This window comes from Oncorhynchus kisutch, unplaced genomic scaffold (genome assembly GCF_002021735.2).
Source record: "Oncorhynchus kisutch isolate 150728-3 unplaced genomic scaffold, Okis_V2 Okis02a-Okis13b_hom, whole genome shotgun sequence".
NCBI lineage: Eukaryota > Metazoa > Chordata > Actinopteri > Salmoniformes > Salmonidae > Oncorhynchus > Oncorhynchus kisutch.
Window position 1 is genome coordinate 3,100,958 of NW_022261979.1, and position 72,089 is coordinate 3,173,046.

The 72,089-nt window shown below is 42.3% G+C and overlaps 3 protein-coding genes across 12 annotated transcripts; 2 read left to right on the forward strand and 1 right to left on the reverse strand.

Annotated features, from left to right (window-relative positions):
* Positions 1–1,275: 1,275 nt before the first annotated feature.
* On the reverse strand, positions 1,276–22,547 carry abcb5 (ATP-binding cassette, sub-family B (MDR/TAP), member 5). Of its 7 annotated transcripts, none has more exons than XM_031811917.1 (29): positions 22,418–22,547; positions 21,651–21,728; positions 20,649–20,766; positions 20,505–20,550; positions 20,165–20,315; positions 12,788–12,881; positions 12,204–12,395; positions 11,884–12,055; positions 11,463–11,587; positions 10,803–10,980; positions 10,526–10,639; positions 10,259–10,369; positions 9,928–10,053; positions 9,183–9,386; positions 8,330–8,500; positions 7,916–8,077; positions 7,419–7,649; positions 6,320–6,478; positions 5,966–6,070; positions 5,755–5,832; positions 5,174–5,257; positions 4,766–4,969; positions 4,395–4,495; positions 4,151–4,291; positions 3,547–3,703; positions 3,241–3,438; positions 2,800–3,006; positions 2,389–2,535; positions 1,276–2,196 (listed from the first exon to the last, which is right to left on the reverse strand). In XM_031811917.1, the coding sequence occupies exons 2-29, from the start codon at positions 21,700–21,702 to the stop codon at positions 1,999–2,001; spliced, it is 4,026 nt and encodes a 1,341-aa protein (XP_031667777.1). In that variant the 5' UTR covers positions 21,703–21,728; positions 22,418–22,547; the 3' UTR covers positions 1,276–1,998. The 7 variants fall into 7 exon arrangements, with proteins under 7 accessions (XP_031667777.1, XP_031667781.1, XP_031667780.1 ...); XM_031811921.1 differs by having other exon boundaries at positions 1,279–2,196; positions 20,505–20,547; positions 20,649–20,751; XM_031811920.1 differs by having other exon boundaries at positions 1,279–2,196; positions 20,649–20,751.
* Positions 22,548–34,395: 11,848 nt separating this feature from the next.
* On the forward strand, positions 34,396–41,415 carry macc1 (MET transcriptional regulator MACC1). Of its 2 annotated transcripts, none has more exons than XM_020502813.2 (5): positions 34,396–34,608; positions 35,953–36,078; positions 36,494–38,547; positions 38,710–38,898; positions 39,194–41,415. In XM_020502813.2, the coding sequence occupies exons 1-5, from the start codon at positions 34,602–34,604 to the stop codon at positions 39,395–39,397; spliced, it is 2,580 nt and encodes an 859-aa protein (XP_020358402.2). In that variant the 5' UTR covers positions 34,396–34,601; the 3' UTR covers positions 39,398–41,415. The 2 variants fall into 2 exon arrangements, with proteins under 2 accessions (XP_020358402.2, XP_020358409.2); XM_020502820.2 differs by having other exon boundaries at positions 34,397–34,604.
* An 8,200-nt stretch (positions 41,416–49,615) lies between these two features.
* On the forward strand, positions 49,616–53,230 carry LOC116359240 (transmembrane protein 196-like). Of its 3 annotated transcripts, none has more exons than XM_031811771.1 (5): positions 49,616–50,188; positions 50,271–50,327; positions 51,689–51,943; positions 52,040–52,372; positions 52,644–53,230. In XM_031811771.1, exons 1-5 carry the CDS (start codon positions 50,024–50,026, stop codon positions 52,728–52,730), a joined length of 897 nt encoding a protein of 298 aa, XP_031667631.1. In that variant the 5' UTR covers positions 49,616–50,023; the 3' UTR covers positions 52,731–53,230. The 3 variants fall into 3 exon arrangements, with proteins under 3 accessions (XP_031667631.1, XP_031667632.1, XP_031667633.1); XM_031811772.1 differs by having other exon boundaries at positions 49,617–50,188; positions 52,043–52,372; XM_031811773.1 differs by lacking the exon at positions 52,040–52,372 and having other exon boundaries at positions 49,621–50,188.
* Positions 53,231–72,089: the final 18,859 nt, after the last annotated feature.

Genomic DNA, 72,089 nt, shown 5'->3' on the forward strand with positions numbered 1-72,089 from the left:
TAAAGAAAATGCTGCGTGCTTAAAACCTGTTCCATATTTGGTTGCGAATGTAACGTGTCACTTTTAGAAATAGACAGAAGTAGTTTTTCTTTCTAATACGTATAAGTTTACAGCACTTGTTAATTTACCATAAGGTAATATGTATAGGATGTTATTAATATCAGCATTATTCAAACAAAATCAAATATAAAATGGGCAAAAGTCGGATGAAAAAGTTGAGGCGCAAAACTTTTATAGATCCGTCAAATAATTTCCATCATAATACTTATTATATTTATTGTAGTGCAAAACTTCTCTAGAGCCACAAAATTATTGCCACGAAATAATATATTATATTTATTGCTTAAAAAAAACTATAGCCTGTCTATAGTATATATTTGAGTAATCTCGGCAGTGGCACCCAGAACCAAATCAGCTACTGGATTTGGGAAACAGTGCAGCGGTGCATGTTTCACCTGCTGTGGGAAAAATGTAGGCTACGTTAATATATAAAACTCTTAGAACCCTTAATAAAACAAATATGTAACGAAGTGAATACATTGGCGAAGAATAATACGTCTCCCAAAATGTTTTAGGTTGACTTGACTGAGAAGAGCATGTACGATAGGGATAACTGGTTCATCGCTTCCTGTTGGCCTTTTGAAATAGGCCGACATCGTTTAACACCAAGCCTGGGACTATCGCGATTTTATCATTTTACGATTTTGATGACAACAAAAATATTTTAACGTGTTTTTTAAAATCATTTTCTTATGGCCAGCTGTAGACTATTATTTCTGATTGAAATCGGGAGGTTGAAATACAATTAATGTTGCCGGTGTGCAAGATAAGTAATGTTACCTTTACACCATTTTTTTGGGAATGTAAACCAAATAAGATCATTTCCATAACACTAGACTAAAACGACGTGGTCATATATTTCTACAATTATGCCGCCTAGTGTTATTTAAACCTTCTTTTACAGTTGGAAAACAAGTGTCATTTTTACCGAAGTTAGCCGTGGTTGGAGACATTTACATTTAGCGGCATTTGAAAAAGGCCTCAATCGAATGGAAGTCTTTTGAAAGTTCTACTACCCCACTAACGTGTTTCATTGGCAACGGGCGCCATCTTGTGTCCATCAGCCCTCTAGACTTCAGTAGCCTATTTAGTCTCATTTAAAATGAACGAGTTCCAAGTTCATTTGAAAATGTATTGACATATTCCCCACAATCTAATTTAGATTGTAGATTAATCATTATGTCACTTTAGAATCAGGTTAAAAATGACATGTTATGAGATGTAATGTTTTATTTGAATGCATATTTACAAACAAGTAACAGCCTTACATAGTGTATTCATTTAAATATATAGATATTCTTCAAATGCATACTTTGCCTTTTAGAGCATAGTGTCCCTGTTTAAAAGAATCAAAATATCACAGTATACAATAACATACAACAGTCTTCTGAACATCAACCTCTCATATTTACAGGTATACAACCTTTCCCAATCACTGCTTTTATCCAGTCATTTAAATGTGATAATGTGCCTTTCTGTTTTTCTTATAGAAATACATACTGTACCTGTTGTCTTCAGACAATGAAAGGTGCCATGGTCAAGAACAGTTCATTCATTCGAGGCAGCTTATCAAAACGTATTTTCGCTGAGTAATACAGTGAGTAACCAATAGCACAGTAACCCAATAGGCTACATTTCAGGTCACCACCTACATGTGATCAAACCAATTGACACAGACAGTTTGTGTCATGCAATTGAACATCATTTTAGCAGTCCGTTCAAAGTGAGTTATGGCTGCCAGATCATTATCCATATAGATTCCTTATTCTTTATACATTTTAAAAAATAACCTTCATTTAACCAGGAAGTCCCATTATGGACAGGAGACCTCTTTCTCAAGGGGGACCTGGCTAAGAAGTGCAGCTCAATAAAAAGAGCTCACAAAACAACATTCAACAGAACAGTACATACGCTGCAAAACATCAATCTGAATATGAGTTAGTGGTTGACCTGTGCGTTGACCAGGGCATAGTAAGCCCCCCCTTTAGCCATGAGGTCAGTATGTGTACCCTGCTCTGTCACCTGACCATACTGAATTACCGCTATCTGGTCTGCGTTCTGAATGGTAGACAGGCGGTGGGCGATCACGATGCAGGTGCGGCCCTGCCGGGCGGCGTCTAAAGCCTGTTGGACAATCTGGGGGAGGGAGGGATAGGGCGGGAGAGGAGGAGGGAGGAAACAGAAAGACAGAGAGGTTATTTGGGAAGGAGGGAGAGGACATACTGTGTGAAGATAAGCTTTTGTGTGTGACCAGGCCATTAAGTAATTAATGAATTAATGAATAGGTAGAAAATGAGATGGTCGGCACTCAATGTCCATGTGACTTACCTTCTCACTCTCTGTGTCCAAGGCGGAAGTGGCTTCATCCAGCAGCAGTACTTTAGGCTGCCTGACCAGTGCTCTGGCGATGGCTATCCTCTGTTTCTGACCTCCAGACATCTGGGTCCCCTTGTCCCCAACCCTGGTATTGTATTTCTGACAAAAACAACAACACAATTTATAATGTTTGTCTATATTGAACACTTTTAAAATATAAATTCAAATATGAAGTCATAACAGCCCGTCTTGGGCTAGTCAATAGCTATTCTATATGAATATCTGTAGAGACATTAGTTTCAGTTCTACTGTGACCTCACCAGTGACATTTTTTGGATCCCCTTTGAGAAGACTTCAAATATCATCCTACAGCTACAGCCTATCATGTCTCCTCCCATCTCCCTCACTATACTGTTACTATACCTCTGGCAGGCCCATGATGAAGTCGTGGATGTTGGCGTTCTTGGCTGCCTCCTCTATCTCATCCTGGGAGACCTCTCTGCTGTTGTCCCCATACTGGATGTTCTCTGAGATGCTGCAGTCGAACAGGATGGGCTCCTGGGACACCAGGCCCAGCTGAGACCTCAGCCACGACAGGTTCAGGGTCTTAGTATCCACCCCATCCACTAACTGAGACACCACAATAATACCAGAGTTAGGTCAACCCCTTTATTAACTGAGACACCACAATAATAACACAGATATAGGCCAACCTAAATATTAAAATGCTAAAAAGTGGCCTAACAGTTTTACTATATTTGTTGCATTCCAATTCACAGTATACTGGTTTAGCACTTTGCAATAGTTTTGAAAGCGTGCTTTATATTACATTTATGATTAGATTATTTTTGGTGTTGGTCTCACCACTTGTCCTTCAGCAGGGCTATAGAAGCGCTCCAGTAGTTGTATGGAGGTGCTTTTACCACAGCCACTCTCCCCGACCAGGGCCAGGGTCTGACCAGGCCCCACTGACACGTTCAACCCCTGGAGAACCCTCACATTCTGACGGGTCGGGTATGCAAAGTGGATCCCTCGGAACTCAATGTCCCCGACAAAGTCCGTCTGGAAAAGACAACATTTTTCTTCCAGATTATTGTCCCAGAAAAAACACAATGTTATATCATTGTTTTTATGTTTCTATTGGAGTAAGACACATTATATCTCACTCACTGGCTTCTCTCCCTCCTCACTGTAAATGTCAATCTCTGGTTTCTTCTCCAACAAGCCAAGAATTCTCCCTGCAGCTGCTTTCGCTTTGGCAAAGTCAGGAGCAAAAGATGCTGATTCTCCTATGTTCATGGCAGCAAATATGATCACAGAAAACACACTGCGAAAGAAAAGGACAATGTTGTACTATCACTGCCACTATATCGGCAGACCCTGGTCATGACCCAACTCAACGAGGCTGTCTCAGGGAGATTTGGGATATGCAAAAAACACACGTGCATTAATACACATGTGTGAAATAGGACAAATATAAGCACCCACCAAATGAATGTTGTAATTATATTATTACTATTATTTTTATATTACCGTGTAGTGACAATGTGGCAGCCAAGGGTTCTAGTCAGGGTTGGGGTACATTCCATTTCAATTGCATTCAATTCAAAACCCAATTCCAACACCACATTTTCCTCATTGAAAAGCATTGAAGACAACTGGATTTGGAATTTCAGTGTACTTCCTGAATTGACTGGAATGTAAATGGAATGTACCCCAACCCTGGTGTGAATGTATTCATTTTAGATATAACAGTACCAGAATGTATACTCACAGGAAAACATTTTCATATTCTGTGTGACAGTGAGCAATAAGCCAGGACCCAAAGCGGAAGATTGCAGCATTGACCATGTAAGGGATTGCTTGGGCAACGGCAAATGTTAGTCCGTAGATGGGAGCCTTCACCAAACCGTTCCTGATGTAATTCAGTTGAAATCTAATCAGTACTTGACTGTAGGTCATAAGGTCAAACAATCCAAAAGCTGAGTCTATAACAAAGTGAATAACTGTACTCTTACTGGTATGGTCTTTCTAGACTGTCCATGAACTTGTGAAAGAAGACGTCCTCCCGTGTCAATCCAACAACTGTCTTGAAGTTTTCAACGGTCTCTGTAGATATCTACCAAAGATGAATAAAGATTTATTGACGTTTTATTTGAACACATGGTATCACACACTGATATAGCCCACTGTCTCAAAGTGCCTTGTAATTAGGGTTGCATAATAGCAGTAACCTTCCTGAAATTCCCTGGTTATCCAGATATCCTGTTCTAAAGTTTCCCTGATTTTCTGCTTATTCCCTCCTGATTCCGGAAAACCTAGAACTGGGATTACTAGAGAATTTTGGAAACATTTGCAACCCCAATTGCAATAGAAAGTTGATGTTAACCTTCCCAGACTGCTCCAGGGCACCCTGGTCTTTGGAGGCGTGGCCTGCCATGGCCCTCATCTGAATGAAGTTGGCTCCAATGAGGAAGGGCACACAGGCGAGGATGAGGAGGGTGAGCTGCCAGCTGTGGATGAAGGCCACCACAATGGCGATGGTGAGAGCACAGACTGTGTTGGTGGCCAGACCCAACCTAGACCCAGTCGCCTGGTGGTGAGGAGAGAGGAAACAAGTAGGTTCCATCCATTATCAGACATTGCAACTCTAAAGAACGCAACTGTAAATGTACAGCATATGTACAGGTAGACATTTTAAAGATTTGTACAGTAGAATGAGTCTGAATTGACATGGACTTGATGTGATAGATTTGGATCGGTATCTCAATGTGTAAATCAGAGCATTGTGCTTTACCCCTTTAACCAGAGATGCATCGGTGGCCAATCTGGTGGTTAAAACTCCCACTGCATTGTTGTTGTCATCAAACCATCCAATCTCCTGTAAGGAATGCATTTTAGCAAGGTTCTGAGGCAGAACACTGCAAAGTGGCAGTTCAGAATCTTAATTTTAGCAAGGTTCTGAGGCAGAACACTGCAAAGTGGCAGTTCAGAATCGCAATTTTAGCAAGGGTTCTGAGGCAGAACACTGCAAAGTGGCAGTTCAGAATCTTAATTTTAGCAAGGTTCTGAGGCAGAACACTGCAAAGTGGCAGTTCAGAATCTTAATTTTAGCAAGGTTCTGAGGCAGAACACTGAAAAGTGGCAGTTCAGAATCTTAATTTTAGCAAGGTTCTGAGGCAGAACACTGCGAAGTGGCAGTTCAGAATCGCATTTTAGCAAGGTTCTGAGGCAAAACATCACAAAGTGGCATTTCAGCATCGTCCTTTTGCTGGTATTATCAATACAGTAAAGTAAATTAGCAATGACTAGTCAGTCTTTTTAAATGTATGTACAATTGCTGAAGTATATATGTTCCCGCATGACAGTTCATCCTACCTGTCTCATCATGGCATGGAATACCTGCCTCCTCAGCCTCATGGTAAGAAGCTCTCCTGACTTTCCAAACATGTAACCCTGAAACATAGAACACACAGCAGAAATGTACCCAACCAGACATACCCACAACATATTAAAGGTTTGAGATAGTGCACTGTATAGGGCATAGGTTGCCATTTTGGACACAGTTTAGATCTATAAATTAGAAAACCTTTAAGAAGTAGGTGACAAAAGCCACTCCTCCGATGAGAAGGAAGAGCAGGGAAAACATCATGGTTTTCTGTCGTTTGACTTCCGGGTCAACCTCGGAAAACACCTAGAGAAGGTCACGGGGTAGAGAGAAACCCCCCCAAAATAGATAACAACAGAAAATGAAAAGGCTGCTTTGGAAAATAAGACCCAAAACGCTCCAACCAACGACCATCAAATAAATGATGTGGAAAAATTAGACCACCTCGTTTTAATCAAACTCAATGAAGACACCTAGGAAATGTGAATGGTCTCTGCAGTATTTAACAATGCTTCATATTATGAACACAAGGAGGTGGTCTTGTGAAACACTTACCCCAATGATCTTGGCGAAGATGATGGCGACACAGGGATAAACGGCTCCCCCCACCAAGCTAGACAGGGTTCCTACCAACATGTACGGCCACTCGGGCTTGTTCAAGGCCAGGATTCTGGTGAAGGGGATGTCTGGAGCTTCATCTGGTTTATTTTCCTTCTGTCATCAAACATTGTCATCAATGACAAAACTAAATGACCAAGGACCAACATGATGTAACAGATCTTATTTCTGATGACAATGAACTATCACTATATACAGTAGGGTGGCAGGTTCGAATCCCCGAGCCGACTAGGTGAAAAATCTGTCGATATGCCTTTGAGCAAGGCACTTAAACCTAATTGCTTCTGTAAGTCGCTCAAGGTAAGAGCTTCTGCTAAATAACTCAAATGTAAATGAATGCAACCATACATTATAAACCTTTCATTATATACACCATACATTATAAACCATACATTATATACACCATACATTATATTCACCATACATTATATTCACCATACATTATATTCACCATACATTATAAACCATTCATTATATATATACACCATTCATTACATATATACACCATTCATTACATATATACACCATTCATATATACCATTCATATATACCATTCATATACACCATTCATATACACCATTCATTCATTACATATACACCATTCATATATACCATTCATATATACCATTCATATACACCATTCATTACATATATACCATTCATATACACCATTCATTACATATATACACCATTCATATATACCATTCATATATACCATTCATTACATATATACACCATTCATTACATATATACACCATTCATTACATATATATACCATTCATATATACCATTCATATATACCATTCATTATATATATACACCATTCATTACATATATACACCATTCATATATACCATTCATATTTACCATTCATATACACCATTCATTACATATATACACCATTCATATATACCATTCATATATACCATTCATTATATAATAGGTATGATGATAGTTTAGCAATAGCACTATAACAAAGCCATGTTCCTATATAACACATAAAGGACGTCATAAAGGATTATCTATGTAATAGTACCTTCTTGTCCTTCTTGGACTTCTTAGATTTCCTCCTGGTTGGTTTCATTTCCACACGGCCGCTGCTGATTGAGTTCTTTTCAAAGCCGCCATTTTCTATTCCTTCCTCGTTTCCCACTTCCAGCTCATCCATGTCAGATGAGTCATATAGGACCGAATCCAGATCCTCATATTTAGGAGGGTTGTCCTCTTCCACAGGGTCCTCTTCATCTTCCTCTGGCTTCCCTTGACTCTGAACAGACAAGGTGTGATAGTGGATTTGAACATGTTACACACAGAGCCTGTTTATTACTGATCATTATTCATATAGAAACAGGCTTGATAAGGTATATTGCTCTGATACTGATGATATACGTCTCTAAATATGACTCTGATCAACATGATTTAGACGTTGGCTGATTCTACTGTTGAGGCAGAGTTGGGGCCCTGGTGGTCAAAAGCAGTGCACTATAAAGGGAATAGGGTGCCATTTGGGATGCAGTGAGCGTGATACAGTACCTGCTGCATGACCAGAGAGTAGTAAACCCCCTTCTTGGCCATGAGTTCCCTGTGTGTTCCCTGCTCCACCACCTCTCCGTTGCTGAAGCCAGCGATCACGTCAGCTGTTCTGATGGTGGACAGGCGGTGGGCGATCACTATTGTGGTGCGGCCCGCTCTGGCCTATGGGAATGGGAGGAGACAATATTGCCATCATTTGTTCCAAATAATTTTTTTCATTACGTCTTCATTTTCGCTGAGATGGATTCCAACAGGATCTCATGGATTCACTCTGATTCTTGACGTTTGTCAACTGCTGCAAACGTGAACTTGCAAGGCTGCAGTCAAACAAATTGAATCAGGCTATTAGGTTGCGCAAAAGCAGGTTTGCGAACAACCTTAACCATTGGTCTGGTCCTCAGGGAGGGTACTGACCTTATCCAGAGCGGCCTGAACGACCGACTCACTCTGGGTGTCCAGGGCGGAGGTGGCCTCGTCCAGCAGGAGGATCTTCGGGTTTTTGACCAGGGCCCGGGCGATAGCTATCCTCTGCTTCTGTCCTCCACTGAGCTGGGCTCCCCGCTCCCCCACCATGGTGTTCAGCTTCTGTTAACGCCACATGAAATGGGATGGAGATGAAATAATCTTGTCCATTTGGATAACATCATCACTATTAGTCCATTTGGATAACATCATCACTATTAGTCCATTTGGATAACATCATCACTATTAGTCCATTTGGATAACATCATCACTATTAGTCCATTTGGATAACATCATCACTATTAGTCCATTTGGATAACATCATCACTATTAGTCCATTTGGATAACATCATCACTATTACTCCATTTGGATAACATCATCACTATTAGTCCATTTGGATAACATCATCACTATTAGTCCATTTGGATAACATCATCACTATTAGTCCATTTGGATAACATCATCACTATTAGTCCATTTGGATAACATCATCACTATTAGTCCATTTGGATAACATCATCACTATTAGTCCATTTGGATAACATCATCACTATTAGTCCATTTGGATAACATCATCACTATTAGTCCATTTGGATAACATCACTATTTGGCCATTTCCTTACACTGTATACAATTTCAAAACAAATTTTAAAAAACATTTCATATCCCACACAGTCGCCATAGAAACAACATCTGCTGTCCTACTCACTTCAAATCATTTGTACACCATAGATCATGTAATGTATAATACATGTGAAACACTGAAGCCATTGTATGTACTCATTTGTCAGTATGCCCACGTACATCGGGGAGTTTGGAGATGAAGTCGTACGCGTTGGCCTCCCTCACGGCCCGTTCGATGTCCTCATCTGTGGCATCCTCTCTGCCATAGCGGATGTTTTCTGCAATGGTTGTTCCGAATAGCACAGGTTCCTGACTGACGATACCCATATTCTCCCTCAGCCACTTCACATTCAGGGTCCGGATGTCCCGACCATCCAGGGTAATCTGTCAACAAACCAGGGTCATATTCATTAGGCATGCAAAAGTATTTTCTATGCTCATACAGGAGTAATAAAGGTGGGAATGTTGTTTATTATTATTGTTGTTATTTATTTCTTATTTTGATTTATCAGGGGGTGCTGCAGCAGCCTCAGCACCCCTACCACCCTCAGCTATGCAAACAAAACCAACCGCGTTTCTGACAAATTATATACCAACATTACACAAGAGGGCACTACAATACTATTTGACTTTTTACTGAACTGAATTCAACACTAAACCTGATAAACCAGAACTTGGGAATGAGTGTACGTGAGTGAATGTTTGTGTGTCCATTACACATGTGTGTGCATGTGAGTCTCTGTATGCACTATGGGTCAGGTGTTTGAACTGTAATGCGCTCGTGTACTGCATACCTCTCCTGAGGTTGGATCATAAAGCATGTGAGTCCTTCACTGGAGGCTGGTGGGTGGAGCTATTGGAGGACGGGCTCATCAAATGCACTTTAAACACACTTTGAATAAACTTTGATCAGATTTGTTCATACCTCTCCTGAGTCTGGATCATAAAAGCGCTGCAGTAGCTGAATGGTGGTGCTCTTCCCACATCCACTGGCTCCAACCAGAGCTATGGTCTTCCCACGAGGCACTGTCAGATTCACTCCTTGAAGAATCTACAGCGACAGGGAACACATCCCACAACGTATTTAACATGTATTTTTACCTGTCATTTTACAATTGTACGGCTTGTCATTTTGTTTTTGCTAATCCAACTGGAAACTGAAAATTCAACTTAGCTTCTTCCTTATTGTGCATTTTTCAAATCATTTGGAGACAGGTTAGTGTCTGGATCTGGTTCGATTCAAATCCACTACTTACTTTGACATCTTTCCTGGAGGGGTAGCTGAAGTGGATGTTCTTGAATTCAATGTCTCCTCTCACACAGTCTGGTTTGTGACCTTCCTTTGAACTGCTGTCTATGGGCCGCGGCTATGACAAACAAATCAACTCATCAACCGCGGCAGTAGGACAAATGTCTAAATTCGACCTGAGTTCTTGAGATCATGTTGTTCTGAGTGAGTTAGAGTGAGTTCATACGAGTCAGTGCTATGGTGATTCAGGCGTTAAACTGAATACTTCCGCTACCTGGTCAATGGTATTGTAGACTTCATAGGCAGCACCCCGGGCTTTGGCGATGGCTTCCAAGTTAGGCGCACCCTGGCCCAAAGAGAACGCCCCAATCATCACTGAGAAGAAGACCTAAAAATAGCAGCAACAAAGAATGTAATGAAGAAAGGAATTATATTAATATCAGACAGAGTAACAGGTGTGAAGACATTGCAGAGGCCTCTTCACAATAAAAAGTAAATGCATCTGTTGGAAAATAGTAAATTCTTACTTAAAATCTTCCATAAAAGCTTACTGTAATGGTCTTTCCAATGGTGTAGTTTTCAGGCTCGTCTACAGAGAGCTTGGTCCCGTACCAGAAAGCCAAGGCGTACGTCCCAAATATGACAAACTGGGTGAAGCCCATGGACACGTTAGTGGTGATGGCCTTCTTTATTCCAAAGTTTTTAGCCTCCTCCAAGTTTCTTTCATACCTAAAATATATAGAAGACATGCCTAAATAGGGGAATGTGTCTTGATTTTGGTAGATCATATTAATAATTATGGAAAGATCCTGTCACGTTCTGACCTTTATTTCCTTTGTTTTGTATTTAGTTAGTATGGTCAGGGCGTGAGTTAGGTGGGCAGTCTGTTTGTTTTTCTATGTTTCGGCCTAGTATGGTTCTCAATCAGAGGCAGGTGTCATTAGTTGTCTCTGATTGAGAATCATACTTAGGTAGCTTGGGTTTCACTGTGTGTTTGTGGGTGATTGTTCCTGTCTCTGTGTTTTGCACCAGACAGGGCTGTTTTTGGTTTTCCACGTTTATTGTTTTGTAGTGTTCGTGTTTATCTGTTTTTATTAAACATGAATCAATATAACCACACTGCGTTTTGGTCCGCCTCTACTTCACCCCAAGAGAACCGTTACAGATCCACTGTTTTATGCAACACATTAATTAGTTAATAACTGACTAACCTTTCCACAGCTTTCTTCTGTCCATTGAAAGCCACAACTGTCCTGATAGCCACCAGTATCTCTTCAGCCACCGCCCCTGCTTTGGCATAGGCAGACAGCTCCTTACTGGTCAGGGTGGCAAGTATCTGAAATCAAATACAAACTGTTCATGAATACGGTATCTTACAATGATGATCTAAAAATGTCTTTATAAAAGAAATGTGATTGTGGAAAACTGAGAGGATTGGATAAGTATAAACTAGGGGTGGATTTGGGATTGGGCACAAGAGTAGTGATGCAACCACTGTTTAGTGACACATATGAAAACAATATGGCACCTTATTCCCTATATAGTCTATTACTTTCAAGTAGTGCACTATATAGGAAATAGGGTACCATTTGGGATGAAGCTTTTGTCTTTGCAGATCATTGGTAGTCTTACTTTGGACCAGACGGCAGCTGATCCTGCCAGGAGAGGACTGACGGCCAGGATGACGAGGGTTAGCTTCCAGCCGAAGATGAAACCAATGATGAACCCTGACAAGAAGGTGCAGAAGAACTGCACGAACACACAGATCTTGTCTCCAAGGCCTTCGTTGATTGTGTTGATGTCACTGTAGAAAGTATTCAATTATATATATTATAATAATTGACATTATTGAAACAATCTGTAGTTGCTCAATGTGATCAAATAAATAAAATATGACATTGTCTTTGATAAAAAAATAAATCCCAATCATTCATCCAATGTATCAAACTCACTCTGTTAACCTGACGTTGAGAACTCCTATCTGGTGTGTATCAAACCAGGACATCTGTTGGTGGAGGATGGCATGGAAGTATTTCTCCCGGATCCGTTTGGTCTGTTTGGTGGCTGTCAACAAGAACAACATCACCTGAAAGGTCCCCAGCAGGAACACAGCACAACCGATCCCAATGAAGTAATAGGCATGTCTGGAAATTCAAATGTATGTATCACACAGTATGTTTTTAAGCAATAAGCAATGGGGGGGTGGGTTATATGGCCTGTTCTTATGCACGATGCAATGCAGAGTGCCTGGATACAGCCCTTAGCCGTGGTATATTGGCCATATACCACAAACCCCAGTGCCTTATTGCTATTATAAACTGGTTACCAATGTAATTAGATAAGTAAAAATACATTTGTCATACCCGTGGTATACGGTCTAATATACCACGGCTGTCGGGCCAATCAGCATTCAGGGCTCGACCCACCCAGTTTATAATCATAAATAAAAGCCACATTGTATTTACATGAGGATATATTTATGATATAATATATTGATAATGTGTGTCTGTTATCTATTGTACTCATTATCACTTGCCGAGTCATTAGAGCCTCTATATCAACTCCAGGAATTTGAATACATCCGTCAGTTGAGTTCAATAAAGCGCTGATCTCCTCCACAGTGAAATTGGCTATGGAGAAATGACAATAGCAGTAGTCAATGTTCACAATCTGGCGTGCCTAACATATGATATGTGTAGTATAAAACATAATCCACAAATCACCATTATACATGATGAAGATATGCCTAAACAATGCAACCCATAATAGAAATAATCACATATGTATCTCACTGTAATACATGGCCACAAAGGATCCCTGCACTTTATAGCCAATACACAGATGTAAAATCTTAATTTGAGCCAGTTTGCTACAGCAGGAAAATAATCCTGCAGCAACAGGACATGTGGATTATAATGAATGGGCATTGAATGGTGCTGGATTGGATAGCGGCCGTTTTACTAGTTCCTGACCAATTCTGCTGTTTAGTGTGTTTTTTTTTGCATATCCCCCTGTGTTTGATGCTCTTTTTTGTTACTACATATACATTTTACACATGTTTTACATACATGGCAATTTTTTTTATGATCAAAAAACTATTTACATACCGTCAGGAGTCAATTATTTGAGTACACAATATGACATTTCATAGGAAGGAAGTAGAGTTTATAATACAATATGTTCTATATTATTCTCAGAAAATAAAATGTCGTCCCACCACTCACATTGTAGGTCTGTTGCTTGGTCAAGAGTTGTTGATATCGAATACAGTTTTACATAATACATCCCATGCATCAACTGTATTTGCCCGAGCATTGTTTATCACAGCCACGGATCGCTCTATACAAACATTATCTTGAAAATATGATAACCATGTTTGTGGTGAGAAGATTCCAGGGGTAATCGAAGCACTAAGGATAACTTGTTTTGTTGCTGTTAACCCTGCATAAATGGTTATTTTCTGAACCAGCTGCAGTCATACATGGTACTTTTATACACAGTAATTACACAACAAATATATCTGTTTCTGGATTATACACATTACATTTTGGATAGATACTGGATATGTACTCAGACATCTATATAGTGTTTTCAGTAATAACTATCACTGATCATAAGCGTTTTAATCTCACCCCTCTGCTACTCTCAGTCCAGCCCACCTAAATGTATCTCCGTAAGACCATCCTCTTTTGATTTCCACGTGCCATATATCTTTCGACTGTGCTGTGATGTCTTATATGAATTTTGAACCTTTCTAATGACATAGTATCCAAAGATTGTAAGTTAAAGATGAATATTTTCACAAAAATTATTATAATGTTGTTGAATGATTGACTTTCCAAATCTCCCAACAGTGCAAATAGCCGAGTTAATTTTAGCTAAATGTAATAATTTTTCAGCCATTCCTGAAACTGAGACCAGAAACAAACTCCATTGTGCTGATCTAAACTTTTTTGTACATAATGGTTCCTCCATGGTTTGCTATGACCAAAAAGAGCTTCTGGACATCAGAACAGCAATAACTAATCTCGTATTGGATGAGGATTTCTACTTCAACCAGTTGGCGGTGCAGGACATACTTTTCACCCCGGACCAGACCCTAATCCTCTGCACTCGGAGGAGAAAGTGCAAGACAGGCCGACGTGCGGGCACCCTGACAAAACTACAGTCGTGGCCAAAAGTTTTGAGAATGACAGAAAATATTAATTTTCACAAAGTCTGTTGCCTCAGTTTGTATGATGGCAATTTGCATATACTCCAGAATGTTATGAAGAGTGATCAGATGAATTGTAATTCATTCCAAAGTCCCTCTTTGCCATGCAAATGAACGGAATACCCAAAAAACATTTCCACTGCATTTTCAGCCCTGCCACAAAAGGACCAGCTGACATCATGTCAGGGATTCAGTGAATCGTTAACACAGGTGTGAGTGTTGACGAGGACAAGGCTGGAGATCTGTTGACTTTGTGAAGCTCTTTTTTTTCTGTCATGCTGATTGAGTTCAAATAACAGACTGGAAGTTCGGTGGGTGGTGCTTGGAATCATTGTTCTTCCTCGGTCAACCATGGTTACCTGCAAGGAAACATTGCCATCATCATTGCCTTGCACAAAAAAGGCTTCACAGGCAAGGATATTGCTGCCAGTAAGATTGCACCTAAAGCAACCATTTATCGGATCATCAAGAATTTCAAGGAGAGCGGTTCAATTGTTGTGAAGAAGGCTTCAGGACGCCCAAGAAAGTCCAGCAAGCACCAGGACTGTCTCCTAAAGTTGATTCAGCTGCGGGATAGGGGCACCACCAGTACAGAGCTTACTCAGGAATAGCAGCAGGCAGGTGTGAGTGCATCTGCACGCACAGTGAGGCAAAGACTTTTGGAGGATGGCCTGGTGTCAAGAAGGGCAGCAAAGAAGCCACTTCTCTCCAGGAAAAACATCAGGGACAGACTGATATTCTGTCAAATGTACAGAGATTGGACTGCTGAGGACTGGGGTAAAGTCACTTTCTCTGAAGAATCCCCTTTCTGATTTTTTGGGGCATCTGGAAAAAAGCTTGTCCGGAGAAGACAATGTGAGCGCTACCATCAGTCCTGTGTCATGCCAACAGTAAAGCATCCTGAGACCATTCATGTGTGGGGTTGCTTCTCAGCCAAGGGAGTGGGCTCACTCACAAATTTACCTAAGAACACAGCCATGAATAAAGAATGGTACCAACACATCCTCCGAGAGCAACTTCTCCCAACCATCCAGGAACAGTTTGGTGACGAACAATACCTTTGTATTGTTCATGCCAGGGCAGATTGCAGAGGTCTTGAAAAAGAAGGGTCAACACTGCAAATGTTGACTCTTTGCATCAACTTCATGTACTTGTCAATAAAAGCCTTTGACACTTATGAAATGCTTGTAATTATACTTCAGTATTCCATAGTAACATCTGACAAAAATATCTAAAGACACTGAAGCAGCAAACTTTGTGAAAATTAACATTTGTGTCATTCTCAAATCTTTTGGCCACGATTGTACATAGATGAATACATAAACTGCCTCTACCCTCTGTTCTGTTAGCGAACGTGCAAGAGAACAAACTGGACAAGCTCTTTTCGAGACTATCCTATCAATGGAACCTGAAGAACTGTAATATCCTATGTTTCTTAGAGTCGTGGCTGAACAAGGACACGGATAATATACATCTAGCTCAGGTAAGATCAAGGGGGAGGTGAGTGTCTCTGTTAACAACAGCTGGTGAGTGATATTAAGGAAGTCTCGAGGTTCTGCTCACCTGACTAAGAATACCTTAGATAAGCTGTAGACTATACTATTTACCAAGATAGCTGTGGATTTAACACCACAAGCCTAGAAGACGGTGTGTGCCCTCAGACATGGAGGGAGGCAAAGGTAATTCCGCTACCCAAGAATAGAAGAGCACCCTTTAATGGTTAAAACACCTGACAAGGTATTGCAAGGTATTGATGTGTTGAAGATACCGAACTGTTTGTTCAAGCAGTTGGAACACAGTTCGAACACTCATCGGTACAACACAAGTACAACACAAGACATGAACCAGAGGTTTCTTCTCAGTCCCCAGGTCCAGAACAGAGGCTGGGAAACGTACAGTATTAAATAGAGCTGTGACTACATGGAACTCTCTGCCACTCCAGGTAACTCAAGCTAGCAATAAAATCAGTTTAAAAAACAGGTAAAAGAACACCTTGCTGCACAGCCATTTTATATATTTTGTATTGTAATATTAATTGCACTGTTTAGATCTAGATATTGTGTGTATGTACTGATACATAGGCTATGTGTGATGTTTCAAATGTATGCATTTCAGTCCTTGACTAATAATGTGCTGTACTATGTATGATGTTAGTATGTTTCATGTGGACCCCAGGAAGAGTAGCGGATGCTTCTGCAGCGGCTAATGGAGATCCTAATAAATGTCAAATACCAAAACGATGCTGGCACTAAGACCGCAATCAACAAGCTGTATAGGACCATAAGCAAACAAGAAAATGCTCACCCAGAGGCAGCGCTCCTAGTGGATGGTGATTTTAATGCTGGAAAACTGAAATCCTACCAGCATGTCACCTGTGCAACTAGAGGTGAAAAAAACAAAATCACCTTTACTCCACAAAGAAAGATACATACAAAGCTCTCCCTTGCCCTCCATTTCTGCAAATATGACCATAACACTATACTTCTATGCTCGCTTCGAGGAAAGCAACACTGAACCATGTATGAGATCACCTCCTGTTCCGGATGACTGTGTGATCACACTCTCCGTAGCCAGTCTGAGTAAGACCTGAAGGGCTCTTTTGCTCTCAAAACAGCCTCAATTCATCGGGGCATGGACTCTACAAGGTGTCGACAGCGTTCCACAGGGATGCTGGCCCATGTTGACTCCAATGCTTCCCACAGTTGTGTCAAATTGGCTGGATGTCATTTGGGTGGTGGGCCAATCTTGATACACATGGGATACCAGCAGCGTTTCAGTTCTTGACACAAACCGGTGTGCCTGACACCTACTACCATACCCTGTTCAAAGGCACTTAAATATCTTGTCTTGCCCACTGACTGCTCCCCGAGAGCCAATGACATCGATTAAAGCAGCCCCCCGCACCTCTCTGATTCAGAAGGGTTGGGTTAAATGCAGAAGACAACAGTTGTGCAACTGACTAGAGATCCCCTTTCCTTGGCTGAGATGGGAGAAGCTGCCAGAAGGACAAGAGTCTCTACAGCACTTCACCAATCTAGGCTTTATGGGAGAGTGGCCAGATGGAAGCCACTCCTGAGAAAAAAGAACATGACAGTTGGACATGAAAGACTGAGATCATAAGAGAAAAACATGCACAGCTCATCACCTATTTAACACCATCCCTACCGTGAAGCTTTTAAGTGGCAGGGACTGTGAGACTGGATAGAGGGAACAATAAATAGAGCCAAATCCTTGTTGTGAACATGCTTCAGAGTGTAAATTATCTTAGACTAGGGCAAAGATATTTTTGGGGGTGTACTTTTTACCCCAATTTTGTGATATCCAATTGATAGTTAGTGTAACTCGTTGCAACTCCCGTATGGACTCGGGAGAGGCGAAGGTCAAGAGCCATGCATCCTTCAAAATACAACCCTGCAAGCCGCACTGCTTCTTGACACACTGCTTCCTTAACCCGGAAGCCAGCCACACCAATGTGTCAGAGGAAACACTGTACAATTAGCGACACGAGTCAGCGTGCATGCGCCCAGCCCGCCACAAGGAGTCACTAGAGCACAATGGGACAAGGACATCCTGGCCGGCCAAACCCTCTCCTAACCCGGACAACGCTGGGCCAATTGGGCGCCACCTCATGGGTCTCCTGGTATCGAACCCGGGTCTGTAGTGACGCATCTATTTTTATTTTTATTTTATTTATTTCACCTTTATTTAACCAGGTAGGCTAGTTGAGAACAAGTTCTCATTTGCAACTGCGACCTGGCCAAGATAAAGCATAGCAGTTCGACAGATACAACGACACAGAGTTACACATGGAGTAAACAATTAACAAGTCAATAACACAGTAGAAAAAAAAGGGGGAGTCTATATACAATGTGTGCAAAAGGCATGAGGTAGGCGAATGATTACAATTTTGCAGATTAACACTGGAGTGATAAATGATCAGATGGTCATGTACAGGTAGAGATATTGGTGTGCAAAAGAGCAGAAAAGTAAATAAATAAAAACAGTATGGGGATGAGGTAGGTGAAAATGGGTGGGCTTATTTACCAATAGACTATGTACAGCTGCAGCGATCGGTTAGCTGCTCAGATAGCTGATGTTTGAAGTTGGTGAGGGAGATAAGTCTCCAACTTCAGCGATTTTTGCAATTCGTTCCAGTCACAGTCCTATCATGGCAATGCAGTGCCTTAGACCAATATTTTCACTCGGGGGGCTGGGGCAAAGATTTACATTCAAACAGGACAATGATTGCTGACAGAACCAGGAAGTGCTGGAGTCAGTCAACATTCTCAGTGGGGAGGGGTGAAGTATATACAGTAAACATTCACAAGGTGGGATACACTAGCAGGGGGGACAGGGTGAAGTATATACACAAAACATTCACAAAGTGGGATACTCTGGCAGTGGGGACAGGGTGAAGTATAAACAGTAAACATTCTCTGCGTTGTTGGGAAGGACCCGCTCTATTTTTGGCTGGCGTTATGGCAGGGCTAGTGTCAAACTCACTTTCATTTGCAATTTCGACCTCTTAAAACCAGCGCTCTGCTATTGTTAAACTATTGCACAAGGATTGGTCATTTCCCTGTCTTGTTCCAGCTTGCTTGCGCTCAGATGGGAGGGGTGGAAATATTTGAGGTGCGTCCTTAAAAACATGATCAAAGTGCTAATTTCAGGGAGTGCTGGCAGGGATATTTAAGACCAAACAGAAGATGGTTTTACTGATTTATACAGCGGATATCCAGCTGTGACTCACACTGCCCATATGAACATGGAACAAGAGTAATGGGCTTTTGGTGCCTGTATAGGCCTTCATAGTATTTAAAAACATAAAACACTATATTTTCCCCCCATTTCATTTTATTTGATTAAAAACCAAGCATAGCCTCCGATTCTGTCAATGAAGGCTGTTTTCTTTTTGTCCTGCCCATGCAATCAAGTAGGCTAGTCAAGATTGTAAAAGGGTTGGAAACAAATCTTAATCACCAAAGCTTTATTAAAAGATCAAGTTTGAGAGGAGTAATGATGGTGCCTGTAACTGTATTTAGACATTGCCTATTTAATACAAGTGGTTGTTTAGTTTCAAATGTGATTAGCTCTCTTTTTAGCCCTTAGCTTATTGACAACTTTTGGCATGTCCATACTCAGCCATAATGCAATTTACAGTAGGCCTAGCCCCTATATCAGTGTGAATGCTATGTATTTATGTCCACATTGAAACCATGCAATTACTTAGAACAATGAAGACTGGAAACAAGTTCAAGTTGACCTATTTAGCAAAGAGAGGATAGGTCGACATTGTGTTATTTAATTTCTGTAAACTGTTTAACACACTATAATGGACTAACTTTGGAATTGGAGTTAATTCCAAGGTGATACATAAAAGACCATAAATACACAACTTGAATAAACCATATATTTAGCCATTGAGCACTTTCTGAATGGCCAGTGAGGGGCCAAGCCTGACACACCCACAACTAGTTTAATCGTCAAAACTAAGCCCTTTCTCGCCACCGTCAGCACTGCGCCAATCATGTTTGGTTGTGAAAATAGAAAAATGTTTTCCGACAAACCCCCAACCTAAAGCCCTACCGCCAGCATTTAGATTTACCATTGCATTAGGTTTGTTAAAATAGAGCCCTTGTCCTGCGACAGAGTGATCAAATTAAGATTCTACATCTGTACCTTGTCAAACAGAATATGTACCTGTAAGGTTGAGCTGCTGTCCACTTTGTACAAAGCTGTCGGTCATCTGTCCAAACACAACACACATAAGGGGCAGGGCTATCCCGTGGAGGGCAGCACATAGCAGGCCGATTATCATCAGGAGCACCTCACAACCAGTAGCGTAGCGGAACTGCAACCACAACACACATAACAACCACAGTCAAATGCAGCAGACATTGGAATGACTGGAGAATATGAATCTTGTCATGATCACTTGTAACAAATTATCCCATTTTGACATATACTACAGTGTATGTGCAGATTGCCAAAAGATTAGTGTGTATTTCCTACTATTTCTGAAACCAAAATCAGGACGTACCAACTGGAAAAATCCCACTGCTTTGGCTGGTTCTTTTTTCTTCCTTCTTGAAAATGAAACATAGATTCATGAGCAAACCAAAATATATTTAACAGTAATAGCACACTGTAATAGGAGTAAAGTAGGAATGGCAATGTTGCTTACCCGAGGCCCTTCTTTGGCTTGCGTTCCGTGTCAACGGTTGGCTGCCCCTCTGTCATCAGCTCCTGAGGCTTCTTATCCTCATGGAAGGCCAGGTTGGGGTAGCCTTTTGCAAATACCTCTGAATCAATTACCAATGATCAATTAAACATAGACACCATTTAGAAGACACTCTTTGTCCAGCGCGATTTAAAGCGAGGTTAATTGCCATGCTAAAGGACACATGAACAGATTTATCACCTAGTCAGCTTGGGGATTCAAACCAACGACCTTTCTTTTACTAGTCCATTGCTCTTAACCACTAGGCTACCTGCCATCCAATGATACTGCCTGGTCTCATTGATTAGACATAACATAGTAAATGTACATTCGGGACACTCAAATTAGTATGTTAGCTAATCCTCCCCCTAACACTAAATGTAATCCTTTTAGCTAACCCTTCCCCTAACTATTATCCTTTTAGCTAACCCTTCCACTAACCATAACCCCTTTAGTTACCCTTCCTATAACCATAACTCTAACCTTAACCCTTTAACCTAATTTCAAACTTAACCATAACCTTAACCCTAAACCTTACACCTAGCCTAGCTAACGCTAGCAAGCTAGCTAAAGTTAGCCACCTAGCTACCTAGCTAGAATTCGTAACATATCATACTTTTAGCAAATTCGGGAACATATTGATATTTTTCTAATTCGCAACATATAATACAAATTGTAATTCCTAACATGTCATACAAAATGGGTGATGGACATCCACAAAGTAATACATACCATACAAAAATTAACATATCATACTAAATTGATTTTACGATTTACATAGAGAATAATATGAAGTGCTCTGAAACCAGGTTGAACGACACCTCTCACTTTGGTGTACTGACTGTACATAATTATTTAATTTCACTTACTGATTATATCAGTCAACCACAACTCCTTCTAATCTACTCTTAACTTGGAATTCTATGCTAATAAATAAGACCTTAAATGATGTGAGACAGACAATACCCTCAGGGATGGTTGGTAGAGAGTCTGGCATGTCCCCATCCTCTCTCCCCATGGTGAATGAACTCAGACGCTGCGTTCCTGGAATTCAGAGAAAGCGATTTTAAACTGTAATTTCAATATAGTAAATATGAGAATATTTGCGGACCCTAAATAAACGAGTTAATGTACATTTTGAAAAGTGAATAATGATTTCTGTACTAAACAATCTGAATGCTATGCTAGGGCGAGTTGAGGTTGGCCTTCATGTATGCATGCATGTTGTAGTACATGTTTTTAAGCTGCTTTGAACTAGACAAACTTGATTTACATACAAGTTAACTTGTGTAACGTCTATAAACTGTGATGTCATTTAGCAAATAATGACAGTAATGTATTTTAATGGAGGGTTCTTCCCGGAACAGGGAGGCCAGGGACGCTGTACAAGGGTAATGCTCATCAACACTTTCTTTTCTTACTGCAGCTCAAATTATTTTATATTTTCAATATTCATTATGAGACCATTAAACTGCAAATATTGGCAAATGTAGTATTATAGTAATAATATCTTTACATTTCTAATACCGTGTTAAGCTACATATCAAAAAGTGCATATTGGCTTTTATATCTTGTGGAACTAAGTTCAACATTTAAAATGAATGAATCACAATAAGAGGGGTTTTGTCAACAACAACAACTAAATTAAAACTATGGAATATATTTTTTTTAAAGCATGTTGTACCAAATATTGTAGTCTACAAACATAATGTGTACAGATGTGGGCTACTTACCTTCAGAGAATCCAGTATGAGCCTTTTAGACAATCCACAAGCTATTCTCTCAACATAATACCACCCTTACTAATTGTCAGATGAATGTAATCATTCTTTTGGGAGCTGGGAGATTTTATATCGCTATACAGGACAGCATCATCATCAGGTGTCAGGTGTCAGGTTACCTCAAGTTCAGGATCCTATTGACATTCCACACGGCTGGGGGAGGCGCTTCATGACACATTATACAATTCATCAGTAATGACACTTCATGTCACTGATGGCATTATTTCATAGACAGGTCATTTGATAATGATTTATTCTGCCTTCGATGTATGTGATAAGTGTATGAACTTTTGAATTGAAGTTATTCTGACAGGTGCACTGTCACACCTCAAAGTCATGTGGTTGGCATCATAGTTATTTTTCTGTGGGTGTGACAAGCAACTTGTATAATGTGTCATAACCTTTGAAATGCATCCAAGTGCTAATCTGAAATGGTCCTCAACTAGGATCCTGAAATCTCAAAGGAAAAGAGAGACACATCGTCATTGTGAGCTTATTATTATAAATGTTGTTATTTATTTCATTAATGAATATTCAGCATACACATGTGTACCATTGTTCTAATGGCATGATGCATTCATTCAAATTATATTTGCCATGGCCTGCCAAGTGAATATTAGGGTAATCAACAACCTGTTTGAATATTCCACTTATTTTTTAACCTTTATTTAATTAGGCAAGTCAGTTAAGAACAAATTATTATTTTCAATGATTGCCTAGGAACAGTGGGTTTATCTGCCTTATTCAGGGGTAGAACAACAGATTCTTAGCTTGTCAGCTCGGGATTTGATCTAGCAACCTTTTGGTTACAAGTTCAACACTCTAACCACTAGGCTACCTGCCTCCCCACCATGTTTAAATATTAGGATGATCAATAACATGTCTTAATATTAGGCTAATCATACCAATGTCCGAATATTATGAGGATCAATACAATGTTTGAATATTAGGATGATCATGTTTGGCCCCACTATGGGTCTTCTTCAGGACTATGGTTGCCCAAAACACTGGCCCCTCAAAGCCAATGGTAATGTCATACTTCATACATTCATCCCATCACATATCAGTAAAAGTGGAATAAATATAATCCTTAAGTGGAATAAGACCACTCTTACCAGCAGATAGTCTCCCATCAGACAATGTTTTTCGTTTTCAGAATAAAACGTATGATTAAATTAGATGCCAACCTAAGAATCCTGTTTCTTGTTATTTTATGTCCAGAATAATATCTGGACCAAGACTTTAATTTAAATGAGCATTGAAATGTTTAATTGTATTAATATTAACAATCTCGACCCAGTGATCAAGTCAGATTAATCAACCTGACATTGATCTGATTTTCCTTACAGATTTTTTCCACTACTTTATTGCGAATCTCAGGAAAATGTCATTACTTTCATGACATGTTAGTGATCGTGCTACTTAAGATAAATGAACTCTCCTAACACCATGTTGTTGAGGAACTACAGTATGATCTGATTTCGGCACTGAGATATACCTGATGTGTAGGTGTGTGTGCACAACCGTGTGCGTGTGTTTGAATAATGCACAGGTCATGGCGAGAATGCAGAAGATGCTATCTACAATGCATGAGATGCTATCTAGAAAAAACAGGTTTGTCTGACTATTTGGAGAACTGTATTGTTCAACATGTATGAACTCTGAACATACTGGCTTGTATAACCATTCATTCCAGATGGAATTAGATAAACTACTACCTTACTGTTTAATCTAGAAAAAGGGTCCAGGCTAACTATGTTCTCAACAACTGTTGGTCCCACTCTAGACAAAATCTATCTGTTAAGGCTTAATTGAAGCCCATGGACAGTAGATGCTGTGTTCATATTGCATTCAAATGCAACATTTGGAAAAGCATAAGAAGTAAAGATATTTTTATATCACAATGAATGTTTGCATATCAATTGTTTGTGAATCAGTATAGCTTAAAATGTGAACATACTGTACTGTGAGAGTCAATAACATGTGTAGGCCTAACATAGCACACAGTAAATGAACTTTCTTCACATTAAATGAACCTGCTATGGCATTTGAAGCACCAGGAACCTGCATCCACTAGGTTCCCTGGAGGTAAACAGTCCCACTGATATAATCTACAGGTGTAGGATCTTAATTTGATCACTATTTTGTTGCTCAGAATGTATGGCCTAAACGTTTAAATCCTTATTTTGCTGTGACAGTATAGGTAAAATTAAGATTCTACATCTGTACACACTTTTAACTTTTAACCAGGTGAGAGGGCTTAACCCCTTGCCACTGTCACGTCTACTCCCGCTCATGAGACTCACCTGGACTCCATCACCTTCCTGATTACCTTCCCTATATCTGTCACTCCCTTTGGTTCTTTCCCCAGACGTTATTGATTCTGATTTTGTTTCATGTCTACACTAATAGTATTTCATGTTTTGTTACATTATTTATTAAATTCACTACCTGTACTTGCTTCCCGATTCTTAGCGTACACGTTACAGCCACGTGCAGGAGCCGTCAAGTTTGGACACATACTCATTCAGGTTTATTGACTGCGTGAATAAAGCCTTCATGGTCAAATTGCTGCAAAGAAACCAATACTAAAGAACACCAAATAGAAGAGACTTATCACGTTTAAGCTATAACCCAGATGCAGATAGTTTTGAAGAAACAAAAGTTTATTCCTTAAACAGGGGCAGGCAAATGACAGGGCAAGGCAGGCAGGGGTCAATAATACAGAGAGGGTGTAAGGGTCCAGAACACAAGGCAGGCAGGGGTCAATAATACAGAGAGGGTGTAAGGGTCCAGAACACAAGGCAGGCAGGGGTCAATAATACAGAGAGGGTGTAAGGGTCCAGAACACAAGGCAGGCAGGGGTCAATAATACAGAGAGGGTGTAAGGGTCCAGAACACAAGGCAGGCAGGGGTCAATAATACAGAGAGGGTGTAAGGGTCCAGAACACAAGGCAGGCAGGGGTCAATAATACAGAGAGGGTGTAAGGGTCCAGAACACAAGGCAGGCAGGGGTCAATAATACAGAGAGGGTGTAAGGGTCCAGAACACAAGGCAGTCTCAGGGTCAGGGCAGGCAGGGGTCAATAATACAGAGAGGGTGTAAAGGTCCAGAACACAAGGCAGGCAGGGGTCAATAATACAGAGAGGGTGTAAGGGTCCAGAACACAAGGCAGGCAAGGGTCAATAATACAGAGAGGGTGTAAGGGTCCAGAACACAAGGCAGGCAGGGGTCAATAATACAGAGAGGGTGTAAGGGTCCAGAACACAAGGCAGGCAGGGGTCAATAATACAGAGAGGGTGTAAGGGTCCAGAACACAAGGCAGGCAGGGGTCAATAATACAGAGAGGGTGTAAGGGTCCAGAACACAAGGCATGCAGGGGTCAATAATACAGAGAGGGTGTAAGGGTCCAGAACACAAGGCAGGCAGGGGTCAATAATACAGAGAGGGTGTAAGGGTCCAGAACACAAGGCAGGCAGGGGTCAATAATACAGAGAGGGTGTAAGGGTCCAGAACACAAGGCAGGCAAGGGTCAATAATACAGAGAGGGTGTAAGGGTCCAGAACACAAGGCAGGCAAGGGTCAATAATACAGAGAGGGTGTAAGGGTCCAGAACACAAGGCAGGCAAGGGTCAATAATACAGAGAGGGTGTAAGGGTCCAGAACACAAGGCAGTCTCAGGGTCAGGGCAGGCAAGGGTCAATAATGCAGAGAGGGTGTAAGGGTCCAGAACACAAGGCAGTCTCAGGGTCAGGGCAGGCAGGGGTCAATAATACAGAGAGGGTGTAAGGGTCCAGAACACAAGGCAGGCAGGGGTCAATAATACAGAGAGAGTGTAAGGGTCCAGAACACAAGGCAGTCTCAGGGTCAGGGCAGGCAAGGGTCAATAATACAGAGAGGGTGTAAGGGTCCAGAACACAAGGCAGTCTCAGGGCAAGGCAGGCAAGGGTCAATAATACAGAGAGGGTGTAAGGGTCCAGAACACAAGGCAGTCTCAGGGCAAGGCAGGCAAGGGTCAATAATACAGAGAGGGTGTAAGGGTCCAGAACACAAGGCAGGCAAGGGTCAATAATACAGAGAGGGTGTAAGGGTCCAGAACACAAGGCAGGCAGGGGTCAATAATACAGAGAGGGTGTAAGGGTCCAGAACACAAGGCAGGCAGGGGTCAATAATACAGAGAGGGTGTAAGGGTCCAGAACACAAGGCAGGCAGGGGTCAATAATACAGAGAGGGTGTAAGGGTCCAGAACACAAGGCAGGCAGGGGTCAATAATACAGAGAGGGTGTAAGGGTCCAGAACACAAGGCAGGCAGGGGTCAATAATACAGAGTGGGTGTAAGGGTCCAGAACACAAGGCAGGCAGGGGTCAATAATACAGAGAGGGTGTAAGGGTCCAGAACACAAGGCAGTCTCAGGGTCAGGGCAGGCAGGGGTCAATAATACAGAGAGGGTGTAAGGGTCCAGAACACAAGGCAGGCAGGGGTCAATAATACAGAGAGGGTGTAAGGGTCCAGAACACAAGGCAGGCAGGGGTCAATAATACAGAGAGGGTGTAAGGGTCCAGAACACAAGGCAGGCAGGGGTCAATAATACAGAGAGGGTGTAAGGGTCCAGAACACAAGGCAGTCTCAGGGTCAGGGCAGGCAGGGGTCAATAATACAGAGAGGGTGTAAGGGTCCAGAACACAAGGCAGTCTCAGGGTCAGGGCAGGCAGGGGTCAATAATACAGAGAGGGTGTAAGGGTCCAGAACACAAGGCAGGCAGGGGTCAATAATACAGAGAGGGTGTAAGGGTCCAGAACACAAGGCAGGCAGGGGTCAATAATACAGAGAGGGTGTAAGGGTCCAGAACACAAGGCAGGCAGGGGTCAATAATACAGAGAGGGTGTAAGGGTCCAGAACACAAGGCAGGCAAGGGTCAATAATACAGAGAGGGTGTAAGGGTACAGAACACAAGGCAGGCAAGGGTCAATAATACAGAGAGGGTGTAAGGGTCCAGAACACAAGGCAGGCAGGGGTCAATAATACAGAGAGGGTGTAAGGGTCCAGAACACAAGGCAGGCAGGGGTCAATAATACAGAGAGGGTGTAAGAGTCCAGAACACAAGGCAGGCAGGGGTCAATAATACAGAGAGGGTGTAAGGGTCCAGAACACAAGGCAGGCAGGGGTCAATAATACAGAGAGGGTGTAAGGGTCCAGAACACAAGGCAGGCAGGGGTCAATAATACAGAGTGGGTGTAAGGGTCCAGAACACAAGGCAGGCAGGGGTCAATAATACAGAGAGGGTGTAAGGGTCCAGAACACAAGGCAGTCTCAGGGTCAGGGCAGGCAGGGGTCAATAATACAGAGAGGGTGTAAGGGTCCAGAACACAAGGCAGGCAGGGGTCAATAATACAGAGAGGGTGTAAGGGTCCAGAACACAAGGCAGGCAGGGGTCAATAATACAGAGAGGGTGTAAGGGTCCAGAACACAAGGCAGGCAGGGGTCAATAATACAGAGAGGGTGTAAGGGTCCAGAACACAAGGCAGTCTCAGGGTCAGGGCAGGCAGGGGTCAATAATACAGAGAGGGTGTAAGGGTCCAGAACACAAGGCAGGCAGGGGTCAATAATACAGAGAGGGTGTAAGGGTCCAGAACACAAGGCAGGCAGGGGTCAATAATACAGAGAGGGTGTAAGGGTCCAGAACACAAGGCAGGCAGGGGTCAATAATACAGAGAGGGTGTAAGGGTCCAGAACACAAGGCAGGCAGGGGTCAATAATACAGAGAGGGTGTAAGGGTCCAGAACACAAGGCAGTCTCAGGGTCAGGGCAGGCAGGGAAACAAACTGGCAACAGACAAACAGAGAACACAGGTATAAATACACAGGGGATAATGGGAAAGATGGGTGACATGTGGAGGAGGGTGGAGACAAACACCAAGACAGGTGAAACAGATCAGGGTGTGACAGTACCCCCCCTAGGGGCTCCCCCTGACATCCTACCTGGGCGCATACCTGGTTGACCCAGGGTTCTGGCGTTGGAACTCAGAGATGAGACCCAGAAACAGGCGACAAAGGGCTGCGAGACATGGGTTTAACTCTAGATATATGAAAAGTAGGATGTATACAGAGGGTACGGGGCAACAGAAGACGAACAGCAGAGGGGCTAATGATCTTGGAGCATGGGAGAATGGTCTCGGATCCTGGGGGTGTAATCCGCGGAAATGGCGAAGAGGTCCGGGGCAAGTCAATAGAGAGACCAGTCAATAGAAAGATTGTGTCGCTGGAGCCAAAAGAATCCCAATACCACGGGAACCTGCAGAAACTTAACTAGCAGGAATCGGAGCGTCTCGCTGTGGTTCCCTGACACTCGTAGGTTGATGGGGGTGGTATGGTGGGTGACCTGGCCTATGGAGCGCATGTCCAGCACTCTAACATCCATGGGAATGTAGAGGGGTTGAGTGGTATGCCCAGCTCAGACGCCAGGGTAACATCCATAAAGTTATCATTGGCCCCCGAGTGGTCGCCCCACAGCAGGAAAACCTGTGGACTCTCCTTCACTGCAGCCGATGTGAGTAAAACATTTAAACGTGTTAACCCTCACAAGGCTGCAGGCCCAGACGGCATCCCCAGCCGAGCCCTCAGAGCATGCGCAGACCAGCTGGTTGTTGTGTTTACGGACATATTCAATCAATCCTTATCCCAGTCTGCTGTTCCCACATGCTTCAAGAGGGCCACCATTGTTCCTGTTATACACACAAGTGTAAAGGGATAAATAATATGTACATAAAGATATATGAATGAGTGATGGTACAGAACGGCATAGGCAAGATGCAGTAGATGGTATAGAGTACACTATATACATATGAGATGAGTAATGTAGGGTATATAAACATAAAGTGGCATAGTTTAAAGTGGCTAGTGATACATGTATTACATAAAGATGGCAATATGCAGTAGATGACATAGAGTACAGTATATACATATACATATGAGATGAGTAATGTAAGGTATGTAAACATTATATTAAGTGGCATTGTTTAAAGTGGCTAGTGATAAATTTTTTAAACATACATTTCCATAAATGTCCATTATTAAAGTAGCTGGAGTTGAGTCAGTATGTTGGCAGCAGCCACTCAATGTTAGTGGTGGCTGTTTAACAGTCTGATGGCCTTGAGATAGAAGCTGTTTTTCAGTCTCAGGATATGTGGTTTCCAGTTTACATAGAGACAAACAGAGAACACAGGTATAAATACACAGGGATAATGGGAAAGATGGGCGACACAGATGAAACAGATCAGGGCATGACAAGACTTGCAAGAAACATGAGCAATGGACATTAGTCTGGTGGAAATCTGTTCTTTGGTCTGATGAGTCCAAATTTGAGATTTTTGGGTCCAACTGATGTGTCTTTGTGAGACGCAGAGTATGTGAACGGATGACATCGCATATGTGGTTCCGACTGTGAAGCATGGAGAAGGAGGTGTGATGGTGTGGGGGTGCTTTGCTGGTGACACTGTCTGTGATTTATTTAGTATTCAAAGCACACTTAACCAGCATGGCTGCCACAGCATTCTGCAACGATACTCCATCCCATCTGGATTGTGCTTAGTGGGACTATCATTTGTTTTTCTACAGGACAATGACCCAACACACCTCCAGGCTGTGTAAGGGCTATTTGACCAAGAAGGAGAGTGATGGAGTGATGCATAAGATGACATGGTCTCCACAATCACCTGACTGCAACCCAATTGAGATGGTTTGGGATGAGTTGGACCGCAGAGTGAAGGAAAAGTAGCCAACAAGTGCTCAGTATATGTGAGACCTCCTTCAAGACTGTTGGAAAAACATTCCAGGTGAACTTGTTTGAGAGAATGCCAAGAGTGTGCAGAACTGTCATCAATGCAAAGGGTGCCTACTTTGAAGAATCTAAAATCTAAAATCTATTTTGATTTGTTTAACACCTTTTTGGTTACTACATGATTCTATATGTGTTATTTCATAGTTGTGATGTCTTCACTATTATTCTACAATGTAGAAAATAGTCCAAATAAAGAAAAGCCCTTGAATGAGTAGGTGTGTTCAAACCTTTGACTGGTACAGTACTTCTTTCCATCCTAGCTGGTTTAGACAAGTATTCATACATGTTGCTGGTCTGAAGTTCGCAGTTAGTGGCAGTTGTGAAGTAAAAAAATATATATAATAATTATAGTTTCTTCTAGCCCATAGATTGCTTTCAGGCCAATGAATCGCCTAATGTTGTAATTTGGGTAAACTATCTTCATGCAATTCGATTATGCTGCTGCCCCAAAGTTAACAGTTAAAAAAGATTTGAAATGCTGAATACAGTCTCTTCTGGCTAATAGATGACTTCCAGTGGTTCTCAACCTTTTTTGGTTACTGTACCACCAATTTAATTTAGCTCTGCTCGGAGTGCCCCTGAAGGAGCCCGTCATGTGCCATTTACCAGTAGGCCTATGGTCTCATGAGTCTTCTCAAGTACCCTCTGTGTGTAGGTCAAGTACCCGTAGCGGTCCAAGTAGACCTGGTAGGGTACCACTGATGTAAGTAATGTTGTAATTTGGGTGAACTATCCCTTTAATACAAAGTGATTCACATATTGCTACTTTCCACGGAGACTCTAGCCCCATTTATACCTGGTTCTAACATGCGTCCCTTGTCTTGATCTTGTCCACATTCATATTGTGGCCACATTTTTAGACAGGTGTAGATGATTAACAGATGCATTATGAACTGATTTTGATCAGATTTTATAAGTGTAAACGGATACGATTGGGACAAGATCAGGACAAAGGATGCATGTTAGTGGCAGGTATAAACGGGCCTTATGATGATGTCCATGAACTCATTTTTGAGTAGCAAGGCTCTATATGAGGGGAAAGACGTTTTCACTCAATGTACATTCAGTCAGTTGTCTAGTACATTTTTATCCTGGCACAACAACACTTTAAGAGCACCACTAGAGAGCAGACTTTAGTCAACTTTCTCAACAGCACAGTATCTAACCAGCATTGTGATGCAAGATGGTTTAAGGATGACCAGTAGGAGGCATATCTGTCTCACTTCTTTCAAGTCATTGTCAGTAGAGTTGTCCTAAGCATCGACTACTACAGTACCAGTTTCAGGGGTATGATATGTACAATACTGAAATATTTGATCAATCATGTTTTATCAAAAAAGTATTAATTTGAGGTTTGAGCACCAAAAGGGCGTAACCTTAATCTGTAAGTGAAGTTTTATTTGCATTTTGCTTTTCCCAATAATTGTATGTGTTACCCAGAGGTTGTATGACCTCCTTTTCCCAATAATTGTATGTGTTACCCAGAGGTTGTATGACCTCCTTTTCCCCATAATTGTATGTGTTACCCAGAGGTTGTATGACCTCCTTTTCCCAATAATTGTATGTGTTACCCAGAGGTTGTATGACCTCCTTTTCCCAATAATTGTATGTGTTACCCAGAGGTTGTATGACCTCCTTTTCCCAATAATTGTATGTGTTACCCAGAGGTTGTATGACCTCCTTTTCCCAATAATTGTATGTGTTACCCAGAGGTTGTATGACCTCCTTTTCCCAATAATTGTATGTGTTACCCAGAGGTTGTATGACCTCCTTTTCCCAATAATTGTATGTGTTACCCAGAGGTTGTATGACCTCCTTTTCCCAATAATTGTATGTGTTACCCAGAGGTTGTATGACCTCCTTTTCCCAATAATTGTATGTGTTACCCAGAGGTTGTATGACCTCCTTTTCCCAATAATTGTATGTGTTACCCAGAGGTTGTATGACCTCCTTTTCCCAATAATTGTATGTGTTACCCAGAGGTTGTATGACCTCCTTTTCCCAATAATTGTATGTGTTACCCAGAGGTTGTATGACCTCCTTTTCCCAATAATTGTATGTGTTACCCAGAGGTTGTATGACCTCCTTTTCCCCATAAAAAATGAACATTCATAATCTACTCAGGAGCGCTTAGTCGCATTCCTCCAACACCAGCTACTTTCAGAGACCAAGGGCAACACGACTCCACACCGGCTCAGGCCACAATAATAGTGGTTCTGGCCACAATTCATCCACATCAACTTTTCATTGATTTTGGACATTGGGTTTGGATATTGAGTTTGCATATTGGGTTTGGATATTGAGTTTGCATATTGGGTTTGGATATTGAGTTTGCATATTGGGTTTGGATATTGAGTTTGCATATTGGGTTTGGATATTGAGTTTAGACAAAATATATGAGTGCAAACTCAACACCACAAACATATGGTGTGCATTTTTTATTAATAAAAAAAATTGTTTTTATTTCACCTTTATTTAACCAGGTAGGCCAGTTGAGAACACCTTTATTTAACCAGGTAGGCCAGTTGAGAACACCTTTATTTAACCAGGTAGGCCAGTTGAGAACACCTTTATTTAACCAGGTAGGCCAGTTGAGAACACCTTTATTTAACCAGGTAGGACAGTTGAGAACACCTTTATTTAACCAGGTAGGCCAGTTGAGAACACCTTTATTTAACCAGGTAGGCAAGTTGAGAACAAGTTCTCATTTACAATTGCGACCTGGCCAAGATAAAGCAAAGCAGTTCGACACATACAATGACACAGAGTTACACATGGAGTAAAACAAACATATAGTCAATAATACAGTATAAACAAGTCTAAATACGATGTGAGCAAATGAGGTGAGATAAGGGAGGTAAAGGCAAAAAAAAAAGGCCACGGTGGCAAAGTAAATACAATATAGCAAGTAAAACACTGGAATGGTAGATTTGCAGTGGAAGAATGTGCAAAGTAGAAATAAAAATAATGGGGTGCAAAGGAGCTAAATAAATAAATAAATAAATAAAATACATTCAGTAGGGAAAGAGGTAGTTGTTTGGGCTAAATTATAGGTGGGCTATGTACAGGTGCAGTAATCTGTGAGCTGCTCTGACAGCTGATGCTTAAAGCTAGTGAGGGAGATAAGTGTTTCCAGTTTCAGAGATTTTTGTAGTTTGTTCCAGTCATTGGCAGCAGAGAACTGGAAGGAGAGGCGGCCAAAGAAAGAATTGGTTTTGGGGGTGACCAGAGAGATATACCTGTTGGAGCGCGTGCTACAGGTGGGTGATGCTGTGGTGACCAGCGAGCTGAGATAAGGGGGGACTTTACCTAGCAGGGTCTTGTAGATGACATGGAGCCAGTGGGTTTGGCGACGAGTATGAAGGAGGAAACAAACTTCGCCCATTTTGCGGTTACGAAGCAGAAGAGCATAAGACAATCAGGGAGATGGAGGAGTGCCTCGGATATTCTCGTCGACCAGGAGAGAAAGGAACCGAAAAGGGAAAACGGCCTCAAATTGTCAGCAGGCCCATTTCTGAATGCAGATTTTGAGTGGTTGAAAAATGACCGGGAGGCGTACAAAATGGCCTGGTTGAGTCACAGGCAGCTAACGAGGTCATGTCTTGACCTAGGCCTGATGAGTCAGAGTCCTGGATGGGCCAGCCAACGAGAGCATACAGGTCGCAGCGGTGGGTAGTATATGGGGCTTTGGGGACAAAACGGATGGCACTGTGATAGACTGCATCCAATTTGTTGAGTACAGTATTGGAGGCTATTTTGTAAATGACATCGCCGAAGTCGAGGATTGGTAGGATGGTCAGTTTTACAAGGGTATGTTTGGCAGCATGAGTGAAGGATGCTTTGTTGCGAAATAGAAAGCCAATTCTAGATTTAACTTTGGATTGGAGATGTTTGATGTGGGTCTGGAAAGCGAGTTTACAGTCTAACCAGCCCTTCACATAATTGCATCCGCGGGAGAAAAAAAAAGTATCTCTACCTTAATGACAGAACACTGAACCGACCTAGTTTCTGCTGCAGTTTCAGGTGTTGCAACACTCTTTGCGTAAATACAGGATTGCATTACGGATATTGTAGTTTTATAATAAAGTTAAACCAGCTCATTTGAAGAGTAGCCTCATTGTTTTGAACTACTAGTCCCGGAATGCTTGTAGTTTCAAAGCAAACAGAAGCCGAGAGTTGTGGCGTGAAGGTGTAAATATATGATTTGGTTAGTGTCTAAATAAGGCTATGGCGGAAACCTTATTACCATGGATCAAAAGTGAGATTCCCCGACATCTCTGATACACAGTTTGGCGAGACATGGTAAGTAAGTATTGTTACTATATTTCTGCTCTTTCTACCGACGCTGGAAATTGTAGGCAAATGTGCAAATCTAGTAGCTGAACGGAATCATAACATTTGTATGAACATAGTACAGGTAGGTCTATCTTGTGTTTGAAAGTTTGACATCGACGCTATATATTTATGTATGTATTATTATATATATATATTTAATCTTACAGAACTACATAGCCACTGGTTTACCGTAGTTGAAGCGCACAAGCGAGCGTTTGTAATACACCTGTTGACTCTGCGGAAACAGTATTTTTGTAAATCTGGCATAGACAGAGGAGCAGCATTTCTACATGTGAAAAAACAACTATTACAATAGTCATACTGTATGTAGCCAAATTTTGATGATGGTTTGTCGATAATGATGGTTTGTCGATGATGATGGTTAATTCACAGCTAGCTCTGTCTCTCTATATTTTCTCAACGATAAGGTAGGCTATCCAACAGGTGCGCCTGAACAATGCTTCTGCATTTCGAGATAACGCGAAGGTGAAGTTCGACAGGAGGGTTGGCTACCCACCCACCCACACATTCAATAATCGGCTTTGCGGAATAACTGATTGTTGAATCCCAGACAAGAGCAACCTGTTTGTGTGCACTCGTGTACAACCCAAATGAAGTATTACTGACTCACTGCGACAGCAACATAGGGTATACATGAATGATAAGAAGTATCCCTTTACGCAAACAAATTACAGCCTGAATGAATTCATGTTTTATGCTCTGTAAAATAGGTTTCCTCAAACTAATCCCACGGGTAGCCCCAGGTAAAGAATCTCAGGTGTGAACCAGTGTGGAGGAAAATGACTAACAATGGCATAGGGCTGGGCAATCGGGCCCAAAAATATGAATTTGAGATATCGGCCAGCCCTACTACGGCACCACAAAACAACTTTAGGTAAACGAAAGAAACTGTAGGCCTATATGTTGTTTCTCTGTGTTTTCATAGGCTTTTTTTTTTTGATTCCGCTGTAGGCTACTTTATCCGTATTCTTAAACTTAAACTTAAACTTAAAAATGTTTGTAGCCACGTTTTATAGAATAAACAGCCAGGGTAGAAAACATATAACATTGGCCAATATATTTTAGCGACCTTAACTCGACACCTAGCGACCTTGTCAAGTGGTTCGGACCTCTTGGCATAACGGTTAATGTCTTTGCTTCACAGCCGCTGGACCCGAATTCGAGCCACGGCAACCCTCCGAATTCTGAAAAATATTATATAGGTCATACTGTGTACTCTATATTATTATGCCAACTGATTGCAATTTGAGGTGTAGTAATTGTGTATGTAACTTATGAATCTTAATGTTTACAGATTTAAAGATGGCAGCTGTCAGAGCAAAGTCATTTCGTCGCCAAGGAAGTCTCATTAGGAGCAAATCTGAGGGGACGTTGATTGATCTAGACGACACTGGAACGCTGAACATCAACAATTTAAATGGTAGCCTACTCTAACGTTTATGAAATATATTGTCTTTGAACTAGATCTCATTAATAGGTTTCCAAAAATCGGGTAACTTTCCCAGGTTTTCCAGAGATTCCAGTTGGAAGATTCACGGAATCAGGAGAGAATAAGCAGGAAATCCAGAAACAGGATTTTTGGAAAGCCTGGTAGTCTTGGGAAAGTTACTAGATGTTTGCAACCCTGGTTATGAAACAGTTTCAAATAGAGGATTGCATGATGTGTTTTGTACAGTAGCTCCTTTGAGTGGTACCCTCGTTTAAAAGAATGCCTCTTTAAAGAGCAACAGCCAGTATTGAAGCCCATTCTGTGTGATTTTACCATGCTCTCATATGTATGTTTTATATTAGTAAGTAAGGCTTTGATTTGACACAGATGTTTTGTATTTTCACAGGGAGTAGTTACATAATAAATCAAGTGACAAAACATTCAGAGTGGCCTGTGTTGCAGCCGGAGGTCAAACATGGAAGTCAAACCACAAATCCATTCTGGAACAAACTGTCTATATCCAATCCGTTTTTGGATGACATTTTACACACAAACAATGACAAAACATTAAGCAACGCTGATCTATCAGTACAGAAAGATGAACCTTCGACTCTGTTTGACAGTGAGAACTTTGACGCCAGTAGCACATCTTCGGACGAAACAAACTTCGCCCATTTTGCGGTTACGAAGCAGAAGAGCATAAGACAATCAGGGAGATGGAGGAGTGCCTCGGATATTCTCGGCGACCAGGAGAGAAAGGAACCGAAAAGGGAAAACGGCCTCAAATTGTCAGCAGGCCCATTTCTGAATGCAGATTTTGAGTGGTTGAAAAATGACCGGGAGGCGTACAAAATGGCCTGGTTGAGTCACAGGCAGCTAACGAGGTCATGTCTTGACCTAGGCCTGATGAGTCAGAGTCCTGGATGGGCCCAGACCCAAGCCACCGACTCTCAGATAGTCTGCAAGATAGGTCACAGCGGAGGGTCACTACAGTTACCAGACTCTGATATTACCGCCCATATCCCAGAGGGCCATGTTCCTGCTGGGGAGGTTCAGGAGGTTGCACTGAAAGCCATCCTGGAGCCCCCTCACGGGCTGAACAACAACTACATGACAACCGTGAGTCCGCTCCTGGAGGTGAGTCTCAGCAACACGAGCGGAAAGGAATCCATCTCGCTGGAAATGAAAATGGTCGCAGAGGTCAAGAAGGATCCGATAAGTCAGGTCATGACCACATTTGTGGGACTAGTGTCCAACAAGAGAGAGGGACCTTATCAGAAAGTCAAGGACTGTTACATTTACAAGAACATCATGCAGATGAATCTTCAAGACTTAAAGTCTAATTTCTATGTTATTGTAGCCGCAGAGGCCTCGGTTATCCAGCCCCCTGCTACATCCGTTTGGGATTACCTGGATCGTCAAGTCACCGTCGCCGTTTATGGCCCAAAGTATATCCATCCATCTTTCAAAGTGGTCGTGGTCGTCTCTTGCCACGATAACGTTCCACCGAGGCTTCCGTTCTCAGATATCCACAGGGGCAACAGAAACTTGCCCCCCCTGGTGCTACAGCTCTGGGAGAAGCACCATTTTAGCCCAGAGAGACTGAATGACCTACACATTGTGACTTCCGTCATAGCGTCAAAGTTCAAAGTCAAAGCCCAGGATAAAAGGAAAGAGGTGAAACAAGGGCTACTCAAACTGGGTAAAGTCATTCACCTGCCTCTTGAGCTGGCCAAGATGGGCAATGGGGAGATGGATTCCTTTAAACTATGCCTCCAGGTGAGGGATTCAAACAGTGTCACAGTAGCAGAGTTCCAGGTGTCTTCCCCTGCAGCGGCACCTATTCGCTCTGAAAAGCGAGATCCCATGCGAAACAAAATGTGTCAATCGCTATCTATACCGGAGGAATCCGTCCCAGAGTTCCCAAAATTCTGGACCAGACCTGTGAAGGTGCAGTGTTACGGGGTGGCACTGAAGTCAGTGCTCCGTCAACCGCGAGTGGAGTACCTCCTGGAGTACTTCAAGGGTGACACCGTGGCTCTCCTCTCCAGAGAGACCGTGAGGTCGGTGGGCCAGTCCAAAGTCAAGGAGTGGTACATCGGCTTCCTCCGAGGCAGGACCGGCCTGGTCCATTGCAAGAACGTCAAGCTCATCACCCGAGACCAAGTGATCGACTTCAACGGCACTGACTTCACCACCGAGACCCTCTTGGACAACATGGCACTGCCGTTCAAGAAGCTCACCTACATCTACTCAGACATCCAGACACTGGTGACTGAACACATCCCCAGCTGGAGGGGCTTCGCTGATGCCCTGGGCTACTCGAGCTTGTTGCTGGACACAATCACACGGAGACATGCTGAAACAGAGGCCGAGAAGGTGGCCTGCGTGCTGGAGAAACTGAAGGAGGACTGCCACACTGAGAACAGCAAGAAGAAGTTCCAGCACAAGCTCATGATCGTAAGTGTAGAAAGGACGGGGCATGTTTGATAGTATTCCGGTTGAGAGAAGAATCTTCAAACCAGCTTGACCTTTGTTTTGAATGACTTTTTCTCTTTTCCAATTGCGCTTCATTTGTTGCATTTCAAGTAAGTGTTTTGTATGTTGCTTTTTCCATCCTAGGGTCTGTTGAAGATGGACTCTCAGGCTCTAGTGGCTCATCTGATCCAGAACACGGTCATCCTGTCCACAGCGGTGGAGCTGGGTATCAGGTGGAGGGAGCTCGCTGAGAGGCTGGGGAAACTCTCCAGTGCTCAGATCGCTGCTTACGAGGCACCACACCGGGGGAAGAGTGGAGAAGTTAGCGCCGTGGTTAGTTCATTTGACTTGTATTTGTTCTATTTAGGAAAATGTGTTGTTCTTAGGAGATCACCCCTTCATGATCTCATTGGATCAACAGACAACGATTAGGGAGGCTTTACCAATACTTTTATTTGTATAGTCCATTATAGATGTGCTGTAGATTTATTTCCACTGATTTCATTGTACCATTTACATCCTGCGTATCCTGTGCATATGACGAATAAACTCTGATTTGATAGTTAGTTGATAGTTTGAGAATCTATCAACTGAACTGAACTTGTGGATCCTCCTCTCTCTATTTTAGTCTATGTGGAAACCTGCCTATGACTTCCTGTACTCATGGAGCCAGCTGTACGGAGAGGGCTACCAGGACATGATCCAGGACCTCCACCTGGCCCTAGACAAGATGAAGAGCCCAATCACCAGACAGTGGAGGCAGCTGACCGGGGCGCTAATCGCAGTCAACTGTCTGGAGATCCTCAGGGTCTCAGCCTTCCCCAAACCATAGAACCCCACTGAGGAGAAGAATGAGCACGCTGGAGAGCTCAAATGGGTTACAACTGTAGAACTGAGGCCACAGAGGCCCTTTGATAAAGCTTACTGCAGTTCCCACTATCTTTGAATATGGAGGTCCTTGTTACGATGCAGAGGGGGAGGCGAAGATGAAGTCAATGTTTGTTCTTGTTCTTGTATTGTGCCGTGTCTTTGCCCACTTTGTCAGAGTTTCTTCTTAGAGTTCAGTTCATGTCGTAAACATAATTATTTTGTTCATACAAAGCCAGAACCAGTGTACGAACATATATCTCAGCCATATTTTTTATTTTTTATTTGACCTTTTATTTAACTAGGCAAGTCAGTTAAGAACAAATTCTTATTTTCAATGACGGCCTAGGAACAGTGGGTTAACTGCCTGTTCAGTGGCAGAACGACAGATTTGTACCTTGTCAGCTCGGGGATTCGAACTTGCAACCTTTCGGTTACACCATACATACACCATATGTATCTTTACATGGGTTTTATAAAGGCTTCGTTTTGATAATTTGTGTAACAGACATCTGCTTCCTTTGACATCATTTCTTAAGACAAAACAGCAGAAACTATATTGAGGTCTGTTACTTTGGGTTTTTCTGTTTGACAGCGCTTGTTATTGATTTTACATTAATAGTAACATACAGTAGAGTTAGCACTTCCAGTTGTCACACAGTTTTATACCTTTTATATTTTATGTTACAATGTTACATGAAATCCCCCTGGTTTTTCATTACATTTTACATTTATTTACGTTTATTTTAGCTTGTATTTATGCTAATTCTGGTTAATTCTGGTTAATTCTGGTTAATTCTGGTTAATTCTGGTTAAGGTTGGAAGGGATTACATTTGTTTTATCTGCCAGATCCAATCCTCAGTATTCAGATTGCTATTTTTTAACTCTGTCTTAAGCCCATACACTCAAACCTTTTTCAGTGCATTTAGTTTTGTCTACTTGAAAATAGCATATTATGTTAAAATATATTTTAAATATGTAATATAATGTAAAACAACCTTGTTGTGATTTTTCTGAAATATAATATTTCACAATGTTGATTTATAACTGAAATGGTGACCTGGTGTGTATGAAGTATGAATTAATATCACTTACATTTTGACAGATAAGTAATATATGACTATTTTCAATGAATTGTCAACTAAAGTAGTTAATTGAGAAGAAGACCCATTATTTATGTTCTAGTTCATCACCAGGTTGTGAATCACTTGTCTTGTAAGAGTAGCAGGGATAGTGAGCAGTAAGGGCCTGTGTCTTGCATTGTGGGTAGTGTAATAATGTGACAAGATACTACGAGTAGTGTCATGTGGTTCACTTTGGTCTCTAACATGTCACATCCGTTCAGTTAAAGATACATGAGAATATTTGGTTTCCGTTAGGGACTTGCATTGACCCTAATACTGAAGTCTGTTCATACGGGGGGAGGATTGAAACGACTTGATTTACCATGGCACTAACGCTTTAATTACATAGGCCTAGATCACATTCTCTGTACAGACAGATTGTATACACAGAGGAAACCCTTCAGTTAAAAGACCTGAAGCTGAAATTCATCTGAAATTCCTAATCCTAACTCCCCAATTTATAAGCAATGAATCCTGTCCTTGAACCCTATATATGATTGAATCCTGTCCTTGAACCCTATATATGATTGAATCCTGTCCTTGAACCCTATATATGATTGAATCCTGTCCTTGAACCCTATATATGATTGAATCTTGTCCTAGAATTTCCTGGCTGTGTGTTTTCTGTTGACTTACTCTTGATGACCTTTTCAGTTTGACTTTCTCTCCTCTGTTTATTTAAGCTGGTTTCAACTGAGAGTTGCATTGTATGGTCTTTAGTCTTTATCTGTTGGCGTTGGCAACGGGGAAGCTCAGGATGTCTATCCTGTTTCTGTTCTGTATTACAGGTGAATGTTATGACTGCATACATTCTGGCTTAAAATAGAAGAACAAATAAATACACAGTATATCACAAAAGTGAGTACACCCCTCACATTTTTGTAAATATGAGTATATCTTTTCATGTGACAACACTGAAGAAATGACACTTTGCTACAATGTAAAGTAGTGAGTGTACAGCTTGTATAACCGTGTAAATTTGCTGTCCCCTCAAAATAACTCAACACACAGCCATTAATGTCTAAACCGCTGGCAACAAAAGTGAGTACACCCCTATTGTGTGGTCACCGTCATTTTCCAGCACTGTCTTAAACCTTTTGGGCATGGAGTTCACCAGAGCTTCACAGATTGCCACTGGAGTCCTCTTCCACTCCTCCGTGACGACATCACGGAGCTGGTGGATGTTCGAGACCTTACACTCCTCCACCTTCCGTTTGAGGATGTCCCACAGATGGGTTTAGGTCTGGAGACATGTTTGGCCAGTCCATCACCTTTACCCTCCGCTTCTTTAGCAAGGCAGTGGTCGTCTTGGAGGTGTGTTTGGGGTCGTTATCATGTTGGAATACTGCCCTGCGGCCCAGTCTCCAAAGGGAGGGGATCATGCTCTGCTTCAGTATGTCACAGTACAGGTTGGCATTCATGGTTTCCTCAATGAACTGTAGCTCTCCAGTGCCGGCAGCACTCATGCATCCCCGGACCATGACACTCCCAACACCAGGCAAGACACACTTGTCTTTGTACTTCTCACCTGGTTGCCGCCACACACGCTTGACACCATCTGAACCAAATAAGTTTATCTTGGTCTCATCAGACCACAGGACATGGTTCCAGTAATCCATGTTCTTAGTCTGCTTGTCTTCAGCAAACTGTTTGTGGGGTTTCTTGTGCATCATCTTTAGAATAGGCTTCCTTCTGGGACGACAGCCATGCAGACCAATTTGATGCAGTGTACGGCATATGGTCTGAGCATTGACAGGCTGACCCCCCACCCCTTCAACCTCTGCAGCAATGCTGGCAGCATTCATACGTCTACTTCCCAAAGACAACCACTGGATATGATGCTGAGCACGTGCACTCAACTTCTTTGGTCGACCATGGTGAGGCCTGTTCTGAGTGGAACCTGTCCAGTTAAACCGATGTGTAGTCTTGGCCACCGTGCTGCAGCTCAGTTTCAGGGTCTTAGCAATCTTCTTATAGCCCAGGCCATCTTTATGTAGAGCAACAATTCTTTTTTTCAGATCCTCAGAGAGTTCTTTGCCATGAGGTGCCATGTTGAACTTCCAGTGACCAGTCAGTATGAGGGAGTGTGAGAGCGATGTCACCAAATTGAACACACCTGCTCCCCATTCACACCTGAGACCTTGTAACACTAATGAGTCACATGGCACCGGGGAGGGAAAATGGCGAATTGGGCCAATTTGGACATTTTCACTTAGGGGTGTACTCACTTTTGTTGCCAGCGGTTTAGACATTAATGGCTGTGTGTTGAGTTATTTTGAGGGGACAGCAAATTTACACTGTTATACAAGCTGTACACTCACTACTTTACATTGTAGCAAAGTGTCATCTCTTCAGTGTTTTCACATGAAAAGATATACTCAAATATTTACAAAAATGTGAGGGGTGTACTCACTTTTGTGATATACTGTATAATATACTGTAAGTACCTCCTTCCTGATACATTTACAGTCCTAAAGCAATATGTTCTGTATAGTTTTAAACAATGGCTGTTACATTATAACTAGTGAAATATCTTGTAATTGAACTGATTTCTAGTTCATCTGTTGTTGACACCAGAGAGACAATAGTCTTATTCAATATCCTGGTAATATTCCATCCAGATAGTGGACCAGTGACATGTTACTGGATCAGCATCAAGTGTAGATTAATTATGGAGCTGCGACGCTTCATTTATACATGGGAAGACTACATCTCACTGGGCAAAACATCAAGTGATTGATGGATAAAACTCTGGGATTAATTGGGCGATCTAATTTCTCCCGCACTGAAATGGAAGACTGGGCCGATCCCAGATTAGGCTGACCAAGTCAAAACTTTGCCATGCGAGGGCGGAGGCACAAAGAGTGCTGTAAAACACCAGAGTGGAGAATACACTGAAGTCAATTGCCCGCACTGAGTGAAACTTTGATTGATAAAGGGATTCTGTGACTCTGACCGACGCTTGAATGTGCACTTTAAAAGGGGCAATAGCTGAGATCCTATATTACAATTTAAGCACTATCGGACGGCTTCCCAGACACAGATTAGGTCTAGTAATGGACTAAAAATACATCTCAACAGAGAATCTCCATTGAAAGTTATTTTTTGTCCAGGACTATATAGGCTTAATCGGTGTCTGGGAAAAAGGCCCTACGTGGTGGTAAATGTACAGTAACAGTCAACGCCAACCCCTCATTCTGCACTGAGGAAACAATAAATTGTTACTATGTATTTTCATATACACGTAAAAAGAGGGATGTATATAACTCCTCTAGCTTGCAGGGGCAGTATTCTTTCCTTCTCTGACAGACTGGTCAGCAGCATGAGAGACAGAGTTCATGTGTTGTCATGTGTTGCTGTCTTAGGTCTCTCTTTATGAAATATTGTGGTGTCTTAGGTCTCTCTTTATGTAGTGTTGTGGTGTCTTAGGTCTCTCTTTATGTAGTGTTGTGGTGTCTTAGGTCTCTCTTTATGTAGTGTTGTGGTGTCTTAGGTCTCTCTTTATGAAGTGTTGTGGTGTCTTAGGTCTCTCTTTATGAAATATTGTGGTGTCTTAGGTCTCTCTTTATGTAGTGTTGTGGTGTCTTAGGTCTCTCTTTATGTAGTGTTGTGGTGTCTTAGGTCTCTCTTTATGTAGTGTTGTGGTGTCTTAGGTCTCTCTTTATGTAGTGTTGTGGTGTCTTAGCTCTCTCTTCATGTAGGGTTGTGGTGTCTTAGGTCTCTCTTTATGTAGTGTTGTGGTGTCTTAGGTCTCTTTATGTGGTGTTGTGGTGTCTTAGATCTCTCTTTATGTAGTGTTGTGGTGTCTTAGCTCTCTTCATGTAGGGTTGTGGTGTCTTAGGTCTCTCTTTATGTAGGGTTGTGGTGTCTTAGGTCTCTCTTTATGTAGTGTTGTGGTGTCTTAGCTCTCTCTTTATGAAATGTTGTGGTGTCTTAGGTCTCTCTTTATGTAGTGTTGTGGTGTCTTAGGTCTCTCTTTATGTAGTGTTGTGGTGTCTTAGGTCTCTCTTTATGTAGTGTTGTGGTGTCTTAGGTCTCTCTTTATGTAGTGTTGTGGTGTCTTAGCTCTCTTCATGTAGGGTTGTGGTGTCTTAGGTCTCTCTTTATGTAGTGTTGTGGTGTCTTAGGTCTCTCTTTATGTAGTGTTGTGGTGTCTTAGCTCTCTCTTTATGAAATGTTGTGGTGTCTTAGGTCTCTCTTTATGAAATGTTGTGGTGTCTTAGGTCTCTCTTTATGTAGTGTTGTGGTGTCTTAGGTCTCTCTTTATGTAGTGTTGTGGTGTCTTAGGTCTCTCTTTATGAAGTGTTGTGGTGTCTTAGGTCTCTCTTTATGAAGTGTTGTGGTGTCTTAGGTCTCTCTTTATGAAGTGTTGTGGTGTCTTAGGTCTCTCTTTATGAAGTGTTGTGGTGTCTTAGGTCTCTCTTTATGAAGTGTTGTGGTGTCTTAGGTCTCTCTTTATGTGGTGTTGTGGTGTCTTAGGTCTCTCTTTATGAAGTGTTGTGGTGTCTTAGGTCTCTTTATGTGGTGTTGTGGTGTCTTAGGTCTCTCTTTATGAAGTGTTGTGGTGTCTTAGGTCTCTTTATGTGGTGTTGTGGTGTCTTAGGTCTCTCTTTATGAAGTGTTGTGGTGTCTTAGGTCTCTTTATGTGGTGTTGTGGTGTCTTAGGTCTCTCTTTATGAAGTGTTGTGGTATCTCTTGTTGTGATGCGTGTTTTGTACTACAGTTTTATTTTTTATTCCAGCGCCAGTCCCAGTAGAAAGCCTTTTGTCTCTTGGTAGGCTGGCATTGTAAATCAGAATTTGTTCTTAACAGACTTGCCTAGTTTTAAATAAAAGTTAATTAAAAAATTTTTTAAAACAATCCCAGCGTTCAGATCAATTAGGTGGCCATTCAATGTGACGTAACCCAAGACAAAGAGGTCCTGTTTTCCGGGTGAGGTTAAAGCACGGGTGAGCAGGCAGTAACACAAGGAGGACACCAAATCCAGTCCAGTTATCTGGCTCGTGTCCGACTGTTTCCTAGGAGAAGAGAGGAGGAACATAGAGGAGACATTTAGTGTTTATTCCTCACTATTAACATTAAAACATTTTCATTATAGGCAGAGCTAGAACCACAGTGTGTGGTTGAACATAGATACTAATCTGCCGTCCTGAGCTTCCAAAGTCATGACAGTTCTCTAATGTGACAGGCTAGAGAGACTACTGTCAGTCTGGATTTCCACCACAGGCCAGGATGTCTGCCTATTTAGTCATTGACAGGTCCACACTTCCTGGGACAACTCCTCTGATTCACTTCCTTGTTTCAATAAAGAAACAGGTTGCTCAATTTATTACAAAAAATAACAGATTAATCTGTTTAAATAATCAGTTTCCTTTTCAATCAGTTTCCTTCAATCACCAGTCACCACCATAGACAGGGAGATCTGCTTCATAGGAAACACTTTCACCATGTCTCATTTGAGCCACGTTTACACCGTAATCTTCTGTCATTCAGGAAGTTCAAACAGAATTGATTGACTCAACCCTTCATCTAACGGTCTGGGCCTTTAGAATAACACCATGTAGGTTATTGTTGTACAGTAATAGTTACTTTGTGGTTTCCCTTCACTAGACATGTTGAAGCCAGGCAGGTAGTGTTGCCTGTACCTGGTGAGCTGTTCTCTGACACTCCACATTACTGGGAGCAGTGTGATGATGGAGGTAATGGCTGTAACATGCACTCACCTCCTCTCTGGGACGGCACAGATCGTCACGTGTGAGATGTCAACATGCCTGGCTATCACTCTCTTAGTATCATATAGGAAGAGACAGTGATCTATAGTCTATTTATTTAGGTCTGAGCTTACATGATCAAATATAGTTTCAGTGGCAGGGTTTTCTTCAGTTAAAGTAAACAGGAAGGAAGTCCTGACGGAGGTACGCAGCTTCCCTTTGTGAAGATGAAACGACACACCTGACATGTTTCATAATCCGAGGTGTCAGGTTACAGTGTGTGAACCTGTTCTACATTTAAATGATGTCATGTCTAAAGCTCAAGAAATGTGTGAAACATGTCTGTCACGTTCTGTTTTTTAACCGTGCTCATCTGTAACGCAACTTCCTGCACATGTTGAGAGTAGGTTAGAGTTAATGGTCGATTACAGAGTTAATTCAAATATTGTAATGTACCGAGTCGACCCCTAAATCTGTGACAGATCATCGGTGCCCGTTGAATAAGACACACAGCTAATCCCCATGACCCTGTTTTGATGTTGGCATTACTGTAAATCACCGTCATTCTACTCATTGACGTCACATGATCAACCACATCAGACGGTGTCTCCTCTGCTCGGCCAGTTAAAGATGACGGCCATTTCCAAACACACAGGATGCGTCCCAAATGGCACCCTATTCCCTATATAGTGCACTACTACTGACCAGGGCCCATAGTAGGGCACTATGTATTGAATAGGGTGCCGTTTAGGATTTAGAAGGGACCCACTGTATTAATAGTACAGATAAATAAAACCTTCTTTTTTTAAATGGTACAACTGGAACTTGTATTTTTGAATATTGTTTATTTTTCCGGTAACAAGAATTTGACTAAAGGATGCATCCTCTTCCACATACAACAACATACAACACTCATACATACATAATACAACACTCATACAACAACATACAACACTTATACATCATACAATAACATACAACATACAACACTCATACAACACTAACATCAACAGCATTAACATAAACTGTATCTTGTCAAGTGTAAAAAGTAATGCTGCTTGACAACTTCTTTCTCCTGGTGTCTTCCTTGCATCGACAGTAGAGCAAGAACAGAACAACACACACAGAAACACACAAAACAGGTTGTCTGAGACTGTCAGCACCAAAAACATGGACTGTCTGTGTGAACTGAACACGAACACTGTCTGGAATGTATCTGTTGCCTGCCTGCTTATTGTTAACAAGCCAAGGGAGGATTCACCCGAGAGACTTCACCCATAGCAGCGAAACCACAGGAGCAAAACCCCAAAATGCCCCCAGGCAAAACCAACCTGCAGAAAGAATGGACCAGCACTCTGCCTTTTCAGATTCAGTGAAGCAGTGCATTTTGAGATTAATGAGATATGAGTACTTTTGTTGAGGGAGCCTTTTATACTGTAGCCTTCCCATTCACTGTCACACTCTGTCCCAAATGGCACCCTTTTCCATTTATAGTGCCCTATGGGTCATGGTCAAAAGAAGTGTTCAATTTGGAATGCACACACTGAACATGGAGTGTTATCTCATTCAGAGAGTAGTGTTATCTCAATAAGAGAGTAGTGTTATCTCACCCAGAGAGTAGTGTTATCTCACTCAGAGAGTAGTGTTATCTCACTCAGAGAGTAGTGTTATCTCACCCAGAGCGTAGTGGTATCTCACCCAGAGAGTAGTGTTATCTCACTCAGAGAGTAGTGTTATCTCACTCAGAGAGTAGTGTTATCCCATTCAGAGAGTAATGTTATCTCATTCAGAGAGTAGTGTTATCTCACTCAGAGAGTAGTGTTATCTCATTCAGAGAGTAGTGTTATCTCAATAAGAGAGTAGTGTTATCTCACCCAGAGAGTAGTGTTATCTCATTCAGAGAGTAGTGTTAAATGCACACACTGATCATGGAGTGTTATCTCATTCAGAGAGTAGTGTTATCTCACCCAGAGAGTAGTGTTATCCCATTCAGAGAGAAGTGTTATCCCATTCAGAGAGTAATGTTATCTCATTCAGAGAGTAGTGTTATCTCATTCAGAGAGTAGTGTTATCTCACTCAGAGAGTAGTGTTATCCCATTCAGAGAGTAATGTTATCTCCTTCAGAGAGTTTTGTTATCTCATTCAGAGAGTAGTGTTATCTCACTCAGAGAGTAGTGTTATCCCATTCAGAGAGTAGTGTTAAATGCACACACTGATCATGGAGTGTTATCTCATTCAGAGAGTAGTGTTATCCCATTCAGAGAGTAGTTTTATCCCATTCAGAGAGTAGTGTTATCTCACTCAGACAGTAGTGTTATCTCATTCAGAGAGTAGTGTTAAATGCATACACTGGTCATGGAGTGTTATCTCATTCAGAGAGTAGGTTTGTAGGGTTTAGCAGTGTGAACATCAATGTCTGCCTCTGTAGAGGGAAGTGTTCATGTTATATCGTGGCAGGTGCTAAAAATAGCCAGCCTCTTACTATGTCAGACTGAGTTGTTCTCCAGGGCTTGGAGTAAAGGATCAGGTTGGAAGGGTTTGTCAATTATTATGCAACATTTAAGGATTGGTTTCCTGGACACAGAATATGCTTATTCTTGGATTCAAATGTTTTAGTCCAGGTCCAGGCTTAATCCGTGTCTGGGAAACCAGCCATACAACATGTTACTGGGTCTTATACTACACAGGAAGTAATTCTACTACATATATTTCATAATGCCATTTTTTTAACACTACATTTTAAATATAATTAAGCAATAAGGCCCGAGGGGGTGTGGTATATGGCCAATATAACACAGCTAAGGGCTGTTCTTAAACATGACGCAACACGGAGGGCCTGGATACAGCCCTTAGCCGTGGTATATTGGCAAACCCCCAAGGTGCCTTATTGCTATTGCTACCAACATAATTAGAACAGCATAAATACATGTTTGTGATACCCATGGTATATGGTCTGATTTACCACGGCTTTCAGCCAATCAGCATTCAGGGCTTGAACCACCCAGTTTATAATATGTAATAATGTGCACAAAATAAATTCAAAAATGGATTCATTCAGCTATATACTGTAACATTGGACCATACAAGCTATGCAATTGACAATAACTTTCTTCTTAAAACAAATTACACACATTTTCTAAATGTAATTATCAAACATATCAAGTATTATGTATTGTGCATTAGCCTATGCATTATGCATTGATTGGGTGTTTCATTTAACATTACTATTTTTTATCTCCTTAGGGGCAATTCATGGGATTCGTTAGTTATATAATCTTACTAGCTAGTTACCTTAAATCACCCTCATGTATATAAACTGCACACATGAGCGCTATAAGACGCCAAGGAAGTCACGTGAGTCGCGAGCACTGCAGCTGTGGGCAGAAAAGTTTTGAGAGGGTGGCAACTGGCAAGAATGGCGCGTGTCTGTTTTACAGTAGATCAAACACGCATACGAGCAGTCCAGAGCAAATCCTGATAAATCCATGTAGTCTATGACAAGATATAATTTAGAATACCTTATAAAGTCTAACAGTGGAGTATTTTTCAGAGGGAACGTGTAAGTAGCCCTTACATGGTGGATCACTTGGTGGTTACTGGATAGAAAACATTCCCTCGCGCAAAAGTCCACCTGCGTAATCTTGATTAATGGATTAATGCTTTCAGCGCAAAAACCAATACTCGCTGCTTTTTGGGTGGTTCGAGGGGGTGACCACCACCACCTCTTGAATGACCCGCTGTGAAGGAATGAGTGATGCCGGACAGAGGATGTAACATCTGGAGTCTGGTGGTACTGTCGGTGCTGGAGATGGGGCTCGGTGCGTCCAGTATCGCCCTCGGGGTGTTCGGCATCATCCGAGTCCGGTCGGTTCACAAGCTGCAGCTGGGGGATGCCTCTCCTATATGGAGCGGAATTTGTGTAAGTCAAATAATTCAAATTTGCAATATTATTACCTCTATTGTTAATAGGAGGGAGGGTATAACTTCTTATTTCCCCCCAGTTTCTCATCTGTGGACTATGTGGGATGGTGTGTGCAAAGAAGAGGTCAGGATTGATTGTAAGTTGATTTTAATACGACGTATTTAACGTGGGTACACTCATAGAAAAACAAGTGCTATCTAGAACCTAAAAGGGTTCTTTGGTTCCAGGTATAATCCCTTTCCACTGAGAGTTCTACCTGGAACCCAAAATGTTTCTCCTATGAGGACATGCAAAGCCACACTTAGAGTTTTTTTTCGAAGAGTGTACAGTGCATGCAGTGCATTGTTGGGGTTAGAGCTGGCGAGAAAGTCATTTCACTGTACTTGTGCTTGAAACACACCTAGGGCCAGTGGTGTAAAATACTTCAGTTAAAATACTTTAAGGTACTACTAAAGTCGTTTTTTGGGGTATCTGTATACTTTACTATTTATATTTTTGACTACAGTTTTTCACTACACTCCTAAATAAAACCATGTCATGTTTACTTCTATACATTTTCCCTGACACCCAAAAGTAGTTTTTACACTTTGAATGCTTAGCAGGATAGAAACATTTTCAAATTCATGCACTTATCAAAAGAACATTCCTGGTCATCCCTACTGCCTCTGATCTGGCAGACTCACTAAACACACTTGCTGAGTTTGTAATGTCTGAGTGTTGAAGTGTGCCCCTGACTTTCTGTAAATAAAAGAAAAACAAGAAGATTGTGCGTTCTGGCTTGCCTAATATAAGGAATTTGAAACGATTTATACTTTTACTTTTGATACCTAAGTATATTTTTAAAATGACATTTACTGTTGATACTTATGTATATTTAAAACCAAATACTTTTAGACTTTTACTCAAGTAGTATTTTACTGGGTGACTTTCACTTTTACTTGAGTCATTTTCTAACAAGGTATCTTTACTTTTACTCAAGTATGACAATTGGGTACTTTTTCCACCACTGCCTAGGGCCAGCTGCATAAGGAACATAAGTGGTCACTTGAGGCCCCAGGCCGCTAGAGAGCTCAGTCAGGATCTCAACTTACTGTTGACACTTAACTTTACAATAGTAGAAAACACAAGGTGCAAGTTCAACATGTGGTTGTGCATCAGCAGTTTTGCTCTTGTTTTGTTAGTCACTGACAGTCACTCGATTAGCCGTGTCAGCGAAACATTTTTAGATTGGTAAATGAGTCTAGCCAGCCATCTAAACATATAGTAATAATGCCTGAATACCAACCAGGCATGCAGGGCACGTGGCCAGTGGCCCTGACCTGCAGGGGGGCCCCATTGTTTTGTTAGTCACTCTCACTCAGATATCATTAACATGGCACAAGTCATGGCAAAATGTGTAGAACTGTATGAAATTAACTTTTAAACTGTAATACTGTCTCTCCATCCTAGGGCAAAATGTGTAGAATTGCAAAAAATGTGCTTTAAATCTCTCTTCAGATGATCCTATTTTCAGCCTGCTGTATCTGTGGGTTGATCAGTGGGATCCTAAACTTCCAGTTTGTGCGTGTGGTGGCAAAGCGTCCCGATGCCCTGCCGTCCCTCTACCTGGCCATCATGGTGCTGGCCTGCCTGGGCATCGGAGTGTCCATCCTGTTTACCTGGCTCACCTGTCGTCTGGCCAGCAGTGAACAGCAGAGGATGTACCTGGAGAGAGAGCTGTCCCTGCACCATTCCCATGAGATGAGTGAAAAGGTGAGCTCAGATAAAACATGAATGGAAAACTCAATAATAATATCGAATTGGACAGAGTGAATGGCCTGTCATTTCTGTCACTATGTATTTCTAAAGCAGTGGTTGCCAACTCCGATCCTCCAGTACCCTCAACTCCGGTCCTCCAGTACCCTCAACCCCGGTCCTCCAGTACCCTCAACTCCGGTCCTCCAGTACTCTCAACTCCGGCCCTCCAGTACCCTCAACTCCGGTCCTCCAGTACCCTCAACTCTACACATTATTATTGTAGCCCAGACAAGAACATCTGATTCAACTAATCATCAGGCCCTCAATGAGTTGAATCGGGCATGTTTGTCCGGGGCTACAAGAAACATGTGTCCTGACGGGGGTACTGGAGGACTGGAGTTGGGAACCACTGTTCTGAAGAGGGATATGAATGCACCACAGGAGGTTGGTGGAACCTTACTTGGGGAGGATGGGCTCATGGTAATGACTGGAGCAGAATGAGTAGAATGTTATCAAATGCATCAAACTCATGTTTTCCATGTGTGCATGTATCTGCTCCGTTCCAGACATTATTATGAGCCGTCCTCCCCTCGGCAGCCTCCACTGGAGCGAACCTATCTTTAGTCGCTCTGCATAAGACTGTCTGCTAACTAAAATGATAAAAAGTCATAACTGAGAAGCTCATATAACCCTGCTATACTACTGTTTATTCCAGGAGTTGGCTGAGAGATCTGAGAGAGCAGCCAGCATTCCCCAGATCTCCTTCAATGGAAAGTCCTCACCTCCATTGTCATTAGGCTGAAGTCCAGCTGTGTTACTGTATTCAAAGCATCATGGAGACAATGTTGGTTCCATTCAACACCAACGGTTACAGGGGACGTGATCTCTTGCAATGAACTAATACACAAAGGAATCAACTGAAGTTACGGCATCACTATGAGACGGCGCTGTGAGATTTGACAATCGGCTTACTAGTGACGATGTAGGCTGAATGATGCACCTGGATAGTCCCCAGACATGGATTTGGGGGACATGGAAACAGCAAGTAGAGGGGACAAAGCTATGGCACATCCAAAGGCTCAAAAAGAACAACTAAACCACTTGAGATTGTCAGTGTTGAGATGGTGAAAGACATAACTGCTTCAGGGTTTGACTGGTCATAGAGATCATGTCATACAGTGGAAGTTGTTTCCAGTACTATTATTTATTTGAATGATTATTTATGTATTTATTATTTAAATATATGTTTGTTTATTCATAAGCATGAAAATATAATAAAATCCCATCTGTGATAGGTTTTTACAATTTAGAGCATTATAATGAATTAAAGGTTTAATGATGGAGTTGGATGATGAGTACGACGGATGATGATGAATGATGATGACTACAATGGATGATGATGACTACAATGGATGATGATGAATGATGACGACTACGATGGATGATGACGACTACGATGGATGATGACGACTACGATGGATGATGATGAATGATGACGACTACGATGGATGATGATGGTGATGATGACTACGATGGATGATGATGGTGATGACGACTACGATGGATGATGATGGTGATGACGACTACGATGGATGATGATGGTGATGACGACTACGATGGATGATGTTGAATGATGACGATGATGACTATGGTGGATGCTGTTGATGTTGATGACTTTATTGTATCCATTAGGAAATTCATTCTATATGCATTAGTATATTTTGCAGCAGACCACAACCAGTAGGAGGCAGTAGTGATTGTTATATTCCCCCACTAGAGGGAGCACTCCATCTCCTTTTAACTTATTTTCTGTACCAAACGGCACCCTATTCCCTATATAGTGCACTACTTTTGACCAGAGCCCTATGGTCAATAGTGGTGCACTATATAAAGAATTGGGACTCAGTGTTTAATCTTTTAGTCGAACATTTGGACAGAATAATAAATATGGAAAGTTATGGATAAATGAGCAGAGTGTTGCTGACAGATTGAAATTGTAGTCCTACTTCCTGTGTATCCCTGAGCAAAGCCCTTAACCTGAAAATATCCAGTCCTATTTATGGGAATGCGGTCCAGAGAAGATAAGCAGAGTATGGAAGGACAAGGAAAAACATTCCATGAATTTACATTCATGTATTCTCTTACCGACTCCCTCATCCCTTGCAAAGTAAGAATACAGATTATGGGTTACGTCCCAAATGGCACCCTATTCCCTACACAGTGCACTACTTTTGACCAGGGCCCATAGGGAGGGTGCCATTTGGGACACGAAGAGACTATCCCTGGAAGCTGTGAGAACCACCAGAACTTCCTGTAAAGTGAAACCTGGTCCTTCTATGGCCACCCCTCCTCTCATGGGGACATTGGACAGGGTAAGACCTCCCAAACAAAGCTCCCTTCAAGGTCCTCACCCAGTTCTCTGTCCCAGAAATCTGTTGCCACGGTGAACCAGGTGGGGGTGTGGTAGACTGACTTCTAGGTTTTTACTCTTTCCCCTTTTTGGTGAAAAACTTAAATGCTGTTTCACCTGGCTCTAGTCCTAACTGACTGACTGACCAACTGACTGACTGTTTCACCTGGCTCTAATCCTAACTGACTGAGCCAGGTGACTGGCTGTTTCAACTGGCTCTAGTCCTAACTGACTGACTGACTGACTGTTTCACCTGGCTCTAATCCTAACTGACTGTTTCACCTGGCTCTAGTCCTAACTGACTGACTGACTGTTTCACCTGGCTCTAATCCTAACTGACTGTTTCACCTGGCTCTAGTCCTAACTGACTGACTGACCAACTGACTGACTGTTTCACCTGGCTCTAATCCTAACTGACTGTTTCACCTGGCTCTAGTCCTAACTGACTGACTGACCAACTGACTGACTGTTTCACCTGGCTCTAATCCTAACTGACTGTTTCACCTGGCTCTAGTCCTAACTGACTGACTGACCAACTGACTGACTGTTTCACCTGGCTCTAATCCTAACTGACTGTTTCACCTGGCTCTAGTCCTAACTGACTGACTGACCAACTGACTGACTGTTTCACCTGGCTCTAATCCTAACTGACTGTTTCACCTGGCTCTAGTCCTAACTGACTGACTGACCAACTGACTGACTGTTTCACCTGGCTCTAGTCCTAACTGACTGACTGACCAACTGACTGACTGTTTCACCTGGCTCTAATCCTAACTGACTGAGCCAGGTGACTGGCTGTTTCACCTGACTCTAATTCTAGCCAGCTAACTGACTGACTGACTGTTTCACCTCGCTCTAGTCCCAGCCAGATAACTAACTGACTGTTCACCTTGCTCTAGACCGGACCAGTTAACTGACTGGCTGATTGGTTGACTGGCTGGCTGACTGACCGACTGGCTGACAGGCTCACTATCTGACTGGCTGACTGACTAAATATCTGACTGGCTGACTAACTGACTGGCTGGCTGACTGTATCACCTGGCTCTACTCCTGGCAAGCTAACTGACTGACTGACTAACTGACCCGCTGCCTCACTGGCTGAGTGACTGGCTGACTAATTGTCTGACAGACTGGCTGACTGGCTGCCTCACTGACTGGCTGACTAACTGACAAACTGACTGGCTGACTAACTGACTGGCTGACTGCCAATAACAACTTATTTTATTATTCATGGTATTTGTTTTTCCTTCATGAGAGACTTCAGGGGAAGAGCTCAGACAGACATATGCCATCTTTGATGTTTTCAGGGAATGTTGAGTGAGTACTACAGTGATGGATCAGTGGATCTGTTCAAATGACACCCTATTCCCTTTGTAGTGCTCTACTTTTGACCAGGGCCCATAGGGCTCATAGGACCCATAGGGCATATGTAGGGAGCCATTTGAGCTCTACACAATGTTGCCCCAGTGGTGAGGTCCATACTGTACTGTATGACTGTCTGTCTGCCTATGTGTTTATCTGTCTGTCTGCCACTGTGTCTGTCTGTCTGTCTGTCTGTCTGTCTATAAGTCTGTCTGCCTATGTGTTTATCTGTCTTTCTGTCACTGTGTCTGTCTGTATGTGTCTGTCTGTCTGTCTGTCTGCCTGTGTGTGTGTCTGACTCTGTCTATAAGTCTGTCTGCCTATGTGTCTGTCTGTCTGCCTGTTTCTGTTTGTCTGCCTATGTGTCTGTCTGTCTGCCTGTGTCTGTCTGACTCTGTCTATCTGTCTTTCTGCCTGTGTGTCTGTCTGTCTGCCTGTTTCTGTTTGTCTGCCTGTGTCTGTCTGACTCTGTCTATCTGTCTGTCTGACTATGTTTCTGTCTGTCTGACTATCTGGCTGGCTGCCTGCCTGTCTGCCTGCCTGCTTGCCTGCCTGCCTGCCTGCCTGCCTGTCTCAGAAGGGAGTGTCTGATGATATATGACTGAAGGTTAATCCTGGAGCCACAGAAAGAGCCAGCCCCCACAATATTTGGGAGGTGATTTATACACTGAGCAGACTGAGCAAGAGTCCCAAATGGCACCCTATTCCCTACATAGTGCATGGTGCCCAATTGGCCCTGGTCAAAAGTAGTGCACTAAAAAGGGAATAGGGTGTCATTTGGGATGCATCCTGAGTGTGTTTGTGTGAGTGTTGTTCTTTCTGCACTGAATGTCAATGTAGATTTTTTTTAGGTGAACAACAGACATCCCACAGGTTCAGCCACAAGTGTTCTGTGATCATACAGGTCTCCTTTTACACTCCGTGCTTGACTTGGACTGAAATACGGGCCGCTACTCATTTTGGGTGCTGGTAGCGTTTATATGTAGGTGCAATACTTCTGAGGTTATATTCAACAGGAGGAAGAGGAACACAAGCAGAATAACATTAGAGGTGCCTGTACTTAGTTCCAGTGAGTTCCTGCCATTATCAAGGACTGTTTACACCTGATATTTACTTCTATCATCACTTATATACTGTACCGGACGTATATGTGGTATCATGTTGATTACATAACTCATGTTTTTTTTGTCCTTTGGTTAATATTGTACGATCGACTGTAGTATTCTTTCAGACGTGTGAGAGCGAACAGAAGATTTTGGACTGGGAATTAGACTGCAGTACACTGTCAATCCAAGGGGTGGCACTATCCTATTGTGAGTAAAACTTTCTATCCAACATCCCCATACATCACAAGCTGCCCTTAATATACACAGCTGACATGTGCTGTTTCCATTGTATACCACAGGGATTGATGGGGTTTGATTGAGATAGAGTCTATCCCATCATGACTTGTAGTCCAAGAAAAGGGCAGGGTTTATTCATAAAGTAGAGGGCATGACCAGAACCAGTAAAACGTTTGGACACACCTACTCATTCCAGTGTCTTTTATTTATTTTTACGGAATCGTGTATTAACCAAAAAAGTGTTAAACAAATGTAAATATATTTGAGATTTGAGATTCTTCACCCTTTGTCTTAATGAGAGCTTTGCACACACTCTTGGCATTCTCTCAAACAGCTTCATGGAATTAATTTCATATAACAGGTGTGCCTTGTTAAAAGTGGAATTTCTTTCCTTCTTAATGTGTTTGAGCCAATCAGTTTTGTTGTGACAAGGTAGGGGTGGTAAACAGAAGATAGCCCTATTTGGTAAAAGACCAAGTTCATATTATGGCAAGAACAGCTCAAATTCGCAAAGAGAAATGACAGTCCATCATTAAATCAAATCAAAGGTTATTTGTCACATGTGCCGAATACAACCTTACAGTGAAATGCTTACTTACAGGCTCTAACCAATAGTGCAAAAAAGGTATTTGGTGAACAATAGGTAGGTAAAGAAATAAAACAACAGTAAAAATCAGGCTATATACAGTAGCTATGCTATAAAAGTATCGAGGCTACATACAGACACCGGTTAGTCAGGCTGATTGAGGTAGTATGTACATATAGATATGGTTAAAGTGACTATGCATATATGATGAACAGAGAATAGCAGTAGCGTAAAAGAAGGGTTGGTGGGTGGGACACAATGCAGATAGCCCGGTTAGCCAATGTACGGGAGCACTGGTTTAGACGGCCCAATTGAGGTAGTATGTACATGAATGTATAGTTAAAGTGACTATGCATATATGACAAACCGAGAGTAGCAGCAGAATAAAAAGAGGGGTTGGGGGAGGCACACAATGCAAATAGTCTGGGTAGCCATTTGATTACCTGTTCAGGAGTCTTATGGCTTGAGGGTAAAAACTGTTGAGAAGCTATTTTGTCCTAAACTTGGCACTCCGGTACCGCTTGCCATGCGGTAGTAGAGAGAACATTCTATGACTGGGGTGGCTGGGGTCTTTGAACATTTTTAGGGCCTTCCTCTGACACCGCCTGGTGTAGAGGTCCTGGATGTCAAGCAGCTTAGCTCCAGTGATGTACTGGGCCATACGCACTACCCTCGTAGTGCCTTGCGGTCAGAGGCCGAGCAATTGCCGTACCAGGCAGTGATGCAACCAGTCAGGATGCTCTCAGTATTGCAGCTGTATAACCTTTTGAGGATCTCAGGACCCATGCCAAATCAAATAAATGCTGCAAAGAAATCACTACTAAAGGACACCAATAAGAAGAACATACTTGGTTGCGCCAAGAAAGACAAGCAATGGACATTAGACCGGTAGAAATCTGTCCTTTGGTCTGATAAATCCACATTTTTGATTTTTGGTTCCAATCTCCATTTCTTTGTGAGACGCAGAGTAGGTGAACGGATTATCTCTGCATATATGGTTCCCACGTCAAGCATGGAGGAGGAGGTGTGATGATGTGGGGGTGCTTTTAGTGGCACAATTAAACAGCATAGCTACCCCATAATTATGCAGTGATATGCCATCCCATCTGGTTTGCGCTTGGTGCAACTATCATTTGTTTTTCAACAGGCCAATGACCCAACACACCTCCAGGCTGTGTAAGGGCTATTTGACCAAGAAGGAGAGTGATGGAGTGCTGCATCAGATGACCTGGCCTCCACAATCACGACCTCAACCCATTTGACATGGTTTGGGATGAGTTGGACCGCAGAGTGAAGGAAAAGCAGCCAATAAGTGCTCAACATATGTGGGAGCTCCTTCAAGACCGTTGGAAAAGGATTCTAGGTGAAGCTGGTTGAGAGAATGCCAAGACTGTGTAAAGCTGTCATCAAGGCAAAGGGTGGCTACTTTGAAGAATCTAAAATGCAAAATATGTTTTGATTTGTTTAACACTTTTTTGGTTACTACATGATTCCATATTTGTTATTTCATAATTTTGATGTCTTCACTATTATTCTACAATGTAGAAAATAGTCAAAATAAAGAAAACCCCTTGAATGACTAGGTGACTGGTGCTGTATGTTGTGGTATCAAAAGACGAGGAACTGATTGGAACATGCACTTTGTGTTCCTGTCTATTCAGTCTGAATGAGCTCTTTATGTCTGTGTTGATAAAAAGAGGTCAAAGGCATGAGAACAGTATCCCGTGTCTAATACCATGTTATTTTGGATTGTTTCCTCTGTTTTCCTTTCTCTCCTAGTAATCCACTGCCTCTCCATTTGCTCGCTGTAAGAAGTTTTAATCTGCAAACTCATAGAGATTAATGGTTCTTCATAATCTTTTGGAATTTGTGGGTTTACTAGAGTCTAGACAAAACTACATTTTCACTACAGTTCATTTCAGCCAACCTGGGAAGAAGAACGTTGCCAGAGGGTGTAGTTCTGGTTTAAAGGGGCAATCTGGGATTGGTACATCCATATTCTAACTTTTACATTAATGATGTATAGTCTTTGCTTTTATTTGAATCTGAGATTTTCCGGGGCCTCTCTTATGAGTCCATTAACAGCCTGTAACTAACACCTCGAAAATGTACCAAATCCATTTATTAACTAACAAAAAAATGGACCTCCAATAACACACCCATAACATTGCAGGAAGACACAGGTGTGGCACCCTATTCCCAATATAGGGCACCCTGTTCCCAATATAGTGTACTACTTTTGACAAGAGCCTTATGGGCCCTAGTCAAAAGTAGTGCACTATATAGGGAATATAGTTTTATGGGCCCTAGTCAAAAGTAGTGCACTATATAGGGAATAGGGTTCTATGGGCCTCGGACAAAAGTAGTGCATTATATAGGGAATAGGGTGCCATTTGGGACACAGATCTGTTGTATACAGAGGGGTTCTGCTTGTTAGTATGTGTAACCAGAGTCCTTGGCCTCTCGAAGCCTGATTACCGTCTTTGAGCTTGAGTTTCAGAGGCTGACGTGTCTAAGAGACATCCACAAATCACAGTTCTGAACAGAAGCATTCTTCTGTCCTCTGGGGTATACGGGGCTTCGTCTGGTTCCCCTCTGTGATATATGCTGAGGCCAAGAAGTCATGTAGCTATTAATTTATTAGCCCCTTGATTTATGTACACTATAAAAACACTGGTAGTGTCTGCCCCATCCCTCCATCCCTCTATCCCTCCATCCCTCCACCCCCATCCCTCCACCCCATCCCTCCATCCCTCTATCCCTCCATCCCTCCACCCCCATCCCTCCATCTCTCCCCCTCTGTGTACACTATAAAAACACTGGTAGTGTCTGCCCCATCCCTCCATCCCTCTATCCCTCTATCCCTCCACCCCCATCCCTCCATCCCTCCATCCCTCTATCCCTCCATCCCTCCACCCCCATCCCTCCATCTCTCCCCACTCCTCCTCTGTGTACACTATAAAAACACTGGTAGTGTCTGCCCCATCCCTCCATCCCTCTATCCCTCCATCCCTCCATCCCTCCATCCCTCTATCCCTCCATCCCTCCTCCCCCATCCCTCCATCTCTCCCCACTCCTCCTCTGTGTACACTATAAAAACACTGGTAGTGTCTGCCCCATCCCTCCATCCCTCTATCCCTCTATCCCTCCACCCCCATCCCTCCATCCCTCCATCCCTCCACCCCCATCCCTCCATCCCTCCATCCCTCTATCCCTCCATCCCTCCACCCCCATCCCTCCATCTCTCCCCACTCCTCCTCTGTGTACACTATAAAAACACTGGTAGTGTCTGCCCCATCCCTCCATCCCTCTATCCCTCCATCCCTCCACCCCCATCCCTCCATCCCTTCATCCCTCTATCCCTCCATCCCTCCACCCCCATCCCTCCATCTCTCTCCACTCCTCCTCTGTGTACATTATAAAAACACTGGTAGTGTCTGCCCCATCCCTCCATCCCTCTATCCCTCCATCCCTCCACCCCCATCCCTCCATCTCTCCCCACTCCTCCTCTGTGTACATTATAAAAACACTGGTAGTGTCTGCCCCATCCCTCCATCCCTCTATCCCTCCATCCCTCCACCCCATCCCTCCATCTCTCCCCACTCCTCCTCTGTGTACATTATAAAAACACTGGTAGTGTCTGCCCCATCCCTCCATCCCTCTATCCCCCCATCCCTCAATCTCTCTATTACTCCTCCTCTGAGTACTCTAATCATTTTGTGACAGATGATGTGAAGGTAGAGAAAGTTCAACAATTAGACCAAATGAAAACAGTTAATGTATCACTCTGGTAGTTGAGTACTGTGGAAGGTAATGGATGAATGTTGAGACCAGTGCATGGAAGCAGACCTCTGACAGAGCAGAGTATAACACATGTACTGTGCATTATGTGTCTCTGAAATGGCACCCTATTCCTTATTTAGGGCACTACTTTTGACCAGAGCCTATAGGGATCTGAAGTGCACTTTATAGAGGATAGAGAGCCATTTGGAATGCAGCCTGTAGAAGGTGTTGAGTCACTTGTTGATCTGTCCTGAAACCAGCCTCTCATCAACTCCTCATTAATCAGTCAGCTGTTATACACCAAAGACAGACCAGGAACAATTAAGAGAACATTTCAATTCCCTTAGTGTTACACGTAAATAAATGACCATTCCTACAGTGCCATAAAATTACAAAAAAGATTTACCACTTATAATATTACTATTACTAATGATGTATTATGTATATTAGTATTACTAATAATGAGTATTTATAATAATGAGTATTACTAATAATTAGTATGAATTATGTGTGTTAATAAGAATAAGTATTACTAATGATGAGTATTAATAATGAGTATTTCTAATAATGGGTATTACTAACAATGAGCATTACTAATAATAAGTATTAATTATGTGTTTTAATAATAATGAGTATTTCAAATAATGAGTATTACTAATGATGAGTATGTCTAACAATGAGTATTACTAATAATGAATATTACTAATAATGTGTATTTCTAAAAATTAGTATTTCTAAAAATTAGTTTTTCTAATAATGACTATTAATACATGAGTTTTTCTAATAATGAGTATTTCTAATATTGAGTATTTCTAATATTGAGTATTTCTAATAATGAGTATTTCTAATAATGAGTATTTCTATAATGAGTATTTCGATGATGAGTATTTCCATAATGAGTATTTCCATAATGAGTATTTCTAATAATGAGTAGTCATTATAATGAGTATTACTACATAACTATGTACAAGAGTTAGAACATACAGTAGTATAAGAGGTGGTCGTACTTTTGACAAGTTAGGGGTACTGTAGATCCTCCCCCTGATCTGACTGGAGGTACTGTAGATCCTCCCCCTGATCTGACTGGAGGTACTGTAGATCCTCCCCCTGATCTGACTGGAGGTACTGTAGATCCTCCCCCTGATCTGACTGGAGGTACTGTAGATCCTCCCCCTGATCTGACTGGAGGTACTGTAGATCCTCCCCCTGATCGGACTGGACGTACTGTAGATTCTCCCCCTGATCTGACTGGAGGTACTGTAGATCCTCCCCCTGATCTGACTGGAGGTACTGTAGATCCTCCCCCTGATCTGACTGGACGTACTGTAGATTCTCCCCCTGATCTGACTGGAGGTACTGTAGATCCTCCCCCTGATCTGACTGGAGGTACTGTAGATCCTCCCCCTGATCTGACTGGAGGTACTGTAGATCCTCCCCCTGATCTGACTGGAGGTACTGTAGATCCTCCCCCTGATCTGACTGGAGGTACTGTAGATCCTCCCCCTGATCGGACTGGACGTACTGTAGATTCTCCCCCTGATCTGACTGGAGGTACTGTAGATCCTCCCCCTGATCTGACTGGAGGTACTGTAGATCCACCCCCTGATCTGACTGGAGGTACTGTAGATCCTCCCCCTGATCTGACTGGAGGTACTGTAGATCCACCCCCTGATCTGACTGGAGGTACTGTAGATCCTCCCCCTGATCTGACTGGAGGTACTGTAGATTCTCCCCCTGATCTGACTGGAGGTACTGTAGATCCTCCCCCTGATCTGACTGGAGGTACTGTAGATCCTCCCCCTGATCTGACTGGAGGTACTGTAGATTCTCTCCCTGATCTGACTAAACAGTATTGGGAAGGGAGCAGTGGCCCCCGGGACCACCACTGGGAATGGTGAAAATCTGTCGCTCCAGCCCTGTGACTCACTACAGGGAGAGGAAATGTGAAGTGTTTGGAAGTCTGTTTGTGAGTAATCGTTGTGGTTTGCTGGGTCATATCCACATCCTTGGACACTTCACTGTGCTTCTCTCACTCTCACTTTTTCCACCAGCCAGCCACCTACACACCACTTAAAGAGATATCCTCACAGCATAGCCCTTTGATAAGTTGGAGGAGAGTCTAACAGCCTCTAGATTTTGAAATTCAATGGAAGGCCGCACAAATTTTTTCCTTCACAGATTTGTTTGTCAAAATCGTTTGTTTGTCAAAAACTTGTGGGCCAGAAAAAAGGCAGTTATGTGATCATGTATAAGTCCAAAATAGGAATTTTCACACAAACAAACTAAACTGAATGAAAAAATGGGCTCGCGGGCCAGACAGGTTTTGCTGAGGTATCAACATCGACTCTCAGTTCCCCTGTTAACGTTAGAATTAGAGGGATGGTTAGCTGGAGGAGGTGGAGAAGGAGTAGGAGTAGGAGGAGGAGGAGGAGGGCAACGGTTCAATACTACTGACACAACATGGATATATGGACACTTTTGATTTAGGTCATAATGATGAGGACTGTAGACTAATGTATGTTTTGTTAGTCATAATGATGAGGACAGTAGATAATGTATGTTTTGTTAGGTCATAATGATGAGGACAGTAGACTAATGTATGTTTTGTTAGGTCATAATGATGAGGACAGTAGATTATGTATGTTTTGTTAGGTCATAATGATGAGGACAGTAGACTAATGTATGTTTTGTTAGGTCATAATGATGAGGACAGTAGATGATGTATGTTTTGTTAGGTCATAATGATGAGGACAGTAGATGATGTATGTTTTGTTAGGTCATAATGATGAGGACAGTAGATTATGTATGTTTTGTTAGTCATAATGATGAGGACAGTAGACTAATGTATGTTTTGTTAGGTCATAATGATGAGGACAGTAGACTAATGTATGTTTTGTTAGGTCATAATGATGAGGACAGTAGACTAATGTATGTTTTGTTAGGTCATAATGATGAGGACAGTAGACTAATGTATGTTTTGTTAGGTCATAATGATGAGGACAGTAGACTAATGTATGTTTTGTTAGGTCATAATGATGAGGACAGTAGACTAATGTATGTTTTGTTAGGTCATAATGATGAGGACAGTAGACTAATGTATGTTTTGTTAGGTCATAATGATGAGGACAGTAGATTATGTATGTTTTGTTAGGTCATAATGATGAGGACAGTAGACTAATGTATGTTTTGTTAGGTCATAATGATGAGGACAGTAGATGATGTATGTTTTGTTAGGTCATAATGATGAGGACAGTAGATGATGTATGTTTTGTTAGGTCATAATGATGAGGACAGTAGATTATGTATGTTTTGTTAGGTCATAATGATGAGGACAGTAGACTAATGTATGTTTTGTTCGGTCATAATGATGAGGACAGTAGATTATGTATGTTTTGTTCGGTCATAATGATGAGGACAGTAGAATAATGTATGTTTTGTTCAGTCATAATGATGAGGACAGTAGAATAATGTATGTTTTGTTAGTCATAATGATGAGGACAGTAGAATAATGTATGTTTTGTTAGGTCATAATGATGAGGACTGTAGACTAATGTATGTTTTGTTCGGTCATAATGATGAGGACAGTAGAATAATGTATGTTTTGTTAGGTCATAATGATGAGGACAGTAGATAATGTATGTTTTGTTAGGTCATAATGATGAGGACAGTAGAATAATGTATGTTTTGTTAGTCATAATGATGAGGACAGTAGATAATGTATGTTTTGTTAGGTCATAATGATGAGGACAGTAGAATAATGTATGTTTTGTTAGGTCATAATGATGAGGACAGTAGAATAATGTATGTTTTGTTAGGTCATAATGATGAGGACAGTAGACTAATGTATGTTTTGTTCAGTCATAATGATGAGGACAGTAGAATAATGTATGTTTTGTTAGGTCATAATGATGAGGACAGTAGACTAATGTATGTTTTGTTAGTCATAATGATGAGGACAGTAGAATAATGTATGTTTTGTTAGGTCATAATGATGAGGACAGTAGAATAATGTATGTTTTGTTAGGTCATAATGATGAGGACAGTAGATAATTTATGTTTTGTTCAGTCATATTAATGCGTTGGAGTCGAAAGAGTTGATTCTGTCTTTCACCAGTGCAGTGTATATACATAGTGGAACTGGAACCCACAGAAAGGCAGAGTTTTCACAGTCCCTGCCCCAAATGGCACCCTATTCCCTTTATTGTGCACTTTTTTAGACCAGAGCAGCCTTACAGTATCCAGAGGGCTCTGGTCAAAAGTAGTGCACGATATAGGGAATGGGACTAGAATCTGCTCCTCTACTACTGCAGTGTGGAGCCACACATTCCTCTTTACCTTCCCTGACCTCCAGAGTGGCCGTACAGGACCAGATGGTCTGCAGAGCCAGGGGCTCCACGTTACACTAGAACACCGCTCTAATGTGTTCACCAGACACAGACCTTCACACTGCTCTGTGTTCACCAGAAACAGACCTCCACACTGCTCTGTGTTCACCAGACACAGACCTTCACACTCCTCTGTGTTCACCAGACCTTCACACTGTTCCGTGTTCACAAGACCCAGACCTTCACACCGGTCTAATGTTTTCACCAGACACAGACCTTCACACTGCTCTGTGTTCACCAGACCCAGACCTTCACACTGCTCTCTGTGTTCAACAGACACAGACTTTGACACAGCTCTGTGTTCACCAGACCTTCACACGGCTCGCTGTTTTCACCAGACACAGATCTTCACACTGCTCTGTGTTCACCAGACCTTCACACTGTTCTGTGTTCACAAGACCCAGACCTTCACACCGGTCTAATGTTTTCACCAGACACAGACCTTCACACTGCTCTGTGTTCACCAGACCCAGACCTTCACACAGCTCTGTGTTCACCAGACCTTCACACTGCTCTCTGTTTTCACCAGACACAGACCTTCACACAGCTCTGTGTTCACCAGACCTTCACACTGCTCGCTGTTTTCACCAGACACAGACCTTCACACAGCTCTGTGTTCACCAGACCTTCACACTGCTCTGTGTTCACCAGACACAGACCTTCACACTGCTCTGTGTTCACCAGACACAGACCTTCACACTGCTCTGTGTTCACCAGACCTTCACACTGTTCTGTGTTCACAAGACCCAGACCTTCACACCGGTCTAATGTTTTCACCAGACACAGACCTTCACACTGCTCTGTGTTCACCAGACCCAGACCTTCACACTGCTCTCTGTGTTCAACAGACACAGACCCTGACACAGCTCTGTGTTCACCAGACCTTCACACTGCTCACTGTTTTCACCAGACACAGACCTTCACACAGCTCTGTGTTCACCAGACCATCACACTGCTCTCTGTTTTCACCAGACACAGACCTTCACACAGCTCTGTGTTCACCAGACCTTCACACTGCTCTCTGTGTTCACCAGACACAGACCTCCACTACTGTTTGATGATAATAGGCGTAAGGACATAGTACATAGCTGGTGATGCACTTTGTTGGTTTGAATGAGCATCTAAGAGTCCATGAAAAGCAGCATATAAAACCCATGTGTTGTTATTAAAACCTAATGGCCAGAGTTGTTGCTTCTTGAGTGGCCATGGCTTGAAGATCATGTCAAATGATGTGTCCAGGTACAGAATCAATGTAATTCCTCTAGTCGTACTGTAAATGTGAAACAGTCTACATGTTAGCTGACTGTGTCCTTGTCCACAAATGCACCCTATTCCCTATGTAGTTCATTACTTTGGATAATGGCCCTGGTCTTGTGCACTAAATAGGGAATAGGGTGCATCCTGTATGACACACCATAGAGAGAGAAGCTGTCTAAGCTGGGTGGTCAGACAGGATCACTGGACCACTGGACCGTGACTCCACGGTCACCACATTAACGTGTTCCAATCAACAGCTCCTTAGAAACACATTGTGAAATGGACTTCATGAGTGTGAATTGAGGAGAGTGAAGATAAATCACACATAGCGCCGTCCCTCGACTCCTCGCAGGCCACTAACGTCTGTCAGTCAACAGAGGGAGAATAAGGTAAGCGGGCCTCCCAAATGACACCCTATTCCTGGAATAAAGCTCCATTTGGGACGCCCTCAACAGGATGAAGGGGTCTGCGTTCCAAAAACAACACGATGGGAGAGGAGAGGAAGCCCATTGTGTCATGACAGATTGGTCTAACTTGGGGAGGAGGAGGTCATTTCTCTGACAAGCTTGGAAGAGCCGAGAGGAGATGAGAGGGGAGGGGAACTGGATTTTAGTTGGAGATGGAAACTTAGTCTGCATACCAAATGGCATCCTATTTACTACTATTAGTGCACTGTGTAAGGAATATGGAATAGAGCACTATGTAGGGAATAGAGGAATATGTAGGGAATAGGGCACTATGTAGGGAATAGGCTGCCATTTGTGGCACAGCGTGAAGCTCACAGCTGCAGTTCAGGGGAGAAGTGGTGGTGTCACCGTCTCACATAATTAAGATGGACCGCTAGGATACATTTTTGGGATCTCTTTGATATTTCTCATGGTGGAAATGGTTCTATTTCTCATGGTGTATAAATGATTCTATTTATCATGGTGTAAATGGTTCTATTTCTCATGGTGTAAATGGTTCTATTTCTCATGGTGTAAATGGTTCTATTTCTCATGGTGTAAATGGTTCTATTTCTCATGGTGTAAATGGTTATATTTCTCATGGTGTAAATGGTTATATTTCTCATGGTGTAAATGGTTATATTTCTCATGGTTTAAATGGTTATATTTCTCATGGTGTAAATGGTTCTATTTCTCATGGTGTAAATGGTTATATTTCTCATTGATCAGAGTAATGCACTATAAAGGGAATAGGGTGCCATTTGGGACGTACATACCCCTGGTGTATCATGTTGGAAACTCACCACATTCACATTCCCATTCATCACATGCTATGGTCCAAAATATGAATGTTTCCAATGTTACCAAGCAAGTTTAGAGCAGGTGCAATAATGGTTCATTGTTAACTTCTCACAATTGTCAGAAGGCACAAATAGTGACTATACTGCCTCGCTGTGTGTCCATGATGTAACGTGTTGCCCTAACCCGATCTGCCTTGTTTTCACAAGGCATGTTTACTTGGTTGGGGAAAACATATAAACAAAGATTTCAAGGAAGAGAGCCATGTGCCCCTTCAAATCTATTGTCTCTGTGGAGAGAATCACTCAGGAATAATAAACATGGGCTGGAGAGGCAGCTTCAAACACCCCTAGGGGAAAGGCTTTCACTGTGTGTGTGTGTGTGTGTGTGTGTGTGTGTGTGTGTGTGTGTGTGTGTGTGTGTGTGTGTGTGTGTGTGTGTGTGTGTGTGTGTGTGTGTGTGTGTGTGTGTGTGTGTGTGTGTGTGTGTGTGTGTGTGCGTGCGTGCGTGCGCGTGCGTGTGTGTGAAATTCCAAATGTATGTGTGTGTGTGTGTGTGTGTGTGTGTGTGTGCATGTGTGTGAAATTCCAAATCTATGTGTGTGTGTGTGTGTGTGTGTGTGTGCATGCGCGTGTGAAATTCAAAATGTGTGGGTGCGTTCATCCATGCAAAGTGTGTGTACATGCATGTGCTTCAACATCTGCATTGCTGTCTGTGGTTTAAGGCTGAGTTTCTGTACAGCACTTTGTGACATCTGCTGATGTAAAAAAAAAGGCTTTATAAAATAATTGTATAAATAATTTGTGTGTGTGAGTGAATTCCAAAAATGTGCATGTGGATGTATGTGTGCATATGTGTGTGTTTGTGTGAATTCCACAAGTGTGTGTGCGTGTGTGAGTGTGCATGTGGGTGCGTGTGTGTGTGTGTGCTCCAAAGTAAAAGGGGGAAAGCATACCGTGGGGATCCCAGCTCTTCCCAGACCTCCCCTCACCTCTGGCTTCCAAGCTGTGAAAACATGCTAAAGGTTTGTTGGGGTTCGGTGGCCAATAAGGTGTTGATGTATGGTAGAGCTGTCTGAGATCCCAGTGAGCCATTATAACCACAGGCTGCTGTCGATAGAGACTAGACATCTTCCTACTGCTCTACACAGATTCTATTCTACCAAGATCTACAAACCATGCAATTATGGTAGTCTATTCTACCAAGATCTACAAACCATGCAGATATGGTAGAGTCTATTCTACCAAGATCTACAAACCATGCAGATATGGTAGAGTCTATTCTACCAAGATCTACAAACCATGCAGATATGGTAGAGTCTATTCTTCCAAGATCTACAAACCATACAGGTATAGAGTAGATTCTAGTCTACCAAGATCTACAAACCATGCAGGTATAGAGTATATTCTATTCTACCAAGATTTACAAACCATACAGGTATAGAGTAGATTCTAGTCAACCAAGATCTACAAGCCATACAGGTATAGAGTAGATTCTAGTCTACCAAGATCTACAAACCATGCAGGTATAGAGTAGATTATATTCTACCAAGATCTACAAACCATACAGGTTTAGAGTAGATTCTAGTCTACCAAGATCTACAAACCATACAGATATAGAGTAATTTCTAGTCTACCAAGATCTACAAACCATACAGGTATAGAGTAGATTCTAGTTTACCAAGATCTACAAACCATACAGGTATAGAGTAGATTCTATTCTACCAAAACAGTATTCCAATCTGTCTTTTTGTATTGTTTAGTACAGAAATAATGAAAGCAAGCTCCTAGTGATGCACATTGACAAACCACTATGCCATATGACTGATTGGTGACTGACTAGGTCGAGGTGTCTCTCTGTGTCCAATGCAGTGGGTACTCTGAGCCATGCCAGATCTGAGGGTCTTTTTCTTGGGCAGTCTGTCTGGGACTTGGTTAGAGTTCTGCTAAAGCGATACATAGCCAACCAAAACGATTAGCCTCTCCCAGCATCAAAGCCCTGTGTTTTTAAAAGGCTTCTTTAACAGCTTACTTCAGGAGCTCTGGCCCCGGCTCACATCCAGACTGGTTATAAAAGCCTGTCTTCATCTTCGCCTCGCTCTAATCTAAACCCCACATCCTCTCCTCTCTCCCCCGACCGACTGCCAGACTGGCCGCTATCAAACACCCAGATATGATGTCTGAGTTTCTCCTCGGAATGCGACGTTTTGAGGTAATTTGGTTGAATGAATTTGAGGTGGAAAACTGCTGTCATCCAACACAAGAGCCTGACCTTGTTAGTTGGTGAGGCCCGAGGGGACTTTATCCTCCATGCTCTGCCTGCCTCTTTGAAGACAAGGCCCCTGTCTTTTCTCAACGCTAGCAGCTGATCCATCTTCCCTCTCTGGCGTCCCACTCGGTGTGGTCAACCTAATGGAGTGAACAGGAATATCACTGGCAATTGTGGGGAGACTTATGTTATGGAGAGACCGTGCAGGGTTTGTTATTTCTACATATGTGAGTAGGTTAAGAGAGAGAGAGAGATAAGGCTCAGAAGATAGATTAATAACAGAGGAAAGGACACTAGTCCCTGTGGGCTGACTCTGGCTGTGGTGGTGAAGGCTGGAGCTGGACCCGGTTCTGACTGCAGGCTGGAGGATACTAGTCCTTGTGGATCTGACTCTGGCAGTGGAGCTGGACCCGGTTCTGACTGCAGGCTGGAGGTCACCAGTCCTTGTGGATCTGACTCTGGCAGTGGAGCTGGACCCGGTTCTGACTGCAGGCTGGAGGTCACCAGTCCTTGTGGATCTGACTCTGGCAGTGGAGCTGGACCCGGTTCTGACTGCAGGCTGGAGGTCACCAGTCCTTGTGGATCTGACTCTGGCAGTGGAGCTGGACCCGGTTCTGACTGCAGGCTGGAGGACACCAGTCCTTGTGGATCTGACTCTGGCAGTGGAGCTGGACCCGGTTCTGACTGCAGGCTGGAGGTCACCAGTCCTTGTGGATCTGACTCTGGCAGTGGAGCTTGACCTGGTTCTGACTGCAGGCTGGATGGACCTGGATGGACCTGAATGACCTGGTGGGGGGCTGTTAGTAATCCTCTGGGCTGGGTCACTCAGGACTGTCAAGTCAAGTTGCATGAATCACCATTATACATTTAGACAATCACCCCTCCTACTCACTACTCATAAAGACAAAGAGTGGGTTTGTATTATGGTGGTGAGGGATGGGACACTCAGTTTGTGCTATTCCTTTATGTAACCTGTAGTGTAGGAGACAGTTACATCCTGAAACCATTTTTACCACACAATCAAAAATAAAGAAGGAAAACAATTATTAAGAAAAACTCATATGTAACTGTTAGATGTGCAAACCTCTTATCTTATCAAAACACAGAATGCCCTTGTCAAACTTAAAGAGTTGGCTGGACAGACATAGTGGGTCGGAGCTCATATCCACTTGCAAAGAATCAGCACAAAGTCAGCACTAATACTCAGAAAGAAAATACTATGAGCAATGCTTTAACCCTGAAGGGAGCAGCTTGAGTTTATGGAGCCTCATTTGGTGTACCTGTTAACAAAATAAGCATGACAGGACAGGATTTATCTCTGTCCCTATTCAGTGTCCTAATGATATGACTAACCTACTACCTCTCGTAATATCCACCACTGACAAATGCTATCTCATTTTAAAGGTTATTATGGCTCCTAAAGGCCTGTCTTTATTAAAAATCAACACCAGGCTGTCTGTGTGTCCTCTGATGACATCATATTCTCATGAAACAGCTGTGTTTTCTCAGAGTCACTTCTTCTG

Bases quoted from the DNA above. Each gene is read 5' to 3' on its own strand.
- macc1 (XM_020502813.2), top strand. The intron at 36,079-36,493 runs GTAGCCTACTCT...GTATTTTCACAG, and splicing joins GAACATCAACAATTTAAATG to GGAGTAGTTACATAATAAAT. The intron at 38,548-38,709 runs GTAAGTGTAGAA...TTTCCATCCTAG, and splicing joins TCCAGCACAAGCTCATGATC to GGTCTGTTGAAGATGGACTC.
- abcb5 (XM_031811917.1), bottom strand. From the start codon at position 21,702: ATGGGGAGAGAGGATGGGGACATGCCAGACTCTCTACCAACCATCCCT. The intron at 8,078-8,329 runs GTCAGTACCCTC...CCATTCCCATAG, and splicing joins TTCAGGCCGCTCTGGATAAG to GCCAGAGCGGGCCGCACCAC. The intron at 2,197-2,388 runs GTAAGTCACATG...TCCCTCCCCCAG, and splicing joins TGGACACAGAGAGTGAGAAG to ATTGTCCAACAGGCTTTAGA.
- LOC116359240 (XM_031811771.1), top strand. From the start codon at position 50,024: ATGCCGGACAGAGGATGTAACATCTGGAGTCTGGTGGTACTGTCGGTG. The intron at 50,189-50,270 runs GTAAGTCAAATA...ATTTCCCCCCAG, and splicing joins CTATATGGAGCGGAATTTGT to TTTCTCATCTGTGGACTATG. The intron at 51,944-52,039 runs GTGAGCTCAGAT...GTATTTCTAAAG, and splicing joins CCCATGAGATGAGTGAAAAG to CAGTGGTTGCCAACTCCGAT.